The 60,948-nt window shown below is 41.6% G+C and overlaps 1 protein-coding gene across 1 annotated transcript; it reads left to right on the top strand.

Annotated features, from left to right (window-relative positions):
• Nucleotides 1-28,277: 28,277 nt before the first annotated feature.
• On the top strand, nucleotides 28,278-53,101 carry eef1e1 (eukaryotic translation elongation factor 1 epsilon 1). Its single transcript, XM_060824255.1, has 4 exons — nucleotides 28,278-28,396; nucleotides 41,274-41,474; nucleotides 42,461-42,556; nucleotides 49,833-53,101. Exons 1-4 carry the CDS (start codon nucleotides 28,304-28,306, stop codon nucleotides 49,971-49,973), a joined length of 531 nt encoding a protein of 176 aa, XP_060680238.1. The 5' UTR covers nucleotides 28,278-28,303; the 3' UTR covers nucleotides 49,974-53,101.
• Nucleotides 53,102-60,948: the final 7,847 nt, after the last annotated feature.

Below are 60,948 nucleotides of genomic sequence, written 5' to 3' on the forward strand. Positions count from 1 at the left end.
AATGTATTGCATGCGCAATTATGTTTCCACTGGCAGAAGATGTAGGGAACAATATCAGCTAGGCCACCTATGTACAATTGTTATCTAATAACCAGGAAGATGCAGGGTCAGATTCACCAGCTCAGTCTTTCACAGCAGTGATCATAACAGAGTAGTGTTGGCACTGGTCTCGTAATCCAGAGAGCTGAGCAATACTCTGCTGATGTGAGTTCAAATCCCATCACACCAGTTGGTGGAATTTAAACTTAAATAATTAAAAGTCTGGAATTGAAAACTAATGTCAGCAAAAATTAGCAAGACAATCATCAACTGCTAGTTCATTAAGGCCCTTTGGGGAATGGAAAACTACTGTCCTTACTTGGTCTGACCTTGGTGGCTCTAGACCTACAGTAATGTGGTCAGCAGTGGCCTGCCCTCTGAAATTGCTCATGAGCTACTCTAACAAGTGCAATTAGGGATGGGTAGCAAATGCTCACAGTCCCTGAAAGAAAGGCACTTTTTCAAGTGGTAAATTTATGAACCAGTACACAGGTCTATTTACCTCTCAGATCACTCAGAATATTGATCGGCATTCTTTTCCACCCAGGAGAATTGTCATCCCTGGGATACACAGCTGCTGAATAATTGGACTGTGGATGAAAACATAGTCTGCAACCGAGCAGCTTAAAAACTACAAGAAGGATTTTCAGTAATGAGCAGTGAGACAGCAGGCAGAGTGTGGTGGAGCAAGGTTAGAGGAGGAATGGGAGAAAAAGTTTGCATAGCATCAAGTGTGGGCTGTATTTTTGATGTTAGAAACATTAAAATAGTCAGAGATGTGTAGCCACCAACATCAATTTTATTTCTCTAGGTTAATTTTATAGATAATATATTTTCTTTACATTTAAGTTGGTAGGGCAGTACAGGATGTTGGGTACATTGCCCAAGTGAAACTTTTACATTAAATTAGTTTCTCTACAGTATGGAAACAGGCCCTTTGGCCCACACTGACCCTCCGATGAGTAACCCACCCAAACCCATTTTCCTCACAGTATGGGCAAATTAGCATAGTCAATTCACCTAACCTGCACAGCTTTGGATTGTGGGAGGAAACCGGAGCATTCGGAGGAAACCCACGCAGACACAGGGAGAATGTGCAAACTCCACACAGACAGCCACCCGAGGTTAGAATCAAATCTAGGACCCTGGTGGTGCGAGGCAGCAGTGCTAACCACTGAGCCACAATGCCGCCCTATGTTAAATCACAAAGCCCACACAATGGACAGAGTGCAAACACAGCAACCAACAAAAGGCAGCAGTTATTCTGTAGACACCCCCAACACGAAACCCTGATTGGCCAGAGCAATAGAAAGCTCCAGAAAACCATCTAGAATGTATAAAAACAGAGTTCACCAGCAGACCCGTCTCTCTTGGAATTGCTCTTGGAATCGTCTGAAACTTTCTGAGGAAACCAGTGTGGCGAAAGGCAGACAATCCAGAGAGAGAGAGAAAGGAAGAAAGCAGCTTCACAGACCCAGAGACAGAGCCACAGAGACAGCGACTGTGTAAATTTACAAGAGATTCAGGGAGTATTGTAACTTCAAGGGGCCAAATAGGATTAGTTCATTTAGTATTAAAGATTATTGTAATTTTGTTCCTAATAAAGAGGGATTATTTTACTTTGGAACTGGTTTGTGTTCATATTAATTTGACCACTTTGGGACACCTGGACAAATTCGCTCATAACTTTCTGGTCAGTGTTGTCTGTAACTTGGTTAAACTGTAATAGGCAATAAATGCCACAGTTGTGGAGGGAACAAGGAGCAGGTTTGAGGGAGTGGAAAAGAGAGAGAAAATGTTCGAGATGAGTTTGTTGTTGCTAAACTGCATGTGAACATCTGATTGCAGTGTATATTACTCATATTACATTGGCCTAATTCACTAAGATCATGTGGGATAATCCCTCTCAGGGCAATGTTTTGGCAAGCATTTTCCATGTAAAAACTAACATTCATCTTCTGTTCAAAGTTTGTGCGAAGATTTGTAGCTCGGGTGCTTGTTGTAGTGGTTCTGTTCGCCGAGCTGGAAGTTTTAGCTGCAAACGTTTCATCCCCTGGCTAGGAGACATCATCAGTGCTGTGGAGCCTCCTGCGAAGCACTTCTTTGATGTTTCTTCCGGTATTTATAGTGGTCTGTCCTTGCCGCTTCCGGGTGTCAGTTTCAGCTGTCCGCTGTAGTGGTTGGTATATTGGGTCCAGGTCGATGATAGTAGTGTTTTCCCAGTCGAATTCATGTTGCTTGTTGTCTGAGTGTGTGGCTACTATCATAGGGCAAGCCAGACAGAGAACAGCCAGGGAATTCCTAGAGGCATGGCATTCATCCACAAACTCCATCAACAAACACATCGACCTGGACCCAATATACCAATCACTACAGCGGACAGCTGAAACTGACACCCGGCAGCGGCAAGGACAGACCACTATAAATACCGGAAGAAACATCAAAGAAGCGCTTCGCAGGAGGCTCCACAGCACTGATGATGTCTCCTAGCCAGGGGACGAAACGTTTGCAACTAAAACTTCCAGCTCGGCGAACAGAACCACTACAATTCATCTTCTGTTTCTTGTGATTTAAACTACCTGATGTTCAAAGGAACCTGTCAGTCATATAGTGAGGAGAAGTTATGAGGCATCATGTTTTTTTCCACCAAACCAGACAATTCTGACTTGGTTATTGGTATCTTCACCAAAATGAACCACAGCAAGTTCAATTATCACTCATGAATTTATATGGTTAGTCCATCCATATGATGTGAAATATGTCTGATAGCTCCTCTACTCACATATAAGGATGATGGGCAGTTAAAGACCAGACGGTCTAGCAAAGAGAAGTGGTTATAATACTAATCTCCATGACATAGCTGTACAGGATTGGAACATCTAGAAAAATGTACTTTTCCCCTTGCCATCTTCACCCCTCTGTGAAATTTCACTCTCTGAACCCTTTAGAGGAACAAAACAAGTCCTGCTGTTTTCATTGGTCATATGCTGAGCACCAGTTTATAGATACATTTAATCAATCTGTAGAGACATATAACAACACAAACAGGAGTAGGTGGTACTTGAACCTAGACTTTCTAGAGAAATCAGCACTGCACCACAAAACACTGGCTATTGTTTATATGTGTGTCCCCTCTATGTAATTAACATCCACCAAGTCAACAATGTATCCAGTTCACACCCAAAATCAATGGTGAGAGATTGTGCACACTCAGTGACTTGCCTCCTATATTCCTTTGTGCAGGGGGTTAACAGTGAGATGGGCATCAGCAACAATTCTGTCAGTAGGACTGCGAGACACCATACCTCATAGCTCTCCATCATCTACACCACTTGCCACAGCCATCCTGCTGATATCCAGCACTTCCTCCTCCACAGCAAACACTGTGATCCAACATCAAGGCCAATGCAATTCTCTGCTTCTCTCTGGAGTTGTATGCTCTCTTCTACAATGAGAGAAAGCAGTGAGATAAGAGTGAACTAATGGATTCTAAAGGGAGGGAATAATAAAATTCCATCCTATCTCTCTATAATAGCCCCATCTCTCCCCCAGTGATTGTAAAGAGTATCTGTTAGAATTCCTCCAGGCTTCTTCCCTCTCATGAGGGAATGTTAGGCTGATTTGTCACCTTTTTAATTTACCTTTATTCATGGAAAAAATACTGTATGCAATATTCATGTACAAACACTTTATATGTACACATGGCCTCCCATTTTAAAGAGTTGCCCCATGAACGCACTATTTGTGTTGCTATGTAAATACCACTTCTACGTTTATTTATTTCCGCAGTAGTTTTGAATTAATTGCTTGTGATTTATCTGTTGTATTCTTCTTAATAAATTAGACGGTAATCAATAAATTATTTACTTTCCTTGTTGCTCAAAAGCTACAAGTTTTAATGCCTGATAGTTCAATAGATTAGATTTTACTTGCTGATAGTACGAATGCTGCAAATTGAGATTTTTTTCACAGCCTTCAGCCATTTAATTGCCAATATAATCATGTTGAGTTTCATCTAATGTATATTTGGATCTATGTATCTCTACCGTAAATGAACAAGGAAGTTGATTCGCACTGCCACAGAGCATAGAAACCAATTACCCCAAACCATGTTTTCATTTTTAAAGTAATTTTGGTGGAATTGATTTTCTGAAAATGCCATAGATACTGTTCAACATACCTGTAATTGAAAAGACAAGCAGGAATTAAAACATTGCCTGTAATACAAAATAACTCATCACTGAAAGGGTTTTGTTGTCCTTGTACATCAATATCTCTATGCAAATATGCATTTAGATTCTTAACCAAGAGATCAATGGCACAAAGCCAATTGGTATGTTCAGTTAGATATTTGCATTTTATTTTGAAAAGAAGGTGATAATAGACAAAATATTTTTAGTCCCTGTAGCTATCTTGAAAAAGTCATGCAGCGCAATCATTATGATACTGGGCTCGTATACCAGTACCTTATGTTCAAATATCACTGAAGGCAGGTTTTAAATTGAATTAAAACAATGTGATATTGGAATATAAGAACTAGGAGCAGGTATGGACAATACAGCCTCTGGGGCCCACCCTAGAATTCAATAGGATCTAGCTGATTTTCTGCCTCTACTCCATTTTCAGCTCTCCCCACATCCTTTGGTTTCCTGAATAACCATAGATCAGTCCTGCTCAGCCTGAAATATATTCAATAATGGAGCATCCACAATCTTCTGGGGCAAAGAGTTACAAAGGTTCACATCCTTCTGAGCAAAGAAATTTCTCCCTATCTCATCTCAGTCTGAATTGCTTTGCCCCTCAGACCACAGCCCAGTGTTCTTCATCTCTCAGTCAGATGAGAGAGTAATTGTTTTATGAGGAGAGGTTAACATAATTGGGTATATACTCACTGGAGTTTAGAAGAATGAAAGGCTTATTGAAACATTCAAAACTTTTGGGGACTTTGACTAGGTAGATGGAGAGAGATTGCTTCCATTTGCAGGATAGTCTAGGACCTAGGGCATCATCTCAGAATATGGAGACAGAGATGAGGAGAACTATCATCTCTCAGAGAGCAGGCAATCTGTGGGAGAGGGTTGTAGATGCTGGGCTGTTTACTATATTCAAGGCTGACTTAGACAGATTTTTAATCAGTGACAGAATGAGGGATGCGAGAAAAGGCAGGAAAATAAAGTGACAGTTTGTTACTGAGACATTGTAACTCTTTGTCCCAGAGGATTGTGGATGCTCCATTATTGAATATATTTCAGGCTGAGCAGGACTGATCTATGGTTATTCAGAAAACCAAAGGATGTGGGGAGAGCAGAAAATGGAGTAGAGGCAGAAAATCAGCTGGATCCTGCTATCAACCTACTGAACCCTCCTTGAACTGTCTCCAATGCCAGTAAATCTTTTATTTTGATAGAGGGGCCAAAGTTGTTAACGATCTTACAGATGTGGTCTAACCAGTACCTGGTATAGTTTTAGCAAGATTTCCCTATTTTTAGAGTCCTTTATCTTTAGAATAAAGGGCAACATTCCATTAACTTTCCCTAAGTAGAGAAAGACTACAGAAAGCTGTATCACTGTTTAGCTTATGTGCTGGCATTTTTTGATAAAGGCATGAAGATTCACAAAGCCAACAGTGATACAGCTTTCTGTAGTCTTTCTCTACTTAAATAACATGTTTAGTGTACTGTATATTCTCATATTTTCTGACATTACGTTCCCTCAGTCAAGATATTGTCCATTCACCCTAACCAATCTATATGCCTCACCAGAATCTTTCTGCCATTCTCATCAGTTGCTATCTTACCAATTTTTGTGCTAGCTGCGAACTTAGTTAAAGTACGTTCCCTTTCCTGATCTAAGTCATTCATATATACAGGCAGCCCCCGTGTTGTGACCGAGTTCCATTCTGGAGTTCATTCACAAGTTGATTTGTTCGCACATCAAAGTAGAATTCCAAATGGAAAGTAGCCACTCCTACATATAGGATATGTTCATATGTCAGCTTTTTAAATTTTATGGGATCACATTAGTAAATATGAGTATTTGTAAATTGAACATTCGTAATTCGGGGACCTCCTGTTACCAAGTGTCTGATGGCCTGAATGGTATTAATGAAAAATTCCAATTGCACATGCTCATCTCTGCTGATTTCCAGGCTGCATATGTGAATGTGCAAAATAAAACAATTTTTAAAAATTATTTTAAAATGCTCATTCTGTCTCTGTCTCACAAGGCAGTAAAGATCTGTGAGAATGATCCCAAGAACCAGTACCTCCAATTGCACAGATAGATTGAGAAGTTGAGACTGTTTTCATTGTAAAAGAGGTTGAGAGGACATTTGAGAGAAGTATTCAAAATCATGAGGGATCTGTGAAGACCAGATAGGTGTCACAATTTTTTAGTTAAAATACTAGATATTTTGTAAATAAAATCAGACCTGATGAAGGGCTTATGTCCAAAACATCGATTCTCCTGCTCCTCCTGACCTGCTGCGCTTTTCCAGCACCACACTCTCCCCTCTGATCTCCAGCATCTGCAGTCATCACTTTCTTCTATTCTGTAAATAAAGTTAATTTGTATTTAAAATAGAGACAGGGTCTGACAAGATATTTCCTAAAAGTCACTTTACTTCCTTTGTGGATTTGTGTAGCCAAAAGCAGAAAATCAATGTAAGCATCAACCACAAGGATTGCAGAGGTGTCTTGCAGTTCCAAAAGGTGTGTACACTTGAAAGGCTCTGTACAGTTGCACAGAAGACAGGAAAGACATTGCAATGAATTCCAGCATAATTAACTTCGCCTTGTGCAATAATAATTCATCAAAATTAATGTCTGCAACCGTGTTGTTTGCCTGTGATAAAAAGCTGTCTGGAAAAAAATTGTGGAGAAACATCTGACCACAATGAGAGACACATCATGAGACAGAAACAGCTCTCACCAAAGAGACGGGGGGAGGCATGCAGGTAAAGGACTGCCCTACTGAACCAGGCTATCAAAAGCCACAAACTGCAACACCATGAGAGTGAAACACATAAACCTGCAATTACTGTCAGAACCTATCCTGCTGAGTCTACCTGTGAAAGCATGCTTCAACTATTCAACTTTCAAAGCATTGTAATTGCTGAATCTGATTTTCAAAGTTTCAAAGTGTTCATTTCAGAAAAAACAATTTTTAAGTAAGCCAGACCTACTATTATTGTTGAGACTGGTTTCATTTTTATTTTCATTAGTAACATTGATCCTTTAAAATTCTTGTTTCTATATTTTATTTCATAACATTATTATAGGGTCATAGAGATGTTCAGTATGGAAACAAACCCTTTGGTCCAACTCGTCCATGTTGACCAGGTATCCCAACCTAATCTAGTCCCATTTGCCAGCACCCGGCCCATATCCTTCCTATTCATATAATCCCTTCCTATTCATATGCCCATTCAGATGCCTTTTAAATGCTGCAATTGTACCAGCCTCCATCACTTCCTCTGGCAGCTTATTCCATACACGCACCACTCTCTGCATTAAAACGTTGCTCCTTAGGTCTCTTTTATATTTTTCCCCTCTCACCCTAAACCTATGCCCTCTAGTTTTGGACTCTCCCACCCCAGGGAAAAGAAGCTATCTATTTACCCTATCCATGTCCCTCATGAACCTCTATAAGTCAACCCTCAGCCTCCAACCCTTCTAAGCAAACAGCCTATTCAGCCTCTCCCTGTCGCTCAAACCCTACAAACCTGATAACATTTTTGTAAATCTTTTCTGAGCCGTTTCAGGTTTCACAACATCCTTCCAATAGGAAGGAGATCAGAATTGCATGCAATATTCCAAAAGTGGCCTCACCAATGTCCTGTACAGCCACAACATGACCTCCCAACTCCTGTACTCAATACTCTGACCAATAAAGGAAAGCATACCAAATGCCTTTTTCCAATCTACGTGCGATTCTACTTTCAAGGAGCTACGAACCTGCACTCCAAGTTATCTTTTATCAGCAACACGCCCTAGGACCTTACTATTGATTTGATTTTCCAAAATGTTACACCTCACATTTATCTGAATTAAACTCCATCTACCATTCATCAGCCCATTGCCCCTCTGATCAAGATCCAATTGCACTCTGAGGTAGCCTTCTTTGCTCACCTCCAATTTTGGTGTCATCTGCAAACTTACTAACTATCCCTCCTATATCTACATCCAAATCATTTATGTAAATGACAAAAGGTAGTGGACCCAGCACTGATCCTTGTAGCACTCCACTGGTCACAAGCCTCCATTCTGAAAGGCAACCCTCCACCACCATCCTCTGTCTTTTTATTTATGAAGTGTTTTGTAATAGCTTTGTAATAAACTTACATTCTGTCTTGTTTAAAGTATAAAGTTGTTCAGATGGTTATTTTTAAAATGGAAACACTCAAAGGGGCTACATATAAGCCTTTATAAATTTCTATTTCACGGACCACTCTGAGGACATGTCTAATATGTCATTGTTACAATATTAAAGTCTATTCCTAATAGTGGAAGGATTGAGAATGAGAAGGCACAGATTTAAGGTAAGTGAAAATATACAATGAGGTATTATGAGTTGGAATGCACTGCCTGAGAGTGTAGTGAAAGCAGATTTGATCAAGACATTCAGGAGAATGATTAATTTTGATCTAAGAATGAAAGAATGTACAGGGTTATGGGCTGAAGGTAGAGATGTGATGGCACAAGGTGCATTGTTCGTTTGCGAAGTTAAGCAGACACAATGGGCTGACCAATTCTGTGATTCAGTCAGGTGCATTCTCAGGCTGCTGCCTATGAGAGTGATAGCTTTGGTAGCTACAGAACAGAATTCCTTGTAAGCTCGAAGACAATGACTTCAACTTAGTTGGAAGACATTTCTGTTCATTCAATACTGAATATCAGACAAGCATTGGGACAAATCAGAGGCAGTGGATGGGCTGAGGGTAAGGCGCTTTTGATGGAGCTGGATGGCATCTGCTTACATGTGGAAACTGACATATACTTTCAGACGATGTCGCCAAAGGCCACAGAGATAAGTAATGATAGCCTTATTTTCCCTTATTCCTATGGTTAATACATTAGGGAGCCTTTCCAGGGCTGCATGAACGCTGTAACAACATCATTCATTCTTGCTATAGTTGATACTTCATGGGGCCACAGAACTGACAAGGCACTTGCACAGTGAGCACATTAATAGCCACTTCCAGCAGGTTAGCCATTACTGAGTGACTTCATTACTGAGTCACAGTTAGCTCCAGGTTCTTTATGAGTCTAACACCAGGACTTCGCCAAAGGGGAACTGCACAAAAATAGAAGTATTATGGTCACTCGAGGATGAGTGGTCTGCAAAGGTTGAGAGAGAAAAAAGTTAGAAGTAACTTTAAAAGATGGAAAATGACTTCTGTATAGGTTTCAGCCTTTGCAAAGGTTGCTTAGTGCAGAAAAGGTGTCGAGTAAAGAAACAAAATTGGAATCTGTGGGCAAATCTTGAAATGTTGCATTACGAAACCTCCCATATAATGTAGAAGGGGGAAATGCTGCATGATGTGAAGACAGGGATAGTTGCCATGTTTTGCACTGCATGGCACCCTGCCCGAATAAAAACAGCACAAAGTGCTTGGCAGGAAATAATAGAAAAGAAGCTTGAAGGAGGATGTATCTTTGGCTGTCATTTGCTGTGCTGTCCTTAGAGTGCAGGGTGTCAGGAGGTGAGTCTGCAGAAGAAAGAAATTTTTCATTTATAAAATAGCTTTCATGTGCCAAAATGCTTTACAACCAACAAAGTAGATTTGAAGGAAAGTCATGAAGTAAGGGAACAGCAGCCTTCCATCTTGGGTCACTTCAACTTTGTATATTTACAATGCACATGTTGGAATCCTGACACTGCATTCCACATAATCCTGCTGAGTACACTCCCATCTAATATTGAACTTTCTCTTTTCTAGTCCTGCCAATCATTCTCACCTAATGCACCTTATTCCTCTTTTGATTTTTATAGTCTATACAAGTCGCTTTGCAATGCACAGATAAACAGCAGTTAATGTCCACATAACAAGCTCCCACAAACGAAATGTGATAATGACCTAATAATCTGTTTTTTGGTGTGGTTTTTAATGGTGTGGGAGAGACTTTATGAAAATGGTCATGGTCCAATTCTGGGATTGCCAACTTCAATCGAGAAGTTTCCAACTTTTACCAAGGCTTTGTAAGGGCACAGCTTGTGACCATTGTGGGAGTAGGCACAGTTTTCTTTTATGCAATTTCTATAAAGTTAGGTCAGTTTTTCAATAAGGTCTGGTCCAAAACTCTTCAAAGATGTCATGGAACATAGTCTGGTTGAAACAACTTTTTTAGGAAGAGTTCAAATGTCCACCTTATGCCCTATGTTGAGCTATGCATCTGCAGGCACTCTGCATAACATCATAAGACATGGTGAGAAGTCACACAATAGCAGGTTATAGTCTAACAAGTTTATTTGTTTTTGGAGCTTTGGAGCACTGCTCCTTCATCAGGTACTATTTTCGGTAGAGTAGCCTTCATTGTTCAGTACTTTACAGGAGCAAAGAAACTCAACCATGTTCTTGGCAGCTTTCAACATGTTGAACATCTTGCAAAGGTCATCCCTATGTATCACCTTCAAACAGCCACCAAACTCTAAATAGACCAACAATTCACAGCAAATTACCCAGCCTTTAGGACCTTGTATCACTTTCAAACAACCACCAAACTCTAAATAGACCAACTATTCACAGCAAATTACCCAGCCTTTAGAACAACAGCAACCACAACACCACACAACCCTGCCACAGCAACCTCTACAAGACGTGTCAGATCATTGACATGGATACTACCATCACACGTGGGATCACACTCACCATGTACGTGTCAGGCACTCATGCTACTCTTCCGATGTTGTCTACCTCATACATTGCAGGCAAGGATGCCCCAAGGCATGTCGAGAACATGCAGCTGCCAAGACAACTCACAACAATTGCCGGACAGGAGTGTTCCCTCCCAGTCGGGGGACACTTCAGCAATCAAGGACATTCAGCCTCTGATCTTCAGGAAAGCATCCTTCCAAGTGGCCTTTGAGCTACACAACAACACAGAATTGCTGAGCAGAAACTGATAGCCAAATTATGAACCCATGAAGATGGCTCTAACTGTAATCTTGGGTTCATGTCACACTAAGGTGACCACACCACCCTGTTCTGTATCTGTTCTGTTTTGATGTCATCACCTTGATAATTTGTAATGATTTTTCTACCTTAATCAGCTTGTACAATTTTAGATTACTTGTTACTTTGGTTAGACCGTTGGCATATGACTCTTAAACCTATTATGTTATTCCAGCTGAGACTGTGGTGCTGGAAAAACACAGCAGGTCAGGCAGCATCCAAGAAGCAGGAGAATTGACATTTTGGGCATAAACTTTTCATCAGGAAGGACTGACACCTGAAACGTTGTTTCTTCTGCTCCTCAGATGCTGCATGACCTGCTGTGCTTTTCCAGCACAACACTCTCAACTCTGATCTCCAGCATCTACAGTCCTCACTTTCTCCATGTTATTCCAGCTATTTGGTTTGTCTCTGACACCATCTTTTAATTTTTCGTAACTATCTCTCTGCCTCAATTAATTGGATCACAGGTCATCCCTTCACTTGCTATTCAGCTTTGACACTTTACTCACATCATCTGACACTTTCAATCACCTACAAAGACTTGTTATTCAGCCTGTTGACACTCCACCCACATCACTTGTACAATCTTTTGATCTGTCCCCCTATTAATTTTGTACCTGTCTGCTTCCTTCCACTTCACCTGATGAAGAAGCAGAGCTCCAAAAACTTGTGATTTCACATAAACCTGTTGCATTATAACCTGGTATTATGTGACTTCTGATTTTGACCACCCCAGTCCAACAACAATACGTGTACACCATGACCACCATAAGACATAGCAAGCCATTCAGTCAAGTGAGTCAGCTCCAAAGTTCATTGAGTCATTGTTGATGAGAACCCTCAATTCCACGCCCAGTCTTTTCCCCATAGGCTCTGCTTCCCTTACAGCTTAAAAATCTATCTATCTCAGTCTTAAATATACTTAATGACACAGCCTTAACTACCCTCGGCAGTAAAAAATTCCACAGATGCACCAACCTTTAAGACCAAACTTTCTTCCTCATCCTTGTCCTAAATGGGTAACCCTATTATGCTCTCTGGTTCTAGAATCTCTCAGTGAAACAATTTTTCCGCATATACCTGACCAAGTACCATAAGAATTATGTATGTTTCAATAAGGTCACCTCTTATTCTTCTCAACTCCAATGAGTGCAGGCCCAACCTAATGGACTACTCTTTGTAAGGCAAGCTGCCTACACACGGGATCAATCAAATGATTTTCTCCAGTCTGCCTCCAATGCCAATATATATTTCCTTAGATAATGGGACTAAAAATTATCACATATTTTCAGGTGTGGTCGACTATTGTCTCTTATCATTTTAACAACACTTCTCTATCTTTATACTCTATTCCCTTCAAAGTAAAGGCCAACATTCCAGCTGCCTTCCCTATTATGCATTCAACTTGTCTGCTAGCTTTTTGTGATTCATTTATGAGGACTTCAAATCCCTCTGTGTTCCAGTTTTCTGCAATTTTTCTGCTTTTAAATAATATTCAGCTCCTTTTTTCTTCCTGTCAAAGTGTGTAAGCTCACAATTTCCAAAACTGCACTCACTTAATTTGTCTGTATCCCTCTGTAGACTCTTTGTGCCATTGTCACCAATTGCTTTCCCATCTATTTTTATCTCATCCACAAACTTGGCTATGGTATATTTACTTCATTCACTCGAGCCATTAATACATATTGTAAAATATTTGTTGTCCCAGCATTGATCGCTGTGGTATTTCACTAGTTACAAGTTGTCATTTTGGAAATGCCTCCTTTATCCCTACTTTCTGTCTCCAGTTAGTTAACTAATCCTCTATCCATGCTAATATATGATCCCCAACACTATGGGCTCTTAGCTTAATAATTCTAGCCTAGTGTATGGTACAATTTTCTGGATTAGTGGTGCTGAAAGAGCACAGCAGTTCAGGCAGCATCCGAGAATCAGTAAAATCGACATTTCGGGCAAAAGCCCTTCATCAGGAATAAAGGCAGAGAGCCTGAAGGGTGAAGAGATAAGCTAGAGGCGGGTGGGGGTGGGGAGAAAGTAGCATAGAGTACAATAGGTGAGTGGGGGAGGGGATGAATGTGATAGGTCAAGGAGGAGGGTGAAGTGGATAGGTGGAAAAGAAGATAGGCAGGTAGAACAAGTCATGGGGACAGTGCTGAGCTAGAAGTTTGGAACTAGGGTGAGGTGGGGGAAGAGGAAATGAGGAAACTGTTGAAGTCCATGTTAATGCCCTGGGGTTGAAGTGTTCCAAGGCGGAAGATGAGCTGTTCTTCCTCCAGGCGTCTGGTGGTGAGGGAGCGGTGGTGAAGGAGGCCCAGGACCTCCATGTCCTCGGCAGAGTGGGAGGGGGAGTTGAAATGTTGAGCCACAGGGCGGTGTGGTTGATTGGTGCGGGTGTCCCGGAGATGTTCCCTAAAGCGCTCTGCTAGGAGGTGTCCAGTCTCCCCAATATAGAGGAGACCGCGGTGCTGAGTTGGAACGTTGGAACTGGGGTAAAGTGGGAGAAAGGGGAAATGAGGAAACTGGTGAAGTCCACGTTGATGCCCTGGGGTTGAAGGGTGCCAAGACGGAAGATAAGGCATTCTTCCTCCAGGCATTGGGTAGTGATAGAGTGGCAATGGAGGAGGCCCAGGACCTGCATGTCCCTGGTGGAGTGGGAGGGGGAGTTGAAATGTTCAGCCACGGGGCCGTGGAGTTGATTGGTGCGGGTGTCCCAGAGATGTTCTCTAAAGCGCTCTGCGAGAACGCATCCAGTCTCCCCAGTGTAGAGGAGACCGCATCAGGAGCAAATGATACAATAAATGACTTGTGTGGAAGTGCAGGTGATACAGTTGTGGAAGACTCCTTTGGGGCCTTGGATGAAGGTGAGGGGGGGAGGTGTGGGCGCAGAGTTTGCAATTCCTGCGATAGCAGGGGAAGGTGCCAGGACGGGACGGTGGGTTGTTGGGGGGCTTGGACCTGACTAGGTAGTCACTGAGGGAATGGTCTTTGTGGAAAGCAGATAGGGGTGGGGAGGGAAATATATCCCTGGTGGTGGGATCCATTTATACATGGCAGAAATGTCGTTGGATGAAGCGATTTATGTGGAGGTTGGTGTGGTGGAAGATAAGGACCGGGGGGAGGGGGGAGGCAGGGGGCTTTCTGTCCTCGTTGTAGTTAGAGTTTGGGGTTTGAGGGCGGAGGTGTGGAACATGAAAGAGATGTGTTGGAGGGCATTTTCAACCACATGGGAGGGGAAATTTTGGTCTTTAAAGAAGGAGGCCATCTTGTGTGCTCTGTGGTGGAATTGGTTATCCTGGGAGCAGATACAACAGCGGTGGAGGAATTGAGAATACCGGATAGCATCTTTGCAGGAGGTAGGGTGGGAGCAAGTGTGTAATTCAGGTAGCTGTGGGAATCGGTGGTTTTGTAAAAAATGCCAGTGTTGAGTCGGTCCTCATGGATGGAGATGGAGAGGTCTAGGAAGGGGTGGGAGGTGTCAGAGATGGTCAAGGTGAATTTGAGGTCAGGGTGGAATGTGTTGGTGAAGTTGATGAACTGCTTAACCTCCAATGCAGTCATCAATATAATGGAGGAACAAGTGGGGAGTGATGCCAGTATAACGCCGGAACATGGACTGTTCTATGTAACCGACAAAGAGATAGGCATAGCTGGGGCCCATGCAGGTGCCCATGGCTATCCCTTTCATCTGGAGGAAATGGGAGGATTCAAAGGAGAAATTGTTGAGGGTGAGGACCAGTTTAGCCAAACGAACAAGAGTGTCAGTGGAAGGGTACTGGTGGGGATGTCAGGAGAGGAAGGAATGGAGGGCTTGGAGACCCTGGTCATGGTGGATGGAAGTGTGGAGGGAGTAGATGTCCATGGTGAAGATGAGGCTTTGGGAGCCGAGGAAATGGAAGTCTTGGAGGAAGTGGAGGGTGTGGGTGATGTCCCAAACGCATGTTGGGAGTTCCTAGACCAGGGAGGATAGGACAGTATCAAGATAGGTGGTGATGAGTTCAGTGGAACAGGAGCAGGCTGAGACGATAGGTCAGCCAGGGTGGTCAGGCTTGTAGACCTTGGTGGGAGGTAGAATCAGGTGGTGCGGGGTTCCCGGACTATGAGGTTGGAACTGTGGGTGGAAGATGATGGTTTGGTGATGGGAGATGAGGTCATGGTCAAGGGGGTGAAAGGAGGAAGTGTCTCCTTTGGCACCTGGCTTCAGCTGTGTAGAGGTCAGTGCGCCAAACTACCACTGCACCCCCTTTAGTCGTTGGTTTGATGATGAGGTTGGGATTGGAGTAGAGGGAGTGGAGGGCTGTGCGTTGTGAGGGTGAGAGGTTGGAGTGGGGGAGAGGGTAGACAGGTTGAGGCGATTCATGTCTCGATGGAAATGAAGAGGTCGAAAATGGGTAATAGGCCAGCACAGGGTGTCCAGATGTTTGGAGTGTGTTGGAGATGGGAGAAGGGGTCCTCAGTGGGAGGCTGGGTGTCTTGGTTAAAAAAGAAGGCACAGAGGCAGAGGCAGCAGAAGAAAGTCTCGTTGTCCTTCAACTTTATCTGCACAGTTGCACATGGAGTATAACCAACTTCATGGCTGGAGGCAGCCCATAACTGGGATTCAATCTCTTTTGTCTTGTCGATACTAGAAATATGGTGGATTAGTTTTCCAACTTTCTGTCATGGTTGCTCCCAGTATTTTAAATATCCCACAGAGAATCCTTGCCATATTCCCCTGGTGTCTGACACGAGTTGAGTTAAGGTGTAGATAAGGAGTCCCGAGCCCTTAGGTTTATAACCAGAATTTACAGTTCAGGTTACATGTGGAACTACCAAACCTGTTTGTCACCAAAGATAGTCTGGGATCTGAGCGAGGTAAGTCGAACCTTCCTTACCTTCCACCTCTCTGATAACTGAAACAGGGAATTCCATGCCCTCAAATGGCACATAGTACTGGCTATCTTCAGTGGAGCACCCAGTGGAATTGTAACAAACAGTCACGTGGGGATCTGGTGTCAGGAACAATGGCACAAAGGTCAATAGATCCATGTCTAGCTTCCACCATTGGGGAACCGCGAACTGGGGGTGCTGCATTCCACTGTGCAATCCCAAAGCTATACCTTCATCCGTACAGATAATTTCTCGTGGGTAAAGCAGATCCCTTCCTGCCAAATTGCATCCGAGCTTAGCTGTAACAGTAAAAGGGATATTAGAGCTTTGTCCACAATACTCAACTGGCAATGGCACAATTTGGGGATATATATCGCCCAATCCCTCAAAGCCAGTGTAGGCCACAGTTTCGCCTGACAAGGGAAATCCTCTATCCGTGACTATTCTCTGATTGCAGGTGGAATTAGTTACACCTATATCAAAGATTAACAGAATAGGAATTCCAGCCCCCTGATGGGGTGGATGTACTGACACCTGGGAAGTTCTGGCCTTGAGGTTAGGCAAAAGGGTTGTAGACGGCGAAAGGCGTTCATAGTGGACCCATCAATGCGCGGCTTGGCTTTGGGTGATAAGGACACTCTGCTCTCCAATGGTCATATCTCCCACAGTTATAACAAGGACCTGTCATTGCCCCTGGTTGTGGTCCATTCCTGGGGGGGTGGAGGGGAGTACTGCCATCTTGTTATCTGTTCCCAAGGTGTATTACTGGGGACTTCCTGTTCCCCTTTCCAGGGTCCCCTAGGAAAGAGTTACTGAGTTGTGGTCGTTGGGCAGACATCTGAAGTAGGTGCGCCTACAGTGGGTATCCCAGATCCAATCAACCTCATCGGGGTTGGCACACGGAGGATAGGAATCACACAATTGCTGGACATATTCAGTTTTTACCTGCAACTTGGCTTGTGGTTTGGGTTTATTCTGACCATCCCAATAGTAGACCACAGCTCACCTCAGTTGCAACTAGGAATTCTCAGACCAGTTCATATTGTTTGTCCAGATCATGTCAGTGATCCCAGAAGGAATACATTGCAAAACATTAAACAAAGGTGAATCTGTTGAAAGCCTGGTATCCCACAAATGTCCCATAGCAGGCAACAAACCACACTCAATAATCACTTCCCGACTCCCCAGGTTTGGGTTTGCATTCCAGGATTTTGCTGATATTAACAGATTGTAGCAAGTCTCCTTCTAACGACTGAACCAGATGGTTTGTTTGAGCATCAGCAAGGGGAAATCTTTCCTTTAAATCGTAATAACTTTGAACTGGTCCCCCTCTGTCACCATGACCCATTTGTTCCTGCCATTTAGTCACTTCCTCAGGTGATAAAATCATACAGCACTGTGCAACCAGATCTTGGGGGGTGGCATTATACACTTGAACCGTCCTTTGGACATACTGAGCAAATTGGGCTGGTTTTTCCTTATGATCTGGGCTTGATTCATTATCATTATCATTTCTTGGCACTTTCAAGGGACATAACTTCAATAGTTGCTTCCTCACCCTCCTCAGCAGCTCTCAGGTTTGATAACTGTCATATTGGACGCTGCAATTAGGGACCAATTTGGAGTCCACTGACACTGATACAAATGTCGGGTGATACCTGTTTTCTGGAGTTTAGTTTTATCCATTCAGCCACAATGGATCGCTCAGGAACCTGATACAGCACTGGGAATGGTGCCGTAGGTGGGTTTACTGGAGGCACTAGTGATCTACCATAATATCCCCACCTTTTTCGGTATCATCCCCCTCATCAAACAGGGTCAGGTTGCCACACATAGGCTCGGGATCCCAAGTAGAATTCATTCTTTTTACAGCGCTATTGCTTTAACCCTTCCTATCTATCTTTCTCAACCTTTATGTCTTTACGCTGTTTCTCCTGTTCCTTTTTCACCTTCCATTTACCCATTCGCACTCAGCTTTTAACATCTCTCAACATTTGGGACTTCCATCTGCTGTGCAGACTCCTATCCCTCTGTCACATGCATTATTCCTCCAACTGACCAATAAGGTATCTTTCCATTTACTATCAGCTTTATCCTTCCATTCTTCAATTAATGATTGCCACTTTGTTCCACAAATCTTCTTCCAAACTCGATTTACCAAGAGGCCACATCCCAGATCCCACCCAGGGGCCAAATCTTGTCCCCTATTCGTTTGTTAAGTGCAGCACTTAATTTACATAAATCGTTTTCTTGCTCAGGTATTCTCTCAAACGTACTTTGAAGGGGAGTCCCCTTTCCAGTTACATTGAGGGATTGTCCCATTATACTGCCATGCTCTACTCGACACAAATTTCAAGCGACCGTATCAATACCGCAGTGGTGAGAAATTTACCGAGTCTGCCCTCCTCCTTCTATTATATCATAATTTCAACCTGCCATATTTAAAGGAGGCAGCTCTTTAAACTGAATCCATCAGATAGTAGCAACCACTTCCCTGACCGGGGTCCCCATTCCCCAACTCTTTAGCTCAGGATCAATACAAAATAGCCAATGTCACCCCGCAGCAACCTAGAGCAACTTTGTAAAAATAAATTCTCCTACCTTATAATCCTGGTCTGGGTGGCTCATTCAATCCCTTCAAGGTACCAGTCTCACTGGGCAAGGAGCAGATCGTCTGTCCGAATACAAGGAGTGTTCTGAGGTAAAATACCTTGGGGTGTCCTACCACTCTATTATGCACGATTCAAACCATCGGACACTTAACTCAACCCAGAGAAACGTTCCCTATGCTGGGATTCGGGTCATGGCACCAAAATGTCCACTCAAAAAGTTCCGAACCACACAAAAGTTTCATTAACCTCTTCATTTTAGTTTAGCTGGTGAGAGGTCTGGAGTAAACACCAGAGTAACAGTCAAGCTCTCACTTGATGGACTCTCATCGGACCTCTGTGTGTAGTATAAAAGCAGTACAGTTTATAGCCCTCATATCCCTCAACCCATACTTTTCACGAGTTATAAGCAGTATAGTTAACAATGCTCCATTGAATACAGGAAGCAGCCTTCAGCAAAACCTTTAATGATTGCTTCCCCAACTTTACTGAAATACTACTGAATATATGACCAGAACGTTGACTCTCCACTAGGTCTGATCGACTAATCTAAATTAGAGTAATATTTCACTGTGTCATAATTGGCACAATAACTCACAATTTAATTGTTAGGTCAAAATTGAAGGATTAATGAGCAAAGTAAAGGAGGAGACAGTGGTAAAGAGATATAGTAATTCCACTTTAGGGCCTGGGCAGCTACAGACAATAACCACTGATGATTCGCAATTCAAATCAAGAAGGTACAAAAGGTCAAAATTGGATGAAATGACGAAAAGTAGTGGACCCAGCACCGATCCTTGTGGCATTCCACTGGTCACAGGCCTCCAGTCTGAGAAACAACTCTTCACCACCAACATCTGTCTTCTACCTTCAAGCCAGTTCTGTATCCAAATGGCTAGTTCTCCCTGTATTCCATGAGATCTGACCTTGCTCACCTGTCTCCTATGGGGAACCTTGTCCAATGCCTTACTGAAGTCCAAATAGATCATGTCCACCACTCTGCCCTCATCAATCTTCTTTGTCACTTTTTCAAAAAATGCAATCAAGTTTGTGAGACATGATTTCCCACGCACAAAGCCATGTTGACTATCCCTAATCAATCCTTGCCTTTCGAAATACATGCAAATCCTGTCCCTCAGGATTCCCTAACAAATTGCCGACTGCCGATGTCAGGCTCACCAGTCTATAGTTCCCTGGCTTGTCCTTACCATGCTTCTTAAGTAATGGTACCACATTAGCCAACCTCCAGTCTTCTGGCACCTCACCTGTGGCTATCAATGATACAAATATCCCAGCAAGGGGCCCTGCAAACACATCCCTAGCTTCCCACAGACTTCTAGGATACACCTGATCAGGTCCTGAGGATTTATCCACCTTTATGCATTTCAGGACATCTAGCACTTCCTCCTCTGTATTATAGACATTTTTCAAGATGTCATCATTTATTTTCCCATATTCTGTATCTTCCATGTCCTTCTCCACAGTAAACACTGATGCAAAATACTTGTGTAGTGTCTCCCCCATCTCCTGTGGTTCCACACAAAGGCTGCCTTGCTGATCTTTGACGGGCCCTATTCTCTCCCTAGTTACCCTTTTGTCCTTAATGTAGTAAAAACCCTTTGGATTCTCTTTGACCCTCTTTGCCAAAGCTATCTCATGTCCCCTTTTTACCTCCTGATTTCCCTTTTAAGTATACTCCTACTACCTTAATACTCTTCTAAGGATTCACTCGATCTATCCTGTCTATGCTGACATATGCTTCATTCTTTTTCTTAACCAAACCCTCAATTTCTGCAGTCATCTAGCATTCTCTGCAACTACCAGCCTTTCCTTTCACCCTAACAGGAATATACTGCCTCTTTACTCTCATTATCTAATTTCTGAAGGCTTCCCATTTTCCAGCTGTCCCTTTACCTGTGAAAATCTGCACCCAATCAGCTTTAAAAGTTCTTGCCTAATACCACTTTCCTCATTCCTGAAGAAGAGCTCATGCCTGAAACGTCGACTCTCCTGCTCCTTGGATGCTGCCTGACCTGCTGTGCTTTTCCAGCAACGCATTTTCAGCTCTGATCTCCAGCATCTGCAGTCCTCACTTTCTCCTAACACCGTCAAAATTAGCTTTCCTCCAATTTAGGACTTCAACTGTGAGATCCAGTCTCTCCTTTTCCATCACATGAGTGAGTAGTAGACAGTGAAGAAGTGATCTTGATCAGATGGGCCAATAGGCTGAGAAGTGGCAGATGGAGTTTAATTTACATAAATGTGAAGTGCAGCAATCTGGGAAAGCAAATCTTAGCAGGACTTATATACTTAAGGGTAAGGTCCTCGGGAGTGTTGCTGAACAAAGAGACCTTGGAATACAGGTTCATAACTCCTTGAAAGTAGAATCGCAGGTAGATAGGATAGTGAAGAAGGCGTTTGGTATGCTTTCCTTTATTGGTCAGAGCATTCAGTATAGGAGTTGGGAGGTCATGTTGCGGCTGTACAGGACGTTGGTTAAGCCACTTTTGGAACATTGTGTGCAATTATAATTTCCTCCCTATTGAAGGATGTTGCAAAACTTGAAAGGGTTCAGAAAAGATTTACAAGGATGTTACCATGATTGGAAGGTTTGAGCTATAGGGAAAGGCTGAATAGGCTGGGGCTGTTTTCCCTGGAGCATCAGAGGCTGAGGGGTGACCTCATAGAGGTTTATAAAATCATGAATGGCATGGATAGGATAAATAGACAAAGTCTTTTCCCTGGTGTAGGGGAGTCCAGAACTGGAGGGCATAGGTTTAGGTTGAAAGAGGAAAGATATAAAAGGGACCTAAGGGGCAACCTTTTCACACAGAGGGAGGTGTGTGTATAGAATGAGCTGCCAGAGGAAGTGGTGGAGGCTGGTACAATTGCAACATTTAAAAGGCATCTGGATGGGTATATGATTAGGAAGGGTTTAGAGGGAAATGGGCCAAGTGCTGACAAATGGGACTAGATTAGTTCAGATATCTGGTCAGCATTGATGAGTTGGGCCAAAGGGTCTGTTTCTGTTCTGTACATATTAATGACTCAATTGGAGCTTTTCAGAAGCCTCAAGGGGTTGTAGGCCTGGAATAGATTGCAGTGATAGGGGTGGGAGAAATGGGAGCAAGACTATAGATTACATCATGAGGACAATAGAAATAATACATTGTTAACCAAATAAGAACGAGAGTAACACAACACAACAGAAGTGGTTCTTCAATCTAAGGAACTAGATTTTGTTCAAATTTATTTGGCCTTTTGTCACAACATAAATTGAAAAACATACAGTTCACAAATATTTACTTAAAATGTTTCTTTCAGAATGTATTTTAAATTTTGGAATTCTTGAGTAGTATTCATTGGCAAGGCCATTATTCATCATTTATCTTTATTATTGCCTTATTCCATCCTGAGTTGTTATAGTATGGAGAGATAGCCAGGATTTTGACCCAGTGACAATGAATGACTTGTTATTTACTCCCCAGTCAAGATGGTCTGTAACATGACAGGGAACTTATAGGTAATGGTGGTAAGAGAGAAGTGGTAAGGTTGTTTTTCAGACGGGATGCAAGTGACTAGCGGTGTTCCACAGGGATTGGTGCTCGGTTCACTTTTGTTTGTCATTTATATAAATGATTTAGATGAGAATATAGAAGCCATGGTTAGTAAGTTTGCAGACGACACAAGAATTAGTAGTACGGGTCATTCTGGTGTAACATGCATTTCATCGAAGCAAATTGGCTTTCATGCGATTGACGAATTAGGTACACTGTTTGGATAATGTGAACTTTCTACTGAATGAGTATAGTGATTTTCTATAGCAATCTTCTACAGCAAGATTTTCCATAGTGGTTTTCCACAGTGCATTTTTCTGGAGCGTTATCGAAGAGCAGTGTATATAGCTGACAGTGAAGAAGGGTATCTGAGATTACAAAAAGATCTTGATCAATTAGGTTAATGGCCTGAGGAATGGCAATTGGAGTTTAATCTGGATAAATGCAAGGCTTTGCATTTTGGTAAAACAAACAAAGGCAGGATTCACATAATTAAAAGTAGGGCCTTGGGTAGTGTTGAAGAACAAGATACCTAGGAGTTCAAATACATAATTCTTGGAAGTTTGCATCACACGTAGACAAGGTGGTTAAGAAGGTATTTAGCGTATTTGCCTTAATTGTTCAGACCTTTAAATATAGGAGTTGGGAAGTCATGTTGAGGTTATACAGGACATTAGTGAAGCCTCTTCTGGAATACTGCACCCAGTTCTGGTCACCCTGTTACAGGAAGGATATTGTCAGGCTGGAGAGGATTCAGAAAAGATCTACCAGGATGTTGATGGGAATGGAAGGTTTGAATCATAAGGAGAGGCTGAGTAAGCTAGGACTTTTTAAACTGGAGCGTAAGAGGTTTTTAAAGGTATGAGGGGTGTGGATAAGGTGAATGGCAAATGTCTGCCATTGAGGGATTTCAAGGCTCAGAGACATATTTTTAAGATGAGAGGACAAAGATTTAAAAGGACATGAGGGGTAACGTTTTTACAAGGAGAGTGCTTTGCATGTAGAATGAACTTTCAGATAAAATGGTGGATGTAGATACGGGTACAACATTTAAAAGGCATTTGGACCAGTGCATGAATAAGAAAGGTTGAGAGGGATATGGCCAAACACAGGCAGGTGGGACTAGTTTCATTTGGGATTATGGTTGGCATGGACTGGTTGGACTGAAGAGTTAGTTTTGGTATTGTATGACTCTGTGACTGTAGTGTTGTTTCACATATCTGCTACTTTGGATCTTCTAGGCAATAGGTTTTTCAGCTTTGGAAGATATCACTCAAGATGCCTTGCTGAATTGCTGCATTCTATCTAACAGATAATAATCCACACTGATGCATTACGCATCAGTACTGGAGGGAGTAAATACTTAGTGTAGATAGGGTGCCAATCACGCAAATTGCTTGATCCTGGATGAGTTTCTTGAATAATTGTTGAAGTCGCATTCATCCAGTAAATTCCATAGAATATGTGGTAAGATAATCAGTCATTGTTTAGAATCATAGAATTATAGATTGATTACAACTCAGTAGGAGGTCTTTCAGATCCCTGTGTTTGTGCCTGCACTCAGCAAGAACTCAACAGGTGTCACTGTGCCAGTTGCCCTTCATTTCATTTTTATCAGGTGCCTTTCCAACTCCCTATCAAATGCCCCATGTCACTCATGGTTATAAAGGTGTAGTCAATAATGACAATTATGGATTCAAATGTTTGAATGTGACCTATGCAGATTATTGCTGACAAAATACACATTTTATTGAAGCTTTTCAACTTGCCCTCATCAGGACAATTCATAAGACATTTAATGTAAATGGAAAATAATATTTATACTGCATAATAGATTTGTTGGCAAGTGGACTCTGATTGATAGAGACATCACATTGAATTCACAAGTTGGATGCTGACTGACAGTTCACCACTAAGCTTTGTTTACATTTCAAACCAGGTTGCTTGACTCTGTTTAGTTAAGGTCCTGCCCGGAATTTAAATCAAAAAGTGATATAAATTTGTGCACTTAAAATTTAAAATCGAAAGTGTGGCATTGGAAAAGCACAGCAGTTCAGGCAGCATCCGAGGAGCAGGAGAGGCTTATGCCCGAAACATCGACTCTCCTGCTCCTCGGATGCTGCCTGACCTGCTGTGCTTTTCCAGCGCCACAATTTTAGACTCTGACTCTCTAGCTTAGCAGTTATCTATAGGTCACCATGTAAATGGCACATTTTCCATGGCAATGCCTCTACCTATCAGAGCCCACTTGCTAATCAACCAGCACTGCCCCATCAAACAGAATAAATGTTTTTTCCTTTGCATTGGTATTCTTAACAAAATGTCTTTTGTTTCAGCAGTATTCAAGTTCTCTTTGACAAAATGACAATACTGCTTTTCTTAAATGTAATTACTTCTCAGACTTCTGTGCATTTAACTTTATTAATGAGAGTTGCACCATTGTAATTTGTTTTTCTCTTTTCGTATTCAAACTCAGCCCTGTAAACACTCTTGTCTAAGAGTTATAGCTTAAAGTCTTATTCCAGGTCTTGAGAACAAATGTCAGAGCTGATACTCCAGTGGCAGTATAGGAGTAGTACAATATTTGTAATACTATCTTTCAAATGGAACCTGAAACTGCAAACCCCAACTGCCCAATTAATTGTAAGATAGGCCATTCCACTAAGAACAGGAAAACAGCCTGTGCCCCACAACCTGAGCCGCCTCCGGAATTTTAATTTTGTCCCTTTTAAGGATGTAAGAAGGCGGCCCCTGTATAGACTGCTGCTGCACACTGTCCACCTCTTCTCCCTCATCCACCGTCCGGACACACCTTGGCATGCCCATTTGCCACCAGGCGGACGGGATCCCCAGTGGAGGGCTCTCTACATGGGAGTCCTCCCCCTTTCTCTTGGGGATCTGGGGTGGAGGATGCTGCACGCAGCGGTCCCCTGCAACCGCAGATTGCGGTGGTTCACGGACTCCCAGCCCAACTGTTTGTTCTGTGGCGCTGTGGAGTCTGTGGACCACGTGCATTTGGGTGTGGGCATTTGCACTCCCTTTTTGATTTTCTTAAAAACCTCCTCTTCTGCTTTTGGTTGCACTTCAGTCCCACACTCCTGATCTTCGGGCACCGGTACGGAGGAGGGAGGTCTGAAGACCTCCTCGTGGGTCCGCTCCTGGGCCTGAACAAACTGGCCATAAATAGGTCCGGGCAGTGGGCCGTGGAGGGGGTCATTAGGGGCGACTGCCTGCCCCTCTTCTGTGGTTATGTTAGAGCCCGGGTGTCCTTGGAGAAGGAGCACGTGGTGTCCACCAACACCCTGTTCAGGGACAGGTGGGCGCCACAGGGAGTGGAGTGCATTATTTCCCCTTCCAACTCTATTTTGATTTAATCCCTGCCCTCCCCTTCACTGTTTGATCACACAGCATTGCCCTTTGATGTGAAGGGCACTGCTTGTCACAGACCACTCGGGTGTTTCCTTTCTTCCTGGTGATGGAAATTGAATAAAGATTCGTACACCTTATGTCTCTCACTGTGTCTCACACCTGCACACACACAACATGGGTGCTGGGGAAAAAATAAGCACTACCGCAGTTAGGCGGTAGTGTGGGGCTAAGGAAAGAAGAAAAAAAGAACAGGAAAACAGTTTCCCATGTGTCCTGGCCTATATACCTCCGTCAATCAACATCACAAAAGCAGTGTCTGATCATTATCAAGGGATGCTGTTAGTGGGAGCTTACCGTTTGTAAATTGACAAGTTTTGCTTCATGCACTAAACCTGTGACTATACTTCACAGGTTCCTAATTGGCTGTAAAGCGCTGCTAAAATGTTCAGGGAGTCTTGAAATAAGTGCAAAACATTCTGGAAGCTTTGCTTAGTAGTAGCATCATGAAGCATGTGTAAGTTTCTCACACTGATGGCGAGATAGGGAGTGGGAGAGATCCAACAACAGGAATGATTGAGTTCTCACTGGCCTGAACAGCTTGATTCTGGATTAGTTGTGCTGGAAGAGCACAGCAGTTCAGGCAGCATCCGAGGAGCAGTAAAATCAACGTTTCGGGCAAAAGCCCTTCAGCAGGAATACAGGCAGAGAGCCTGAAGGGCGGAGAGATAAGTGAGAGGGTGTGGGTGGGGAGAAATTGCATAGAGTACAAGAGGCGAGTGGGGGAGGGGATGAAGGTGATAGGTCAGTGGTGGGGGGGGTGGAGTGGATAGGTGGAAAAGAAGATAGGCAGGTAGGACAAGTCATGGGGACAGTGCTGAGCTGGAAGTTTGGAACAGGGGTGAGGTGGGGGAAGGGGAAATGAGGAAACTGTTGAAGTCCACATTGATGTACTGGGGTTGAAGTGTTCCGAGGAAGAAGATGATGCGTTCTTCCTGCAGGCGTCTGGTGCTGAGGGAGCAGCGGTGAAGGAGGCCCAGGACCTCCATGTCCTCGGCAGAATGGGAGGGGGAGTTGAAATGTTGGGCCACAGGGCGGTGTGGTTGAATGGTGTGAGTGTCCCAGAGATGTTGCCTAAAGTGCTCTGCTAGGAGGCGTCCAGGCTCCCCAATGTAGAGGAGACCGCATCGGGAGCAACGGATACAATAAATCGTATTGGTGGATGTGCAGGTAAAACTTTGATGGATGCAGAAGGCTCCTTTAGGGCCTTGGATAGAGGTGAGGGAGGAGGTATGGGCGTAGGTTTTGCAATTCCTGCGGTGGCGTGGGAAGGTGCCAGGATGGGAGGATGGGTTGAAGGGGGCATGGACCTGACCAGGTAGTCACGGAGGGAACGGTCTTTGCGGAAATTGGAAAGGTGCGGGGAGGGAAATATATTCCTTCCTACCCTACCTCCTGCAAAAATGCCATCCCGTATCCCAATTCCTCTGCTCCCGCCATATCTGCTCTCAGGAGGACCAGTTCCACCACAGAACACAGCAGATGGCCTCCTTCTTTAGAGACTGCAATTTCCCTTCCCACGTGGTTAAAGATGCCTTCCAACGCATCTCATCCACATCCCACACCTCCTCCCTCAGACCCCACCCCTCCAACCATAACAAGGACATAACGCCCCGGTGCTCATCTTCCACCCTACCAACCTTCGCATAAACCAAATCATCTGCCGACATTTCCGCCACCTCCAAACAGACCCCACCACCAGGAATATATTTCCCTCCCCACCCCTTTCCGCAACTACTGTGACTACCTGGTCAGGTCCATGCCCCCCTTCCACCCATCCTCCCATCCTGGTTCCTTCCCCTGCCACTACAGGAATTGCAAAACCTGCGCCCACACCTCCTCCCTCACCTCCAACCATCAAAGTTTTACCTGCACATCCACCAATATCATTTATTGTATCCGTTGCTCCCGATGCGGTCTCCTCTACATTGGGGAGACTGGACGCCTCCTAACAGAGCACTTTAGGCAACATTTCTGGAACACCCGCACCAATCAACCACACTGCCCTGTGGCCCAACATTTCAACTCTCCCTCCCACTCTGCCGAGGACATGGAGGTCTTGGGCCTTCTTCACCGCTGCTCCCTCACCACCAGATGCCTGGAGGAAGAACATTTCATCTTCCGCCTCGGAACACTCCAACCCCAGGGCATCAATGTGGACTTCAACAGTTTCCTCATTTTCCCTTCCCCCACCTCACCCCAGTTCCAAACTTCCAGCTCAGCACTGTCCCCATGACTTGTCCTACCTGCCTATCTTCTTTTCCACCTATCCACTCCACCCTCTCCTCCCTGACCTATCACCTCCATCCCCTCCCCCACTCACCTATTGTACTCTATGTTACTTTCTCCCCACCCCCACCCTCCTCTCACTTATCTCTCCACGCTTCAGGCTCTCTGCCTGTATTCCTGATGAAGGGCTTTTGCCCTTTTTCCTGCTCCTTGGATGCTGCCTGATCTGCTGTGCTCTTCCAGCACCACTGATCCAGAGTCTGGTCTCCAGTCATCTGCAGTCATTGTTTTTACCTGAACAGCTTGAGTGCGGGTGCTCATTGTGACCGCGGGTGGCGCTGTAAGCACACTGGGGGCCGGTGGCGGCCGGGGGGCGGGGCCAAGGAAGCAGCGACAGAAAGATGGCGTCCCCGATCGTGGAGCTCGAGTCGCTTGAGAAGACGTTGGGATTTCGGACACGAAGCAAACTGGCGCAAAGCAAGAGCGATAGTTCGGTAAGCGACGAGCCCGCTTGTGCTGGGGGCGAGGTCGGGAGGAGAGAGGAAAGGCGGTTTAAATCGGGATCCCTTCCCCACCCCCACCTCTTCTCCATCACCATCTCGGTATCTGGTGGTCATGGTGACTGCCTCAGGAGATCCCATCCGTCAGTAACAACCTGCAGTCTAAATACACGTGTCTCTGACACAATGTGTTATCTCCTTGTGAAACACATCTAAATGATGGATTTCAGAGTTATCTCCCTTGGTATTTGTGATCTTCACTTTGGCCTAGAACATGCCGAGATTATTTGCACCAATACTCGTGCCTGATGAGCCTCTGTCATTGCTACACATATTGCTGAGTGCAGCCTTTTTTTAAATTTACAAACAAAATGCCCTGTTAGGACAATTTTAGAGGCAAGTTGTGAGCTAACATCTTTGCTGTGGGTTTATGAATCACAGGCTGAGTAAGGAAGACCAATTTGGAATTGCATTAGTCTAAAACGTACTGAAAATGTGTTGCTGGAAAAGCACAGCAGGTCAGGCAGCATCCAAGGAGCAGGAGATCCGACATTTTGGGCATAAGCCCTTCTTCAGGAAGGACCCGAAATGTCGATTCTCCTGCTCCTTGGATGCTGCCTGACCTGCGCTTTTCCAGCAACACATTTTCAGCTCTGATCTCCAGCATCTACAGTCCTCACTTTTTCCCTTAGTCTGATACGTGGCATTTGTGACAAAGTGGAAAGTTTATTGTCATTACTATTGATGCTTACTTTCCCCAAATTATGATTTATTTAATCGTTTGAATTTAACTTTTCCAGCTGCTGAAGTGGGATTTGAACTCCTATCTCTTCAGGACATCGGTTTGGCTGCTTTGGGAATATTGTGTGTAATTCTGGTCTTTCTATTGGATGTATGTTGCCTAACTTGAAATGGTTCAGAAAATATTTAAAAGAATGTTGCCAGGGTTGGAGGATTTGAGTTTTAAGGAGAGGCTGAATAGGCTGGGGCTGATTTCCCTGGAGCATTGAAGGCTGAGGGGTGACCTTTTATAGAGGTTTATGAAATCATGAGCATGGAAAGGATAAATAGACAAAGTCTTTTCCCTGGGATGAGGAGTCCAGAACTAGAGGGCATTGGGTGAAAGGGGGAAGATTTAAAAGTGACCTAAAGGGCAGCTTTTCATGCAAACAGTGGCGTGTGTATGGAATGAACTACCAGAGGAAGTGGTGCAGGCTGGTACAATTATAGCATTTAAAATGCAACTGGGTGGGTTTATGAGTAGGAAGAGTTCAGGGATATATGGGCCAAATGCAGGCAAATGGGGCTAGATTAATTTAGGATATCTGGTTGGAATGGATGTGTTGGACTAAAGTCTATTTCTGTGCTGTACATATCTATGACTCTAGATCTTTGCCAGTAATCCAGTGACCCAAACTGAAGTAATTATAAGCACTAGATTACTATATTAGTTTTACTTGTGATTTGAATTTCTGTTCTTAGATTTCCTAATTCCTGATCTGTTTTTGTAGCCATAATATTGGTTTAGTTCACTTTCTCGTGAATAATAAGATCTAGGATGTTAATGGTGGAGAATTCAGTAATGATAATGCCTTTGAATGTCAAGGGGCATTGGTTAGATTCTCTCTTCTTGAAGATGTTTATTAAATGATACTTCTGTTATGACATGGATACAGATAGCTGAACCAAATCAGCTTTTCTATCTCTGATTTGCAACACAGTAAAATTAAAATCTTCAAATACCTGCAAAATTAACTCCACTGATTCCTTACCAGACTTAATTGAAGAACTGATCCCAGATTGTACAAATAATCAATTCTTTACATAAGTTTGTAGCTTAAACAAAAACTTAGCAATTTACCAATAATATGAATTTAGTGGATTAAAAGTAAACAAGCTAATTACACAACTTATTTATCACTGGATGCGGCAAAACTGCAGTTTTTGGATCTGATCTCTTAGTCATACTTTCATTTAGCCCTGTGTGGCATGTACGTATTCTTGTGTTGTCCCTTCACCATGATGTCGCCTCATTTTAACTATGCCTGGTACTGCTTCTGACAGGCCCTCTGTCCTCTTCATTGACCAAATATAAACTTTGATGTTGGTGGGAAAAGTATTGGGGATATACCACACCGTGACGTTACAGATTTACAGTTGAAGGCGATTCTGATGTTGATAGTTTAAGCTTTACGGTTGTTTAATTTTGAGTTGCTAGATTTGTTCTCGTTATGGGAGAGAAAGTAAAAATTGAAATTCTGCATTGGTACAGTCCATTCTTAAATACTGCTTCCAAAAACAGTAGAGTTTGAAATTATCTAATTCTTTTAAAGTTAATTTATTTGATTTTGAGCGGTTTAGGTATAATTGTTCTAAGCTATTGTAAGATTTTTACCGGATTTGGTTGTCTCCAGTTAGGCCTGCATTTACCGTCCACCCCTAAATACCCTTGAGAAGGTATGGTCAGCTGTGTTTTTGTACAGCTGCAATCCATGTTTATGTACACAGTGCAATTAGGAAGTGTATTTCAGGATTTTGATGCAGCAGCCCTAAAATATTCTGGGCAATATAGTTCCAAACGAAGTTAATGTGTGATTTGGAGGGGAAATGAGGGGGAGTTTTCTTGTGTATCTATTGTCTCTGTCTTTCTAGATGGTAGAGATAACAAGTTTGGCAGATGTTGTCTCAGGATCCATGATGAGTTGCTGAAGTGTACCTTATGAATAGTAAACATTGGTGCTGCTGTGCATCTGTGATGAAAGGTGATGGAGGAAGAACGCCACATCGTCCGCCTCGGAGCACTCCAACCCCAGGACATCAATGTGGACGTCAACAGTTTCCTTATTTCCCCTTCCTCCACCCCACCCCACCCCAGTTCCAAACTTCCAGCTCAGCACTGTCCCCATGACCTGTCCTACCTGCCTATCTTCTTTTCCACCTATCCGCCCCCCCCGACCTATCGCCTTCATCCCCTCCCCCACTTACCTATTGTACTCTATGCTACTTTCTCCCCACCCCCGCCCTCCTCTCATTTATCTCTCCACCCTTCAGGCTCTCTGCCTGTATTCCTGATGAAGGGCTTTTGCCCGAAACGTCGATTTTACTGCTCGGATGCTGCCTGAGCTGCTGTGATTTTCCAGCACCACTCTAATCTAGAACTTTGTTTCCATGGCATGCCATTTAATCAGGCTGAAAATAAGACTGTATGCCGAAACCTGGAAATCTGTTTTATATCATGCTGGGCAAACTCTCAGTAGCTCATCTCTTAAGACCATAAGACATAGGAGTGGAAGTAAGGCCATTCGGCCCATCGAGTCCACTCTGCCATTCAATCATGGCTGATGGGCATTTCAACTCCACTTACCCACATTCTCCCCGTAGCCCTTAATTCCTCGAGACATCAAGAATCTATCAATCTCTGCCTTGAAGACATTTAGCGTCCCGGCCTCCACTGCACTCTGCGGCAATGAATTCCACAGACCCACCACTCTCTGGATGAAGAAATGTCTCCGCATTTCTGTTCTGAATTTACCCCCTCTAATTTAAGGCTGTGTCTACGGGTCCTAGTCTCCTCGCCTAACAGAAAAAATTTCCTAGCATCCACCCTTTCCAAGCCATGTATTATCTTGTAAGCTTCTATTGAGTCTTCCCTTAATCTTCTAAACTCCAATGAATACAATCCTAGGATCCTCAGCCATTCCTCATATGTTAGACCAACCATTCCAGGGACCATCCGTGTGAATCTCCGCTGGACACGTTCCAGTGCCAGTATGTCCTTCCTGAGGTGTGGGGACCAAAACTGGACACAGTTCATGTTTTACAGGTTACATTACTAGGTTTGGAAATAGCAGAGTGCTTTGACTTGCATTGGCTTCTTTATTCATTCAGCAAAGAGGAGTGCGAGAATTGCATTCCACTAGAATTTGCTGTCCACGTGCAGAAGTGACCAGGTGAACAACAGAATTCTGGACTGACTCTAAATTTAGCAGTTTCTTCAAAACAAACCTTCAACACATCAGTCAGCCCATGCTGGGGTTCATTAATAAAAATGAAAATCAAATCGTCAACAGTAACTTATGAAAAAAGGAAGGACTCCTAATAGAGGGCATTTGGTTGGGGATTTCCTATGGACCTTTTTGTGAGATGATAGAACTTTCCACCAAGGTGTTCCTGAGCAATAGACAAAGATGAGAAGTTGATTGGCTGGTGGCCTGCTGGACTATTAATCTGGGGGCCTAGGTTTGAATCTTGCCATGTCTGCTGGTGGAATTTAAATTCAATAAAAATCTGGAATGGGGAGAGATGACCATGAGGGAATGATGACAATGAAACCATTGTTGATTGTTGTAAAAACCCATTTAGTGCTCTGATGGGAAGGAAACTGTCATACCAAAAATAGGATTCTGGGTAATCCAAGATGGAGGATAGGGAGAAAATTGAGGCTGAAAGAGCTGCTCCTTTTCTGAGGTATTTTCAGTGTTGGAGCTGATTTCCTCATTCTAGGAAGAGTAGTTATAGTTTTATAAACTGTTGCATTGTTTTGGAAAGTGAAAAATAAACGATCCAAAAAAAAGGCCCTTTTAAAAAGGGGAACAAAGAGAAAGCAAGGAGATGAAACCGCAGTAAACCTGCACAGCTGTCTGACCAGGCAGTGAACCTTTACTGCTAACTGCCTCTGTTGTTTCAAGTATCTCTGGACATCAGTTTATTCTAAGAAAAATAAACAAATCATGAAATTCACTGCTGATTGGGGGAGTTCACTAAAGGGAACAGCTACGTGGCTAGTTTTAAAGTGTAACTTTTTTTTTGTAAAGTGGGTTTTTTTTATTATGTTTTATCTCTTGATTAAACTTCAAAAATATAATATAGTTCCTATGTTTTATGTTTAGAGCAGTCAAGACGGTGCTATTTTCTGGGTGTTTTTTGTGCAAAGATGGCCTTTAGTAGAGTGATACACTCTCCCTGTCAGATGCGGGAGATTATGGAGAGTTTTCATATTACTGATAATTACGACTATAGGATGTGGTTGTGAATCTGATTGGATTGGTTGGAGCAGCAGTTACAGCTGTTGAGGAATTTACAGGAGCTAGGGTGTATGATGGATACCTTGCAGGAAGGTAGAAAAATCGCAAATACAGTAAGGTAGATGGGTTACCTCCAGGACAGGCAGGAGAGTGGGCAGGTAGTGCACAGATCTCCTGTGACCACCCCCATTTCAAATGAGTATGCTGTTTTGGAAAATGTAGAGGATGTGGGACTCTTGGGAATATAGCACTGATAGAGCCAGTCTCAGTACCAGAAAACTGGCTAACGTAACAAGGGCTATGTCAGGTTCCAAACGGTCGAATGTGATAGGAAACTCTCTAGTCAGGGGCACAGACAGAAGTTTCTGCAGCTAACAGCGAGAAATCAGAATGGTGTGTTGCCTCCGCGGTGCTAGGGTCAAGGATGTCTCTGAGAGGGTGCAGAATGTTCTCAAAGGGAAGAGGGACCAGCATGAGTTGTGCATGTTGGAACTGATGACATAGGAAGAGAAAAGGACAAGATTTTGAGAGAATATAGGAAGTTAGGCAAGAATTCAAAACGTAGGTCCTCGAGGCTAAGAATATATGGATTACTCCCAGTGTGCCTACCTAGTGAGGGTAGCAGTAGGAGGATAGAGCAGATTAATATGTGGCTGAGGAGCTGGTGCAGTAGAGAAGGATTCACATTTTTTTTGGATCATTAAAATCTCTTCTGGAGTACAAGTGACCTGTATAAGGATGAACTGCTCCTGAATTAGAGGACTAATATCCTGGTGGGGAGATTTGCTAGAGCTGCTCTAAACTAGTAAAGGGGTGTGGGGCTGGGACCCAAGGGGAGAGTCTCAGACAGATCTCTTTTCTGATTTATGCAGGTGGGAAAAGGAGCAAGTTAAACAGAGCAGGCAGGAACAAAGCAGAGAATAAGCTAGGGATGATAAATGAAACTGCATTTATTTCAATGCAAGAGGCCTAACGGGGGAGGCAGATGCACTGAGGGCATGGTTGGGAACATTTGAAACTGGGATATCGCAGTCTCTGTGATTGCTATCTCAGGGATGGACAGGCCTGGCAGCTTAATGTTCCAGGTATAGATCCTTTAGGAAGGATAGAAAGTGGGACAAAAGAAGAAGTGGAGTAGCATTTTTGTTTACTTGATAACATTATGGTTGTACTTGAGGAAGATGATCCTGGGAGTATGCCCAGGCAAGTTATTTGGGTGGAATTGAGAACTAAGAAAGGAATGATCATTTTACTGGGATTGTACTAGAGCTCCTTTTCTTGACTCTTGCGCTCGCTCACAGTGCCAGGCACCCGGCTTCAATTCTAGCCTTGGGTGACTGTGTGTGTGGAGTTTGCACATTCTCCCCATGTCTGCATCAGTTTCCTTTCACAATCCAATGATGTGCAGGTTAGGTGAATTGGCCACAATAAATTGCCTATAGTAATCACAGATGTGTAGGTGAGATGCATTAGTCAGAAGTAAAATATAGGGGAATGGGTCTGAGTGGGTTGCTGTTCAGAGGGATGGTGTGGACTTGTTGGATGAAAGGGCCTGTTTCTACTCTGTAGGGACTCTGAGATCTTCGTTATCTGTAAGAAGAATAATAGGGTGGTAATGGTAAGGGATTTTTAACTATCCAAAGACTGGAACTGCCATTGTATCAAGGACTTGGATGGCTAGGAATTTAACTGTGTACAAGAAAAGTTTAATTCAGTATGTGGGTGAACCAACTAGAGAAGGTGCAAAACTTGACCTACTCTTGGGAAATAAAGCAGGACAAGTGACTGAGCTGTCAGTGGGGGAACACTTTGGAGCCATAGACTATAATTCTATTGTTTCAAAGTAGTGATGGAAAAGGATAGATCAGATCTAAAAGTTGAAGTTCTAAATTGGAGAAAGGCCAATTTTAATGGTATTAGGCATGAACTTTCAAAAATTGATTGATTGGGGGCAGATGTTCACAGGTAAAGGAATGACTGGAAAATGGGAAGCCTTCAAAAATGAGGTAATGAGTCCAGAGACAGTATCTTCCCATTAGGGTGAAGGGCAAAGCTGGTAGGTGCAGGGAATGCTGGATGACTAAAGAAATTGAAGTTTTGGTCAAGAATAAGGAAGTATATGGCGGGTATAGACAGCAGAGATCAAGTGAATCTTTTAGAGTATAAAGGCAGTAGAGTATGCTTTAGAGGAAATCAGAGGACAAAAACAGGACAAGAGATATCTTTTGGCAAATAGGGTGAAGGAGAATCCAGAGGGATTCTATAAATACAAAAGGGAGAGAATAGGGCCCCTTAAAGAGCAGTAAGGTCACAGGAGCTAGGGGAGATACTAAACAAGTATTGTGTATCCATGTTTACCGTGGAGAAGGATATGGAAGTTGGAGAAATTGGAAATGAATAGCGACATCCAGAAAAATGCCACTATTACAGAGGTGCTGGACATTTTAAAACTCAAAGATGGATAAATCCCAAAAAGCTAATCGGGTGTATCCTAGGACTTTAGGGAAATTCAAGATATGATTGTTTAGCCACTTGCTGAGATATTTGTATCATCGATAGCCACAGGAGAGGTTCTTGATGACTGGAGGTTGGCTGACGTGGTACCACTATTTAAGAAAAGTGGTAAGGAAAAGCCAGGCAACCATAAACCAGTAACCCTGACATCGGTGGTGGGTAGGATGTTGGAGCGAATCCTGAGGGACAGGATTTACATGCTTTTGGAAAAGCAAGGATTGATTAGGGATAGTCAACATGGCTTTGTGCGTGGGAAATAATGTCTCACAAACTTGATTTGAGTTTTTTTTTAAGAATGCTGGACATGACCTATGTGGGCTTCAGCAAGGCTTTCAACAAGATTCCTCATAGTACTCTGGTTAGCAAGGTTAGATAATGTGAACTACAGGGAGAACTAGTCATTTGGATACAGAACTGTCTTCTACGTTCAAGCTGGAGGATATTGGAGGGTTGCTTATCAGACTGGAGGCCTGTGACCAGTGGTGTGCCACAAGAGTCGTTGCTGGGTCCACTCCTTTTCGTAATTTATATAAATGATTTGGATATGAAAATGTGGTTAGTAAGTTTGCAGATGACACCAAAATTAGAGATGTAGTGGACAGCGAAGGTTACCTGAGTACAATAGGACCTTGACCCCTCTGATCAATGTGCCAGGGAGTGGCAGATGGAGTTTAATTTAGACAAATGTGAGGTGTTGCATTTTGGAAAGGCAAATCAGGGCAAGATTTATCCGTTTTTCAGACTGGAGGCCTGTGACCAATAGAGTGCCACAAGGATCGGTGCTGGGTCCTCTACTTTTTGTCATTTACATAAATGATTTGGATGCAAGCATAAGAGGTACAGTTAGTAAGTTTGCAGATGACACCAAAATTGGAGGTGTAGTAGATTGCAAGGTGGGTTACCTCAGATTACAACAGGATCTTGACCAGTTGGGCCTGTGAGCTAAGAAGTGGTAAATAGAGTTTAATTCGGATAAATGCAAGGTGCTGCCTTTTGGGAAAGCAAATCTTAGCAGTACTTATACACTTAATGGTAAGGTCCTAGGGAGTGTTGCTGAATAAAGAGACCTTGGAGTGCAGGTACATTGCTCCTTGAAAGTGGAGTCTCAGGCAGATAGGATAGTGAAGAAGGAGCTGGGAGATCATGTTGCGGCTGTACAGGACACTGGTTAGGCCACTGTTGGGATATTGCATGCAATTCTGATCTCCTTCCTCTTGGAAAGATGTTGTGAAACTTGAAAGGGTTCAGAAAAGATTTACAGGGATGTTGCCAGGCTTGGAGGATCTGAGCTACAGGGAGAGGCTGAACAGGCTGAGGCTGATTTCCCTGTAGTGCCAAAGGCCAAGGGGTGACCTTATAGAGGTTTACAAAATTATGAAGGGCATGGATACAATAAATAGGCAAAGTCTTTTCCCTGGGGTCGGAGAGTCCAGAACTAGGAGGCATAGGTTTAAGGTGAGAGGGGAAAGATATAGAAGAGACCTACAGGGCAACTTTTTCACGCAGAGGGTGGTATGTGTATGGAAAGAGCTGCCAGAGGATGTGGTGGAGGCTGGTATAATTGCAACATTTAAAAGGCATTTGAACGGGTATATTAATAGGATGGATTTGGAGGGATATGGGCCGGGTGCTGGCAGGTGGGACTAGATTGTGTTGGGATATCTGGTCAGCATGGACGGGTTGGACAGAAGGGCCTGTTTGCATGCTGTACATCTCTATGACTCTATTTAATGGTAAGGTCCTGAGGTATGTTGCTGAACAAAACCTTGGAGTGCATGTTCATACTTTCTTGAAAGTGCAGTCACAGGTACTTGGTGAAGAGGGCGTTTGGTATCCTTGCCTTTATTGGTCAGAGAAATGAGTCTAGGAGTTGAAGTCATATTGCAGCTGTACAGGACTTTGGTTAGGCCACTATTGGAATACTGCATTCAGCTCCGATCTTCTTGCAATGGGAGGGTAATAATGAAACTTGAAAGGGTTTAGAAAAGACTTCGAAGAATGTTGCCAGGTTGGAGGGGTTGAGCTACATGGAGAGTAAAAAATGAGGTCTGCAGATGCTGGAGATCACAGCTGCAAATGTGTTGCTGGTCAAAGCACAGCAGGTTAGGCAGCATCTCAGGAATAGAGAATTCGACGTTTCGAGCATAAGCCCTTCATCAGGAATAACATGGAGAGGCTGAATAGGCTTGCATTATTTTCCCTGGAGCATCAGAGGCTGAGGGTGATCTTATAAGGTCATGAGGGGCATGGTTAGGATAAATAGCCAAGATCCTTTTTCCTAGGGTGGGGGGAACCCAAACTAGAAGGTGTAGGTTTAAGGTGAGAGAGGCGAGGTTCAAAAGGGACCCAAGGGGCAACTTTATTGTGCAAAGGGTGGTGCATGGTAGAAGGGTGGAGGCTGGTAGAATTACAACACTTAGAGTCAGAGTCATAGAGATGTACAGCACTGCAAGAGACTCTTCGGATAAATTCATCCATGCCAACCAGATATCCTAATGTAATCTAGTCCCATTTGCCAGCATTTGGCCCATATCCCTCTGCGCTTCCTATTCATATACTCATCCAGATACTTTTTAAATGTTGCACTTGTACCAGCCTCCACCACTTCCTCTGGCAGCTCATTCCATACACACACCACTGTCTGTGAAAAAATTGCCCCATTGGTCCCATCTTCTATCCTTCCCCTCTCACTCTGAACCTATGCCTCTAGTTCTGGACTCTCCAACTCCCAGGGAAAAGACCTTGGCTATTTATCCTATCCATGCCCCTCCTGATATCAATGAAAGGCATTTGGATGGGTACATGAATAGGAAGGGTTTAGAGGGATATGGGTCAAATGTTGGCAAATGGAACTAGATTAATTTAGGATATCTGGTTGGCATGAACAAGATGAACCGAGGGGTCTGTTTCCATGTACAACTCTGACTGTATGACTCCAGAGCCACAGCAATGTGGGTGAATCTTTACAGTCCTAAGCCAATTAGGAATGGGCAATAAATGTTGGCATAGCCATTGACACTCACATCCCATAATGAACTTTTTGAAAAAAAAGTATACAGAAGCATGTCACTTGGAAAACTCCTGCACAGTGTTTAAAGGGCATGGATGGAATTTGTCCAATACAGCTCAAATCATAGAGATCGTATCAGAGTGTCCTGTCAAATTCTGGGCAGGTGGGGGTCAGTATCTGCCTAAACTGCTTATCCACTGCATTTTCAGGGCTGAATACCACAGTTAGTTGACTCCGGATGTATCCTGGATGTTGACTGGTGCCTTAACGACCTACTCCTTAGACATCAAACATATCACTGAGTCTGGTCACCCTAGCATCTCAAGCCTTGTCCTCTGCTAGCCACATTGCTGATGAAGGAATCCATTCCAAGCAGTAGCCCCCTTACTACAGCCACCACTTTCATGGGGAGAAATCTCAGTCTATGTCCTCAACCTTGATGAGGCAGTTCCTGGAAAAATGTCAAAGGACTCATCCACTCCATAAATCAAAAGTGCATGTACTGTATGAAGTCATGTATCTAACAGAAGAAATACACTTCTTGTAAGCTGTGCTCCAGAGTTCCCCACTCAGTAGCAACAGCATGCCATTCGTGACTTTGACTTTTGCTGCGTACAGGCTTCGAAAGCCTATGCAGCTGGGAAAGCACTTAGCCGAAATGCTGGTCATCAGGATCCACCACCTTGGAGGCTTAATAAAAGTTATTGCTGCAGGGTCTGAAGGTGTAACGTTGTAATCTGAGTGCCAGAGTCCACTGCCTGACCATCCTTCCTAAGCAGTTATATCAGCAGCAATCCAGTGTTACTTTTTGGTGGCAGTATAACTCTCTGTACATTTGTGACAAATGTAATTATTCTTTTATTCAATTTGCTTAGACACTTATGACACAACTCTGAACCCAGACTTTGTGGCCCAAATGTAGGAGTGTTACTACTGCAGCAGGACCCTGAAGCAAACTTTCTGGGCTAGCTTTTGTTTTGCTTTCTCAGGCTTAGCTTTTGGCCAAGGCAATCTGAATTTCACCCAAAAGAAAATGACATCACCTTTTTAAATCCAATTTTTTTAAAATTAATTTCAATTCATACTCCAACAGTAATTCTGGTGGTATTTGAATCCGTGTCATAGAGAAACATCACCTTTTATTTATTTACCCCAAAATGTTATCACGTGCATCTGAGAGGCTTCCTCACCATCCAATGTTTTTATCCATTAACTCATAATAACAGTCTTATGGGCAGCACGGTGGCTCAGCGGTTAACACTGTTGCCTCACAGTGCCAGGGACCCAGGTTCGATTGTGGAGTTTGCACAATACCTTCGGGTGCTCTGGTTTCCTCCCACAGTCCAAAGTTGTGCAGGTTAGGTGAATTGGTCATGCTAAAATGCCCATAGTGTTAAGTGCCTTAGTCAGGGGAAATTGGTCTGGGTGGGTTACTCTTTGGAGGGTCGGTGTGGACTAGTTGGACTGAAGCGCCTGTTTCCACACTGTAGGGAATCTAATCTTAAAAATATCACTTCTTGTGTGTTGTTAATTATTATTACCAGCTGTGTATCCTGTCACTTCTGACTTCCCCAGCAAAATAAAATGTACTGACAGGATACTGTGCATGCACACTGAATATGGTTTGGGGTGTCAGTAGACATTCCAACTGTATTGTAGTACCACCACTCGAGAACAAGTAAGCACACATCTATTAGTTTCCCTCCTCCCTAGTGTGCACATGCACACGTTTCCATCATCATCATCAACATTTAAAATTCTGTATTATGTCTAATTTATTGTCTGCAAATCAGGCAAGAGACTTGAAGTGAAATTTCTTCCACAGAAACAACGTATGCATCGTTTGAATTGCTCCTAGTTTGCTCATTAGTGAATTGTTGTGTTCAATTTTGGTTAATCCGAAGCTGTTACAATACTAGATATTCTTTAAGAATAATTATAATGATTTTATTAGAAGAATCAAACTATTCTTAGTATCTTATTTGTTTACCATGTTTCTAAGGTTTCAAAATTAAAAATCTTATCCGCATGAAGTTTCGACTTGAACTGCTTTTTTAAATAGCCCAAATTTACATCTAGTTTTTTTTTCTTTCCTCAGCGAACTATTCATGGTATGTGAAATTTGAGGTGATGCATTATTAAACGGTTCCATTTTTCACTAACTTATGCACCTGATCTCTGTCAACTTGTCTTTTTGTGTTGTGACATTGTATGCTGTCATTTATTTCAGTCTGAGCTATTCTTTTGATTTGTATTTCTAAATTTAGTTTTTTATTCCATTGTAGGAAGATAATTTATTACTCTGCTCTTTCTAACTTTGCAGGTCCCTGTACTACAGACTAATAATGGTCCTGGTTTAGTGGGGTTGACTACCATTGCATCCCATCTTGTAAAAGTGGCCAAAAAAGAGGCACTCTTGGGAAGCACAGCAGAGGAGAGTGCTATAGTTCAGCAGTGGCTCGAGTATAGAATCACTCGAATAGACAGTTGTAATAGTCAAGAGGATAGAAGAATTGTTTTAAAGGTATGGTTAATTTCATTTCTGAAGATCTGGCTGTAACTGAAATGTTTCTTTGGTTTCTTTTTTAAAATTGAGATGTTTTGTCCGATGCCTCATCAGATTCACCAAGGGGGAGGAGGTTAAAATTTGAACATAAATTAAGCATGCCGTTTTAGGATCAAATTAATTCAATTGAACTTGTACCACAAAGGACTTTACACTAACCAGTGATACACCAAAGTACATAAAATGCTACCTGTCTGTACTGAATATTATTGTTGAAAGGTGGCCATTACAGTTATGTGCACAAAAGTCCAGCACTTGTAGCCTGCCACTTTGACATTCCTAAATTATTTAGCGGCAGTACCAACTGAATTAAAAACAAGCCACAAGTATCTTGATAGTGGTTTTCTAACACACTCCATTTTGAGATCTAAATAAATTAATAATTGCAGTTTAAAATTAGCAATACATATTCTGTGTAACTTTGCCCAAGGATGTTAATACAAATGATTTTTTTTAAGAAAACGTAATAACTAAGCATCTGGACATTTCTCTGTACGTTCATCACAATGCTGAGCAACTAAGTCGACTGCGTACATGAAACCTATTAATAAATATGAAGTACTATATTTTGCAAAACTTTCCCAGTCCAGGCATTACTGATGTGAATGTTATGATTTATGGTACTGTTGGGAGAACTGTGGTGCTATATTCTAAACAGCAGCAACAATGCCAGCACAAGCTTGATGGTACTGCAGATTTAAAGTTTAACGTTATTAGATCCATTAATATTGCAACCAGGGCAATTTTTAACCCCAGTTTATTTGATTTTTGACCTTTTTTAAATTCTGGTCTTCAATTTTGTTAAGCAGGATTATGTCAGTGAAGAGCCACTGTAACCAATCTCTGGCTTGGATGATGAAGAATGTCCTGAATTTGTAAAACAATGACTTCTAACTTGGCAATTATGTGTATGCCTCCCTCAAATCTTTGGTTTGTTTTTGCAGGAACTCGATTGTTACCTTGAAGATAAAGTATACCTTGCTGGAAACAGCTTGACATTAGCAGATATCATGGTGTACAATGGTCTTCATCCTGTCATGGTGAGTGATTTATAGAATCTTAGAAATTGGGCTCTTAACCTTACCCAGAGATTTAGTTAGTTTGAGGAATCTATTCAACTGCTGATTAATGTTAACTTATTCACAAAATATGACTTTTATTAAAATTCTTATAGAAAATATCTCCAGAGTAGCAATCAAAATAGTACGCTAGCAACTTAAAAAAAAAACCTGATTATACTATATCTCCTCTCTTCCTTCACCACGTCCAGTTAAACTAGCTAGCTGACAATGCCCTGTTTTAACCACTTCTAGACTCCTATAGGTACAACTGATGCTAATATTCTCTGGTTCAACTATACAATAGATTGTGTAAGAAAGAGGAATGTGGAACAATTTATCTAACCAAAACTGTCATTGGTTGTTTTTTGGGTTCATTATGAATGTGCCACTGTAATTTTTAGCAAAAAATGTTCAAATTATATTGAAAATACCTTGTACAGCAATCTCTCATATTTAATAATTTGTATTAGCAACAGTAAAACAAAATCAAAGATTTCTTTATAGTGAAATTTGGATTTCCCTCTAATATGCCTCAAAACATGATGTGCAAATCTGTGCTTAAAATGAATATGCATAAACAGAGGTTATCCCTAAAGTCAGCATTGATTTAAAATTGAGCAGGCATTTTATTGCATTTAGGACTAAAATGTGACTTTTTTTTCATAAAGCATATAAAATGCCACCATAAAAATACTGCAGTTATCAACTATTTTGAAGCTTGAAGTATCACCAGTCCTTAATATTATCAATGAAATAACTCTTTGCTATTCTAAATAGTCTAAAGTTGGATTAGATTTTTCTATATAGAACAATCAAACATTTAGTGGATTTCTGGGATCAAAAAAAAATTAATCCAGTTCTGCATGAGAAAAATTAAAATGTGAATGGGTAGATCTAAACAATTGACGAAAGAATCAAAGGCAACATGGGAAAAATAGCTTTTTTTTTAATGAAGCATGTGCCGTGTCTAGAGTGTACACACACTGAAAGGATGATCGAAGCAAACAATTAATTTGATACATGGTTCTCTGTTTTTTAATGAGTCACAAACACAATTGTTTGTTCAAAAATATATGTACATCAGTGGAGTTGACTAATATTTACCAGGATTTGCTTGCCAAGAATGTTAAGTGGAGCTGATTCTATTTTCTTGTCATGAACCTTGCCAGATAGGACTCTGACAATCCAAGAAATTCCCTCTGGAGTCCTTTTTACCAAGTTGAATAGGTGTTGCGTGAATGTATGGAGCAAACATGGCCAGTCATGGAAATTCACCTAGTTTTGTTTTGGTTTCATTACAAAAATCTCTTACATAATATGAATTCAGCAGATGGAGTAAGAATTTTTCAGTGGAAATCAAAAGCCTTCCAGAATAAGTATTTCAATATGAGCATCCTTGAATCAGACAGCTTTCAGTTTTCATGGGGAATAACCATACCAGTATGAAAAAATGTCACCTATTTAACGCCGATGAGAGAGAATTTCTTCTGAGGGTTGTCATTTTTTTTAAACTGCAGAGGCCTGTTGAATCTACTTAGCTATCCAGATTTAGGGCTGAGATTAGCAGATTTTTAAAATAAGTATGGGGATCAAATGTTTTGTGGATAAGGCAGGAAAGTGGAGTTGAGGATTATAAGATCAGCTATTCTCTCATTGAATAGTGAACAGAGTGGATGAGCCAAATGGATATTTCTGTTCCTTCTTAAGATCTTTTTCTGGAGTTATGCATTCCTGTGCTGGTATTTTGAATTCAGTTGAAACTTTAATATAATGCAATAAGTGCCTTCATGAGCATTTTCCCTACAAAGGGAGGAGAGAATTCAACTAACGCACATATTTGATTTGTTGTGAGATACCCTTGTTATTGTGTGTCTAAGTAGATTTTATTGAAGACTTTGTTTGCACTGTTGTTGCTAGTTTGTCTAAAGTAAATGTACACTTGTACAAAGGCAAAGTGCTCCAAATGCTAGAAATGGGCTAGCAAGGTTAAGTTACATGAAATACAGGGAGAAGTAACCATTTGGATACGGAACTGGCTCGAAAGTAGATAGAGGTTGGTGGTGGAGGATCACTTTGCAGACTGGAGGCTTGTGACCAGTGGTGTGTCACAATGGTCAGTGCTAGGTCCACTACATTTCGTCATTTATATAAATAATTTGGATGTGAGCAGTGGAGGTATAATAAATAAGTTTGCAGATGACCCCAAGATTGGAAGTGTTGTGGATCGCGAAGGTTATTGCTGAGTACAGTGAGGTCTTGATCAGATGGGCCAATAGGCTGGGGATTGGTAGATGCAGTTTAATTTAGATAAATGTGAGGTGCTCCATTTTGGGAAGGCAAATTAGGGCAAGACTTATGCATTTAATGGTCAGGTCCTGGGGACTGTTGCTGAACAGAGACCTTGGAATGCAGGTTCGTAGTTCTTTTGAAATTACAGTTGCAGATAGACAGGATATTTAAGAAGGCTTTTGGTATGCTTGCCTTTATCAGTCAAAGAATTGAGTATAGGAGTTGAGGGGTCACGTTGCAGCTGTATAGGAAATGGTTAGACCACTTTTAATACAGCGTTCAATTCTAGTCTCTTTGATATGGGAAGGATGTTATGAAACCTGAAAGGATTAGAAAAGATTTACAAGGACATTGCCAGGGTTGAAGGTTTGAGCTATAAGGAGAGGCTAAATAGACTGAGGCTATTTTTCCTGAAGTGTTCGAGGCTGAGGGGTGACCTTTATAGAGGCTTATAAAATCATGAGGGCATGGGATAGGATGAATAGCAAAGGAGCTTCTTCCCAGGAGTAGGGGAGTCCATAACTAGAGGGCATAGGTTTCAGGTGGCCGAGAAAAGATTTAAAGGGGCCTAAAGGGCAACTTTATCATGCAAAGGTTGGCATATCAATGGAATGAGTTGCTAGAAGGAGTGGTGGTGGGTTGGTACAATTACAATAATTAAAAGGCATCTTGATGGGTACATGAATAGGAAGGGTTTAGAAGGGCATAGGCCTAATGCTGGCAAATGGGACTAGATTAATTTAGGGAATGTTGTCAGTATGGACGAGTTGGATCGAAGCATCTCTTTCAATGCTGTATCACTCTGACTATTGATACTTGTTTTCTGCTCTTATGCCAGACTGAAAAGTTTAATTAACTATGATTCCAATTTCCACTTTTCTTTCCATTGCTTGGCTAATTTGCAATTGTCCCATTTCCTTCCTTGACTTCTCTGGTTCCATTTCTGGGAATAGGCGATTGATTAATAGCCACTGTAAACTCAGTGAATCTTGCTACCTTCACCCCAAACCTTTCCATAATGATCCAGTTTTTTCCATTCTTTTCTAATTTCTGCCTCCATTCTACCTGATTTGGAAATGCTACACTGATGCTTTTGATCTGTCCTCACTTTCTGTCTCCCAGCACTATCATAGGATTCCCCTTGTCACTGTCCCTCATCCTACTAATTTCTGTGATCAATGGCGCCCATTTATGCCACTCCCAACCTAATGCAAACACCAACACACTTTCCCTTACCTCCCTTTTGACATTGTTGAAATACATTTCTTGCCAACATCCTGATCCACTCCTAAGTCACCCCAGCACCTGTCCTTGATATGTTATCGTCCCAGGTAAATGTATGAAGTGCAACATTTAGAAGTGGTGGCGCGGTAATGAATTAGTAATCTGGAGTAATCCATGTTCTTGAGACATGGATTTGAGATTCACTATGGTAGATGGTGAAATTCCAATTCACTAAAACTACTGGAATTAAATGGTGGCCATGAAACAACTACTTTTGTTTTAAAAACTCATTTGTTTCACTAATGTTCTTACCTGGTCTGGTCTACACGTAGCTCTGGACTGACAGTAATGTGATTAACTCTTAACTACTGTCTGGGCATTTGTGATGTGCAATAAATACTGACCTAGCCACAACACCCAGTTCCCATGTCCAAATAGGATTTGAAGTTTTACCTCCCTATTAGCGTCCAGGTGAAGTGTTTATTTTACTCCTTTCAATCATTCTGCTCTGGCCATGAACATTTCTAGACCCATCTTTGGTTTCTTTTACTTGTCTCATTACCATCTTTGTCTTGCACTGTCATTATTTTGTAATTCCATCCTCCCTTCTAGTACAGATCTTCCCATTTGTTCTTAGACCCAACAGCCACTTTGCCCAACTGATATGCTTGCTGAAAACCTGTTATGTCTGTAACATTTTCTACTTCCAAAAGGTCATTGACCTGAAACGTTTTTCCTATTTCTCTCTCCAAAGATAGTGGTTAACCCTGCAAAGTAATGCCATTGTTTTCTACTTCTATTTTAGATTAAAACATTTTCACACTTTTTGAACAGGGTTTACAGCAAAATACAATCTGAACCATCTTGTGGATACCACAGCTGTTGACAGGCCTTGATCTGTCTGGATCACTTCACAACCACCATAAAATATTTATTCCATTATGTCAGTCACGTTGAGTGGCTTTGCATTCAGAATTTTGGGAATATCTGTTGTGTGAAACTCGGTGTTCTGCAGGAGCTGAGTTGTACACGAAACTGATGTGGTTTGTTATTTAGCTCCATACTACAGATAAACTAAATTTCACTTCACAGTTGTTACTACATGCCAGTCATGATCACACTGTTCTCATGCCATAACTGCCACAGCTGGCAACCATTTGTGTGACAAAATTCAGATTAACCACCTCAAATGCTGGCGGCTTCATAAAATCATAAATTTCAAGCTACAATACTGAACAGTCTAGAGTATCCAATAATTTATCAAACATTAAGGAAATTGCATTATTTGTAACTAACTGATTTCTTGCTCCGCATCATCACTGACCCTAAATACTTTTTGCTCAGGTTAGGTAGATTTGGGCAAAGATTTTGTTGCTGGTCAACATGCCCTGAGAAAACGTAAAGATGGTGCATTCAGAATTTTATCTCTTGTTGTTCAACTTACCCCTGATCGTTCTATTCCTTATGTTGCCTTCAGTCTCCCTTACATAGCTGTCCAAGTGTGCACAAACTCTGTACTTGATAAACCCATGTCTTTTTAACATTTGGTTGACTGAAGTTCAGTCTGCCACTGATTCGCTTTTTATGACATGTCTGTTGGAGCTAACCACTGAATTTTTCGAAGCAATGAGAAATTGTGGAGGTGGAGTGATGCAGTTGAGAGATTAGTAAGACATTTGGAAAGGAATTAAAGAAAGAGGCTAAGTAATGAAAATTTTTAAAAAAGCAAATTTAGTCTTAAATTACAATATCAATGTTTTATTTCTTGGTTCTTTACCTTAATAGCATAGCTTTGAATTAGTAGGGAGCCATTTTAAATGAGTGTCACACACTTTCCAGTGTTTGGCAGAGAGCAGCATTTCGTGGATTAGTTCTACCAGTAATGATTTTACAGAAAGTCCAGTACTTAAAGTTAGATACGTCCATTCGTACACAAAAGACATAAAGTCACCATTGTCCCAGAGGACCATAGGATTGCTCTGTCATTAGGGGCAGCTGGTAGTGAGGTTAAACCTAATGGTCACCATGCCTTAGGTGAGGTTGGAAAGGCAGGGCCTTCATGGTGACCTCAATCAGTATGGGATTTGAGCCCTTGTATCACTCTGCATCGCAAACCAGCCATCCAGTTAACTGACCATTCAATAAGCTTCTTACAATTCTGTGTGCTTGTGTCATTATTTCTAGACAGTTGCAGTGGCTGTCTACTGTTTTTAACTGTTATGTTTGAACATACTTCAATCATGTTATGGTCCCCATAGAGACTCCTATTCCCAAATTTTAGTGATTGAAAGGATCACAGGATAATATTTCCAGTTTTCAAACATTTCCTGCAGCTAAAAGCAACATAGACTAAAGCGTTTCAATGGACAACTTGTACTGTAAGCTTCAGAAAATGATTCCCATTAACTTTTTAAAATTACTGAAAATTTGTCTATGTCCCTTAGACAGCTTAATAGGATTCATCACTTCAAGGATTGCTTCTTATTTTTTCCCCGGTAATTCATGATACATAACTGACTTTTGCAGTGAGAACAACTTTAAGATTAACCCCTTTAGCCAAGGATAGGCAAATGATCCAGGTGCAATTAAATGTTCACATACAATCTGTTTTCAATTCAAGCACACTGTAATCTATATCCTGTACAGAGATCTGTTTCTGATTCTCTCCTGCTCTGTCACACTCTTGCTGACTCACTGAGATGTTCAGAGATCCTTCAGAACTTGCAACCCTACGGAATCAACCCTTCCCAAAGTCCAATCTCTGTGGCAAAATCCACAACAGGTCACATGTCTCTCTTCATTCCTTTTTAATTAAGTGTACATTGCTAAAGCATGATCTTAGAACTTTCATACTTTTAATATTGTGTGTAAACATACAAACACTAAAGACAAGAAATGACCAGCTATGAAGTCTGTCTATTGCACTGCACAATCCCTCATGTTGTTGTGTGGCCTATCTGTTGCTCTGTGGTATATTCTGGATAGCTAAATGATGCTTGCACCATGCAGCTTAGAACATGAACAAGTATCTCTTGCTATTGTAGACATGCAGTTAATTTGCATGTGGCTTGCAATTTGTGCAATGAATATGAAAGCAATGGAATGTAGATTGTTAATGTATAGGTCGGCATTTACAAGTTGCCTTTCCATTTGGTCACACTTAAGTGTAAGGGATTAAGTTTGGCTTTCTGTATAGAACAGAATTCTCATCCATACTTTTTTTTAATTAAAAGCTTTCCCCTGTGTGAAAAAGCACACTCCAGCTCCTACTACACTTGCATTTCATTTTCCTACTGACTGTTTGTTTTTTTTATCTTTCCTTTAAAAAGTGCCCAATCTTGCATTTTATCCAAAAGATTATTACTTACATGAGCACTCTAGGTAAATATTAGCAGGCAGCTTAACCATGAGTACATCACAGGTGAATCCAATCCTGTGTTTAAATGGAATCACTATGGTAATTGGGAATTGAAATCCTAGCTATTATTGTCCAAGTATTCTACTTCCTCACCCCATAGTGAAAAAGTAATGATTCTCTGCAAAGACAAGAACACTTTAATTCCCTCTGCTACATCCTCAGCAATGGTCAATTAATTTAGCAGGAATCAAACTTGAGACAGTTTCAAATCTGTGTGATAGTCAAAATGAATATGTATGACAATCTATCCATTTGTAACAAAAGATGTTTCGCAATGTTAAGCTACACTTGCTGTTCTTAACTATTTTTGATATCTGTTTCTAGGCTGAACTAAACCACGAGGAGCGAGAGAGATGTGTAAATGTTTCAAGGTGGTTCAACCACATCCAGCACTGTCCTGGTGTCCGACAACATTCTGCTGCGATCGTCTTCATGAGGAACAGGCTCTATCCTACCATCCACTAGGAAAGCTGCATATGGTCTTCATGAGTCATGCTGAATTGGAACATCCGCTTGTCAGAATTGAAGTAGAGAAGGTTGACATGGGCACATCTTCTGATTCTAGCACACAGCAGAACATGCCTGTTGTTCTTTTGTCTGCTTGCTGTGTTTGGTTTTGGTGAAAACATGACATACAGCAAATTATTTTTAAAATTCCATTTGCATTTTTATTTAACTCAAATTAGGTTCAGGTGTCAACGTTACAGGCTTTATTGTGCTACCATTTCTGTTTTAGTAAATCGTGTTTAAAATGGTTATGCAAAGTTAACATGAGTCTTATTTCTGAGCAGAACCTTGTCTATTTTACAAAGTGTGTTGTTGGTTTACTTCAGGCACTAAATAACTTAGAAGTCTCTGAATAATAATTCCGGTTGGTGAAGGCAAGTGTCTGGAAATCAAATGTTTAGGCTGAATTTTTAAGTGCCACTCCACTAAGTGGAGTGAAAATATGGTGATGCTTTTGGTGCATAATACTGAAGAAAGATCGAAACACTTTTAACTGTTACCTAATGCCGGCAATGAAAATACATTAACACTTGCTCTGGAGTTTTCTGTTTAATTCTGGAAAATGAATGTGTGCATTGAACGTATTTTTCTAAATGTTTCAACCAGCCATAGCACTTTTTTTCTCATTGTGACTTAAGTTCCATAACCAACAAATGTTTTTGCAAGCTTTTGAAATTATTTTAAAATATGTTGTTTACATCATTTTACTCTAAAATTTGTGGAAAAGTGCCAATTCTGAAGAACATGTCAAAGAGTGCCAGCAACCTTAGCTTGACTGTGAAGATTCCTACTCATGTGCAGCTATATCATTTGACTATATAGTGGTAATCTCTTGGAGTGTGTCTGCAGCAAATTTATCAATATTTATTGATGAGTATTCGGAATTCATTCTCTATGTGAAAATAAATCATTAAAGTTGAACAATGTTTGCATCATGAGTGTGAAAGACATATCAAGCTGGATTTTCATGTACAATGGCACATGTTTTAAGCTAAGTACTCTTTCAACTTAAATTTAACTCACCAATTTTCACTTCATAGTTTCACAGTTCTTTGGTGCAGAATCGTCCTTAGAGAGGGCAAATCTAGGTAGCTACTGAGGCCCTGTGTTTTGAAGGATCCATTCTGGATCAAAAACATCTGGGAGGAACTAGAAGGGTGACATTTTGAATTGGTGACATTAATTTGGTGAATGGACAGAAAAGCCATGAGGAGAAGATATCTAGAGCTTGGCACACAATGTGAGTTAGCCTGAGTTGTGGGCAGCGTCCAAGGCTCTGCAACCTCCCGTGGACAACTCTGCTTTTGTGGATGGTATTATCAATTGAGAGCAGCAATTCAAACTTTGCCCTTTAAAACTAATGGTTAACCAATCCCCAACTTGTTTTAGTCAGTTGGTTGGATGGCTGGCTGGCTTCGATGAAGGGCTGTGCCAACAGCACAAGTTGAATTCCTATACCAGCTGAAGTTCCCATGAAAGTCCCGCCTTCTCAACCTCTCTGTCTGGGGTGTAGTGACCCTCTGGATAATGAGAACAGCTCTGTAGTCTTCCAGGACTATGGTGATTTGACATACTAATAAAATAGCTGTTGAAATAAGCTTTGTAAGTGGCCATTTTATAGATCTGGTGGAGAAGGGCTCTTTTTGAGGCTTGTCATAATTTAGTTATAGCGGTGTACCTGGCATGTGCCCTGGGGAAGACAGAACAGGAATTCCTTGCAGTTTATCTACTCTGTCCCATACCTCCACGCAACATTTATTCTAGTAAAAGAAAGCCAAGTAGACCTACACACCAGAGAAGTTGGCCATTTTGGTTTTTGCCTGTTTTATTGACCACGTCCTCCACCCTATCACGATGTCCTTCTATTCCTTTTTCTCTCATATACTGTGCATACTTTATTTTCCCTTCAAGATTCTATTTGCATAATAGCAAATTATGGGTCTTTGGATAAGTTCTTAATCAGGATCAAATAGAGTAAATGTCTTTTTTTTTTAAAAATCAATAAAAATCCGATTAAACCTCCAGCCCAACCACACAAAGTGAACTGCACAGATCTTTACACAAACAACACAGGCTTGGCTGAGCTTTGACAACACCTGCCTAATCTTTTTGTTTCCTGCATTTTGAATGGGAATGATTATGCAACATTCATCAATAGAATTACTGCAAAGTTATGGAAAGACCACATCTTTTTTTTTGGTTGTGGACTGGAATGGGTAAAGAACCTTTTTAAAAAACATTGATTTTATTTTGAAGGATTTTTGAAATCAAGCGGCTTGACTCAGTTTAAGTGCTCCTTACACAGTTGCCTGTTCACACAGTGGAGGGGAGCATTGTTTGCAGGTAAGATGGAACCAAGTTGTGTGTACAAATGGACCTTTGGTTGACAACTGGTAGAAAATCAGCCTGAGGTCTAGGAACCAGTTATTAATGGTAATGACCTTCTGCCTGCAACAAACATGTTGTTTGATGTCTGGGGGAAAAGACCATAAGACATAGGAGTGGAAGTAAGGCCATTCAGCCCATTGAGTCCACTCTGCCATTCAATCATGGCTGATGGGCATTTCAACTCCACTTACCAGCATTCTCCCTGTAGCCCTTAATTCCTCGTGACATCAAGGGTCTGTTTCTGCCCTACATTTAAAAGGAAGTGAAGCCTGGAGGTAGCAGTTGGTTTTTATCCATCAGCAGTTGCTATAAGTTGTGGCTTTTAACTGTGAGTCTGAGATTTTATAAATATAAACTAACCACCATGTACCTTCTACAAGCAAATGAAAGTATCTGGAGAAAGGGAATCTAGGAACATCATGTGTTGTCGAGCCAAAAGGACGACCTTGGTTAGAGACAAAAAAAACCTGCAGATGCTGGAATCCAAGGTAGACAAGCAGGAGGCTGGAAGAGCACAGCAAACCAGGCAGCAACAAGAGGGGAGAAGTTAGCATTTCTGGTCTCAGCAGACTCTATGAACAGGGAACATTTAAATCTTCCCGGTGTTACCTTTTTGTCGATTAATTCCTTTTCTTTAACTCTATGTAGAGTTTGAATTTTATATATCAATGATTCATAATTGTTTATCTGTGGATTGATTCAGTGTTAAAAATAATAATTCTTCTAAAATATAGAAACCTGGTCAGTGCATTCTGTCAGTCTGAATTTAAAAAAGAAATAAAGTAGATAATTCTGCATTTTTTTTATAAACCCTTTAGCCTTTGTGATGACTCCAGGAATATTGGGGCTTATTTGTTAGTGCACCACCCCAGTGGGGTGGAACAGTTAATTTAGAAAGTCAAATCTTTCTTCAGTAATGGTAAGAAGGATGAGGTTTTGTCAGTCAGAAAGCAGTTTTATGACTGGTTATTATAAAATTACAATATGAAGGTCCTGAGTGTAACGGTTTGCTGCATTCCATCATATATATTTATTCATATACATGAATAAGAAATGTTTGGAAGGTTATGGGCCAAGCGCAGGCAGGTGGGACTAGTTTACTTTGGCAACATGGTCATCATGGACTGGTTGGACTGAAGGGTCTGTTTCCATGCTGTATGACTCTGTGCTTTTCTATAACTAACGCTTTAGATTTTTCATCTTGCATACTTTGAATCATTTCAAGTAGTTACTTTTGCTGTGTAGATGAGACGATCACTTTATAAAGAGCAAGATCCATTAACTGCGATAACTGAGTGGCTAGTCGTGATGCTGTTGGTAAACTGAAGAACAGTGCCTACTGAAAAAAGCCTGTTCTTTGAATAGTATTGTTTGATCCTTGTGATGTTGTCAGTGCTGTGCTGAAATGTCCATCTTTATTCTGTACTGAAAACAGAGAATGGGATGACGGTCTAATCTAATTAGGAAACATTGAGCACTTCTGGTTACTGAGTGCAGTTTTGGTTTCTTTATCTGAGGAAGAATGTTCTGGCTATGGAGAAAGATTTTCCTGGTATGATAGGACTGACGTATGAAGAGAAATTAGATCAGTAAGGACTATATTCACTGGAGTTTAGACAAATGAGGAGGGCTCTCAGAAACCTATGATGTTTCGATGACTGGGGAGTCCAGAATTAAGGGTCATAATGTAAGGATACAGGGTAAGTCATTTATGACTGAAATGAGAAATTTCTTCACCTAAAGTAATTAGCCTGTGGAGTTCTTCGCTACAGAATGCAGTTGAGGCTGAAGGACTGACTGTTTGCAAGAAGGAATTAGATATAGGAGAAAGCAGCAACAGGGTATTGAGTTGGATTATCAGCCAGGGCCCAATTGAATGGTGGCATAGGTGCAAAGAATTGAATGGTGGATTCCTGTTATTTTCTGTGTTTCTGTACCCATTAGAGTTTCAAGGAATATGAGGTAAACTTATTGAAATATGTAAGATTTAATAGGGGGATGCCAAATGATATTTTCGCTTGTTGTGGAGACTAGAACTAGACACAGTTTAAGAATAATAGTCTCTCTTTTACGATAAGAATGAGAACTTTTTTTCTCAAAGTCATGGCTGTATGTAATTCTCTTCCCCAGAAAGCAGTGACATGGAGTTCATTCAAAGCTGAATTTGGCACATTTTTGACAAACAACCAAGTTGAGGTTTGTAAGGGCAAACAGGAAAGTGGAATTACAATTTCAACCAGATCGGCCATGATCTTGTTGAATGATGCAGCAAGCTCAAAGGGCCAAATGTGACCCACTCCCACAGCTAATAAGAGGCATAAGTGCCATCAATTGGCCAATCTATGCTTTTACCTTATAGCTTGTACCATTTAAAGGTGCATTGAATTACATTGGAAAGTGATCAGTTATGCCTCATTTTCCACATAATGATATGCATAAGCAATGTAATACATTAACTTACATTATCTCATTGACATATTGTGTGCTTGCTAACCACTAGTGTTGAAGTGGCAACACTCTTAAAGTGGTTGATGATTGTGAGGATTTGGACAGTATGGCATTTAATTGAATTACAAAGAAGGTAATGCAGTTTGCGTAGACAATTTGGATCAGGTTATATCCATGATGATAATTATACTAATGATTTTGTTCATAGTAAAAGTGCATTACTATATTGTCATTACCCATGTCTTTCAATTAACATCCTCTGCCAACATAGGTTTGACTGTATTTACGAGATGTCATAAAATCAACTCTTCCCAGCAGGGAGAAAGGATTAAATTACAACCCCGCAGACACAGAAGTGTCTGTTAAGGTCCTTATCTTTTCAGGATTCATGCTGTAAAGATTGAGACACTGGGCAGAGATGGTATTGAAATGAAACTGAGTCAACTATTTTAGGCAGCTTCCAGGCAAGATGTTCATTTAAATATTGTTTGTTACAAAAACTGCATGACTTCATCTGTTGGTATAGTCCCTCCAATACTAAATGTGCTGCTGTAAAAAGAGCAATGATTTTCATCCATTATTCATTTTCTTGTCACTAAACAAGAAAATTGGTACGAGTGACTTTTTCTTAAAGGAACTTGTGTCATCCTATCAGCAATATCTTTTGTTAATGCAGACTGATAAAGACATTCCATAAGTTTACTGAACAATACTTTGTACTGATTACAGTACCTTTAATGTCTTAAAACATCCCAAAATTTTTCAACAGCAATTATCAATGAAATTTGACACTATTAAAGGAGATTGTTGCTATATTGGAATTTTTTTTAAAAATCATTATAATTAGGAGTAAATTAATAATCAGAGCTGAAAATGTCTTGCTGGAAAAGCGCAGCAGGTCAGGCAGCATCTAAGGAACAGGAAATTCGACGTTTTGGGCACAAGCCCTTCTTCAGGATTCCTGAAGAAGGGCTTATGCCCGAATCGTTGAATTTTCTGTTCCTTGGATGCTGCCTGACCTGCTGCGCTTTTCCAGCAAGACATTTTCAGCTCTGATCTCCAGCATCTGCAGACCTCACTTTCTCCTCCTAAATTAATAATCACTCAAGGTGAGTACGCTGTTTTTAATACTGCATTAATGGTGTACAATATATTAGGTTAAATTGAGATAACGAAATCTACGAGATAATGGACAAGACACAAATCCCAAATATACTTCAGTGAGGCTAAATTCTACAGTTGTCAAAATCCTCTATCTTTGTAAATATTAGAGACAAGTTCATGTTGTAAGCCAATCCACCTTTCATTCAGAAAAGACACAAGTTTGTGTCTTTTACTGCTGTGCAGATAACTAAAAGTCAGCCAAGTTTGTTCCATTTACTGTTGGAGAGGAAGAATTTGATTGGTTAATTCGAGAATTAATGGCCACAATAATCTCTCAGTTTTATTTTGACATGACAATCTTTTCAGAGTAAGTTTGCTTAGTTTATTGCAAGAGTTGATTACATTTGAGGTTTTTCTCCAGTCTTGGGATCTGAGGCCCACAAGCTATTTTCTGGCAGAGAGCTAAATTACAGGGCACAATCATAGACTCTGTCACTTTGTATTTGGGCCCACGGATGGCTTGATTTGGCATGACCATTGTGTCTGTCAGAAATCTGATAAAATACTTTTGAAAAGAACTGACTGGTTGAAATATTTTAACTCATGCTATTTTCACTATGTATGTCCTCTGAAAGATGAACAATGATCAAAAAGTGTGCACTGCAAACCAGGTGAACATTGCTGGCATTGTAGATGCCTTCAGATTTCTCCTTAAATCAGTGAAACCTTTTACAACTGTTGCATTAGACCTCATAGGAAACATGAACTGCAAGCAATCATTCTCTAATAACCACATCTGAGAGATTACTTTTTTGAAAAATAATTTCTCACATTGATTGCTGGAGAATCATCAAAATTTGCAAAATACATTTACTGACAGAACATCATGTGAAAAGAGCATTGGGCAGGGACAAATTGGATTACACTTTCAAAGAGTATGGGCCAAATGGCTACCTTTTGCACTATAACATTCAACTATGATTCTATTTGTACTTGTGTATCAGATTCACAAGTTATGTTGCTCCTTCATATTTTATCTTCGTGCATTACATGTGCTAACAAGGCTGAATGGCTTTTTCATTCGGAGAACTGGCACAAAGTTTGGTTGCAGTGTTATGATTTTTGTGCTATACTTTTTGTGGCAGCATTTATACTGGAAAATCCTTATGTCAATGTTTTGTCATATTAATTGTCGACTTCCCAGCACTAAATACTGTTATAAATGCTTTATTAGTCATAAACGATATAAATTTGCCCATTATTTTGTAATTTGTATTTGTCTTAGTCAATCATTCAGTTGCTTTTATTCAAGTCTTCTGTTTTTGGTATACAGGTTCAATTACAGATAAGTGTGAAGTGTTGTATTTTAGACAGTCAAATCAAGGTAGGAGTTTCATCGTGAATAGTAGGGCCTTAAGGAGTATAGTGGAATAGAGGGACCTTGGTGTTCAGGTGTCACAGGTAGACAGGGAGTGAAGAAGGCTTTTGCACATTGGTCTTCATCAGTCAGGACATTGAGTATTTAAGTTGGGAAATTATGTTGCAGTTGTATGGGATGTTGGTGAGGCCACCCTTGGAGTACTGTGTTCAGTTTTAGTCACCTTGCTATAGGAAGAATGTTATTAAACTAGAAATAGTGCAGAAGAAACTTACAAGCATATTCCCAGGACTCAAGGGACTGGGTTATAGGGAGGAGGGGTTGGACAAGCTAGGACTTTTTTCTTTAGAACATTGGAGACTGAGGGGGGAATCTTATTGAAGTATCTAAGATCATGAGAGGTATGGATAGGGTGAGTGTACTCTTTTTCCCAGGGTTGGGGAATCGAGGACGAGCGGGCATCAGTTTTAGGTAAGAGGAGTAAGAATAAATGGACCCTGGGTGGCAACATTTTTACATAGAGAGTGGTACGTACAGAGGCACCTCAATTATCTAGCATTTGATTAACCAAATGTCGGATTATCCGAACAAGATCTGAAAGTCTTGATGTTTGGCAAACTGTGTTATCCAGCATTTGATTAACCAAATAGAGTCATAGAGATGTACAGTATGGAAACAGACCCTTCAGTCCAACCCATCCGTGCCGACCAGATATCCCAACCCAATCTAGTCCCACCTGCCAGCACCCAGCCCATATCCCTCCAAACCCTTCCTATTCTTATACCCATCCAAATGCCTCTTAAATGTTGCAATTGTACCAGCCTCCACCACATCCTCTGGCAGCTCATTTCATACACATACCACCCTCTGTATGAAAAGGTTGCCCCTTCAGTCTCTCTTATATCTTTCCCCTCTCACCCTAAACCTATACCCTCCAATTCTGGACTCTCCAACCCCGGGGAAAAGACTTTGTCTATTATCCTATCCATGCCCCTCATAATTTTGTAAACCTCTAAGGTCGCCCCTCAGCCTCCGACATTCCAGTGAAAACAACCCCAGCCTGTTCAGCCTCTCCCTATAGCTCAAATCCTCCAACCCTGGCAACATCCTTGTAAATCTTTTCTGAACCCTTTCAAGTTTCACAACATCTTTCCGATAGGAAGGAGACCAGAATTGCACGCAATATTCAACAGTGGCCTAACCAATGTCCTATACAGGCGCAACATGACCTCCCAACTCCTGTACTCAATACTCTGATCAATAAAGGAAAGCATACCAAACACCACCTTCACCATCCTATCTACCTGCAACTCCACTTTCAAGGAGCTATGAAACAGAACTCCAAGGTCTCTTTGTTCAGCAACACTCCCTAGGACCTTACCATTAAGTGTATAAGTCCTCCTAAGATTTGCTTTCCCAAAATGCAGCACCTCGCATTTATCTGAATTAAACTCCATTTGCCACTTCTCAGCCCATTGGCCCATCTGGTCCAGATCCTGTTGTAATCTGAGGTAACCCTCTTCGCTGTCCACTACACCTCCAATTTTGGTGTCATCTGCAAACATACTAACTGTCCCTCTTATGCTCGCATCCAAATCATTTATGTAAATGACAAAAAGTACAGGACCCAGCACCGATCCTTGTGGCACTCCACTGGTCACAGACCTCCAGTCTGAAAAACAACCCTCCACCATCACTCTCTGACTTCTACCTTTGAGCCAGTTCTGTATCCAAATGGCTTGTTCTCCTTGTATTCCATGAGATCTAACCTTGCTAATCAGTCTCCCATGGGGGACCTTGTCGAACGCCTTACTGAAGTCCATATAGATCACATCTACTGCTCTGCTCTCATCAATCTTCTTTGTTACTTCTTCAAAAAACTCAATCAAGTTTGTGAGACATGATTTCCCATGCACAAAGACATGTTGACTATCCCGAATCAGTCCTTGCCTTTTCAAATACATGTACATCCTGTCCCTCAAGATTCCCTCCAACAACTTGTCCACCACCGAGGTCAGGCTCACTGATCTATAGTTCCCTGACTTGTCTTTACCGCCCTTCTTAAACAGTGGCACTACGTTTGCCAAACTCCAGTCTTCTGGCACCTCACCTATGACTATCGATGATACAAATATCTCAGCAAGAGGCCCAGCAATCACTTCTCTAGCTTCCCACAGAGTTCTTGCGTACACCTGATCAGGTCCTGGGGATTTATCCACTTTTAACTGTTTCAAGACATCCAGCACTCCCTCCTCTGTAACCTGGACATTTTGCAAGATGTCACCATCTATTTCCCTATGAAATATTCCCCGCCAATGTCCTTCAGTTAATTGAATTCCTCTGAATATGTAATGAGCTGCCAGTAGAAGTGGTTGAGGTGGGTACATCGATGACATTTAAAAGGCATTTGAACGAATGTATAAATAGGAAAGGTTGAGAAGGATATGGGCCGGGTACAAGGTAGTGGGGTTAGCATGGATAGACATTTTGTTTGGCATGGACCAGTTTAGGCCAAAAGGCCTATCTCCATGCTGTAGATCTCAATGACTGTATAACTGGCTGGATGGCTGATTTATAATGCAGAATGATGCTGAAAGTGTGTGTTCAATTCCCATACTAGCTTTCTCAATCTTTCCCCTTACCTGAGGCATCGTGACCCTCCAGATACACCACCACCAGTCATCCCTCTTTAATGAGAGAGGAGCCGTATAGTCTGGTAAGACTACAGTGACTTTACTCTCTGTCATTAAACTCCTTCACACATCTATCTGTTGTCTATTGCACTTAAGTGTTATATTTTCTTTAAACAAAACGTATCTAAACAAAGACATCTGTTGGAAATGGACAAAGAAACTCTTGAACACATATCACCAGAGGCAGCACGCAAATGTAAACAAACACACAGAATGCTGGAGAAACTTCATTTTTGCAGCATCTGTGGAGTGAAGAACAGAGTCAACATTTCAAGTCCAGGATGACTCTTGTTGAGAACTTTATATAAGCACAAAAATCTATTACTGCTATATTTATGGTCCTTTTGTAACCTCTTCTACAATAACTACTGCCTCTCCACCCTTGGCTGAATAATTCTGAATGTGCGAGGAATTATGCTGACAACCAATTTACGAATGTCAGTGTGTTCCATGGCAACAACTCTGGCAATCAGAGAGCATTGGCCAACCAATCACGTGCTCATGTGCTATAAATGTTGATTTTTCCCTAAATTTGTATTCTTGCAAAATGTCCTGATGAATGGAAGATGAAAAGCTTCAACAAAATGTCCTTTTTTCAGTAAATAATAATAACAATAATAATGAATTATATCTCACTTTTCTTGTGTAAAATACATTACTTTCCACTTCAGTCAAATTCTAGGCCAGCAATTTGCGTAGCTTTAGGGAACATATGGACAATGAATACTCTCCTGCACCTTCCCCCTACCTTCATCTTCAGCGATGTATAATTATTGAATCTTCCACATTTAAGAATGATAGATTAATATTTAGTATTCTCAAATGCCATCATAAGATGTGTTTGAAAATGATTTTTTTAAAAATTAAATAAAAATGCTGTGTTGCCATTGAGTACTCTATGTGAACCTGAAAGCAAACTTTA

The sequence above is a fragment of the Hemiscyllium ocellatum genome, chromosome 4 (assembly GCF_020745735.1).
Source record: "Hemiscyllium ocellatum isolate sHemOce1 chromosome 4, sHemOce1.pat.X.cur, whole genome shotgun sequence".
Taxonomy (NCBI): domain Eukaryota; kingdom Metazoa; phylum Chordata; class Chondrichthyes; order Orectolobiformes; family Hemiscylliidae; genus Hemiscyllium; species Hemiscyllium ocellatum.

Coding starts and splice junctions, on each gene's coding strand:
- eef1e1 (XM_060824255.1), top strand. CDS start 28,304: ATGGCGTCCCCGATCGTGGAGCTCGAGTCGCTTGAGAAGACGTTGGGA. Junction 28,397..41,273: donor AAAGCAAGAGCGATAGTTCG/GTAAGCGACGAG, acceptor CTAACTTTGCAG/GTCCCTGTACTACAGACTAA. Junction 42,557..49,832: donor ATGGTCTTCATCCTGTCATG/GTGAGTGATTTA, acceptor ATCTGTTTCTAG/GCTGAACTAAACCACGAGGA.